At 37.5% G+C, this 72,089-nt stretch overlaps 2 protein-coding genes across 2 annotated transcripts; both read right to left on the bottom strand.

Moving 5' to 3' along the window:
• Positions 1-13,841: 13,841 nt before the first annotated feature.
• Positions 13,842-14,780, bottom strand: LOC101416475 (olfactory receptor 6C2-like). The gene has a single exon (XM_004466186.1). It carries the CDS (start codon positions 14,778-14,780, stop codon positions 13,842-13,844), a length of 939 nt encoding a protein of 312 aa, XP_004466243.1.
• A 12,897-nt stretch (positions 14,781-27,677) lies between these two features.
• On the bottom strand, positions 27,678-28,616 carry LOC101416035 (olfactory receptor 6C2-like). The gene has a single exon (XM_004466185.2). The coding sequence runs from the start codon at positions 28,614-28,616 to the stop codon at positions 27,678-27,680; it is 939 nt and encodes a 312-aa protein (XP_004466242.2).
• Between the last annotated feature and the right edge of the window lie 43,473 nt (positions 28,617-72,089).

Consider the following 72,089-nt stretch of genomic DNA (forward strand, 5'->3'; position numbering starts at 1 on the left):
TAGAGTATTCTTGGTTGGAAATATTTTTCTTTTAGTACCTTGACTATATCATACCACTGCCTTCTTGCCTCCATGGTTTCAGATGAGAAATGAGCACTTAATCTTATGGAGCCTCCCTGGTATGTGATGGTTTTCTTTTCTCTTGCAGCTTTTAGCATTTTCTCTTTGTCTTGAGCATTGAATAAATTGACAAGTATATGTCTTGGGGCGGGCCTGTTGGGATTTATGGTTTTTGGGGTGCATTGTGCTTCCTGGACATGTACATCCATCTCTCTCAGTATATTCGGGAAGTTTTCAGCCATTATTTCCTCCACCTCCCCTTCTGTCCCCTTTCCCTTCTCTTCTCCTTCCGGGATGCCCATAATATGTATGTTTGTGCATTTTGCATTGTCATTCAGGTCCCTAAGTCCTAGCTGGATTTTTTCTATTTTTTTATCGATCAGTTCTATTATCTGTTTGATTTCAGATGTACTGTCTTCCACGTTGCTAATTCTCTCCTCTGCCTCTTCTAATCTGCTGCTATTTGCTGAGAGTGTAGTTTTGATTTCTTGAACTGTGGTGTTCATCCCCATCATATCTGTTATCTTTTTGCATATGTATGCAATTTCTTCTCCAAGTGTTTTCTTCATGTTGTTAATCTCTTCCTTTTTTTTTTGAAAATTTTTTTATTGATTTTGTAAAAATATTACATTAAAAACATATGAGGTCCCATTCAACCTTACACCCCCACCCCACAACTCCCCCCCCAGCATCCCTCACTCCCATCATCATGACACATCCATTGCACCTGGTAAGTACATCTCTGGGCATATCTGCACCCCATGGTCAATGGTCCACATCATGGCCCATACTCTCCCACATTCCATCCAGTGGACCTTGGGAGGATTTACAATGTCTGGTGATTGCCCCTGAAGCACCATCCAGGGCAACTCTAAGTCCCAAAGGCGCCTCAACCTCTCATCTCTTCCTGCCATTCCCCATACCCATCAGCCACCATGTCCACTTTTCCCCCTCCAATGCCACATTTTCTCTGTGGACCTTGGATTGGTTGTGTCCATTGCACCTCTATGTCAAGAGCAGGCTCAGATTCCACATGGATACTGGATGCAATCCTCTTGCTTTCAGTTGTAGGCCCTCTAGACTCCATGGTGTGGTGGTTGTCCTTCTTCAACTCCATCTTAGCTGAATGAGGTGAGTCCAATAAATCAGATTGTAGAAGCTGAAGTCTGTTGGGGCTCAGGGCCTGGCTATCATATTGTCAGTCCAGAGATTCAAATCCCCTAAATATATCTTAAACCCCAACACCAACTACAATTCCAGTAAAGTAGCATGAAAGCCTTGTGCAAAGAGATCCCATCTGAGTCCAGCTCCATCATGCAGAAACACCAGCTCCAAAGAAGGGCCGTCTGATATGGCAGTAAACCCCATCTGCCATGACCATAGAACCCGTGGGTCTCTTTAGCCCTCAAAAGAACCAACACCTGGGGTTGTATCTACTTTATCTGTCCCTGAGACTCTGCTCAGCTGTGCTTAAGGGCAATCCTTCTGAAAGCCTCCAGACTCTTTTTTAGAGACTCATAGCCATATAAACTCATTTCTCCTTTCCATTTCCCCCTTACATTAGCTCAAACAGCATTTTAAAGTCATGTTATTATATGTAGACAGGGATATTCTGCTGATCCGCATTGAACCTTCAATTCAAGGTCATTTTCCGGTTGCATCATCAGTTGGTACTTGGTAGTGATCCCTCGGTGCCAGGGAGGCTCATCCCCGGGTGTCATGTCCCATGCTGGGAGGAAGGCATTGCATTTACATACTGAGTTTGGCTTCGAGACTGTCCACATTTGAGTAACATGAAGGCTGTCAGGAGGAAATTCCTAGGCACAGTGCTGCTCTAGGCCTTGCTCTTATTTCAGGCATATAGGCTCACAAGTATAGTCATTAGTATCATGCTCTCACTGTTGGACCCTCATTCCTTCCTGGTCCTTACCGTTGTACCTGGGGGACTGCCGCTGCTCCCCTAGGGGCCACGACAGAGCACCCCTGGCCAGGAACCCAGTATCCCCCCAGCTTTAGTTTTTAATTGTTGCCACTATGAGTATATCCAAACATTACCATGCACCCTGGACATATGCCCTGTATAGCTCCCTGTCAGCCCTATATCACCTGTCAATAGTGTCCTATACCAGTATTCCTCCGCCGCCACTGCCGAACCACTCTGTGATCCAAAATCTCCCAAAAATTGAAGCCCAATATAATGTCAGGATCCCTTACTAGCAAAATGGGATAAGGTGATGGGTTTAAAGGTCACATACAGAATATGTGTTGACTTGGAAAAATTCTATATCTTATCTTTTTCTTTTTTTTTTTTCCCCTAGTTATTGAACTTCTCTTCACAAGAGCCCTAGACCACAGCAATTCATATATACAATATACAGTACTCCCACACATCCACCATAGAACCTTTTCCCTTCCACAGTGATATTCTTATAACTTATTCATATCATATTTACTTAAAGTTGTTAATCTCTTCCTTTACTTCATTAAGTTGGTCTCTAATATATGTTTTGAGATCTTTAATTACTTGTCCAATGTTCTGCTTCCCTTCCTCGTTTTTAGTTTGTTCATTGGATTCAGCCATGTTTTCCTGATTATTGGTTTGGTTTTTAGTTTTTGTTGCTGTCTGGTCATCATTTTATCTTGATGGGTTTAATCAGTTCCTTAGCTTCTTTGTCTAGTCTTGGGGATTAATTAGTTGTTGTTCATGCATGTTATGTCTTCTCTTTGTCACTTTGTTCTTCTTACTCTATTTTCTTGTTGCTGGGTAAGTTCACTTTGAAGGAAAATATTAGGGCCAGGGAAAGCAAAATGAGTAAGAAAAGAAAATGTATAAAGTAGTGTTGGTAATAAATGTTAACAGAGCAACAATGTGAGATCTGGGAGAATGGGCATTAGACTCATGTAAGTTGTGTAGGGTTATAGCAATAAGTAGATGATGTATGATGACACAGTCAACTGAATATGGGGAGGAATATAGTATGAGTTAAAAAGCCAGTATTTTCATGAGAGAGGGAAAGAGAAAAGAAAAACAATAATATCAAGGGTGGATAAAAGACAGAAAACAGAACTAAGGTATTAGAAATTAAAAGTCAGACAATTTGGGGGCCAAAGAAAGGGAGGTGGAATGTAAGAGAAACAGTAGATGATGTATGATGGCAAGATGTTGGGGAAAGGGGATAGTGTAGGTGGCCAAAATCAATTCACACAGAAAAGTGTAAATGGAGGATGAGGAAACACAGCAAGTGTGAAGCACTCCCTGCGGCACCTATTATATAAATAAAATAAAATAAAATAAGAAGAAAAACAGAGAAAAGAAAAAAAAGAGAAGAGAAAAAGGGGGTGGGCAAAGAAAAGGGGAAGAAACAAGCAAGGAAAAGAAAAGGAGAAAAAAATGAAATAAATGTAAAAGGACCTTGGGGGATAAAATGGGAGAAAAGACCAGGAGACAATGCAATATTAGCAACCAAGACAAGAAAAAAAAAAAAAGAAAAAAGAAAAAAACCCCACAAATGCCAAGGGCTAGGTTAATCAAGGACCTCAGATGGACTTCAGGGCATGGTGGATTCAGGGATGGGAAGTCTGTGACACTGCAGACTCAAGGTGTATGAGTCTCTGGAGTGTGGGTCACCATGGTTTAGGGGACTCAGACCTGGGAACCATGCATCCGGTTAACAGGGGGACCTGGGAGCACTGCAGCACAACACAGCCTTCAGGGATCCCCATAGCTGGGCGCCAGGGGGAGGGGTGCCGCCTGCACCCTCTGACTCTGTGTTAGAAACCCAAAATTCCACTTCTCACAAGAGTCTCTTCTGTCACTGTCTCACCAAACCGACATCCAGATACCTCCTGCCCTGCAAGCCCCTGAAACAGCCTGCTGGGGGTGCAGCTGCACCACAAAGATTTCAGAGACTGCCATGGATGGGCTGCCAGCCCTAGGGGGAGGGGTTCCACCTAGAACTTCTGAACTCCAAGTCAGAAACTGAAAGTTCCACCTCTTGCAAGAATCTCTTCTGTCACTGTCTGACCAAATCGACATCCAGACACTTCCTGCCCTGCAAGCCCCCGAAACAGCCCGCTCAGGGTTTGGGAACACCCCACACAACAAAGATCCCAGGGATCGCCACGGCCCTGCCGCACACCCTAGGGTCAGGGCCTCCAACCAGAACCTCTGACCTCTGTGTCAGAAATCCAAAATTCCACCTCCCGCAAGAATCTCCTCTGTCACTGTCTCACCAAATGACTTCCAGACACCTCCTGCCCTACAAGTCCCCTGAAACAGCCCACTCAGGGTTTGGGAACTCCCCACCTGTCTTTTTATTCTTGAGTTGTATGATCTCCTTATACATCATGATCTAAAACCCTTATCAGTTATGTGTTAGCCAAATATTTTCTCCCATTGAGTTGGCTGCCTTTTCATCCTTTTGACAAAGTCCTTTGTGGTGCAAAAGTGTTTAATTTTGAGGAGGTCCCATTTATCTATTTTTTCTTTTCTTGCTTATGCTTTGGGTGTAAGGCTTAAACTACTGCCTTCCACAAGCTCTTGAAGATGTTTTCTTACATTTTCTAGGAGTTTTATGGTTGTTGGTTTAATATGTAAGTCCTTGATCCAAGAATATGAAGATATTTCTGAAAAGCAGAATAAGATGGGGTGTATGACCTACCAGAACTCAAGAACTTATTATGAAGTTATAATAATAGGACAACATATTGACACAGGGATAGACACAAGACCAAAAGAAAGGAATAGAGCTCCCAAACAGACTCAAGAGCATGTGATAACTATATGTATAACAGGTATTGCATTGCAGATAACTGGGGAAAGATTGGACTATGAATAATTTGTGAGATACAACAATCTGGTTAGTATAAAAATTAAGATTTTTTTAATTTTGTATATAGGCAAAGAAGAAAGTGACAATCATTATATTCTGATTTGACAAAGCAGTCTTATAAGGTAAAAAAGGCTAGGTCAATTACAACATTATCATGAGGTTAAAAAATTATCAAGAAAGGCAACCAATTGGAAATACCATAATCTTTTTCAGGTCTTGGTAACATTTTCTAAAGTCTTTGGAGTTTTAAAAGACTACTTTTATTGAAACTGTACTTCCAATGAGAGATATATAACAAGGAAAAGAAAGCTTTCATAATTAGTGTTGACATAATTGGATATCCATGGAAAAAATTACTTTGGATCCCTGCATCTTGAGCATGCAAACATTTATACTTGGTGGAGTAAGTCTTAAATGTGAAAGGCAAAACTTTTAAACATTTGGAAGAAAATAAAGGAGAATATATTGATAATTACAAGAAAAAGATTTCTAAAAGGACATATAAAAATGTTAGCTATAAAATATCAATATATTGACTACCTTAAATTTTGTCATTATCCAAAGAACATGAAAAAACAAACCATAAATTGGGACAAATTATTAACAAGAAGGATTGATATCTAGAATACATAACCAACTTCTAGAAAATAATTTTAAAAACTCAAAAAATAATCAAAAGACATGAATAGGCATTTCACAATAAAGTCACTGATTCTTGCCTTGTTAGCTACTTAGAAATTCCAATTTTGACAACAAGACAGCATTATACCAACTCTCTGGATTGGCAAAAATTAAGATGATTATTAATGTCAACTCTTGTCAGGGAGGTAATCAAAACTTATAATACAATATTTTTGGGTTTACATGTTGATGCAAGCATTTTGTTAATCAGTAAGTCCTTATCTCCAGAATTGAACACTCATGTTATCTCTTGTCTGGCAAATCCTTTCCTGATCATGTACCCAAGAGAACTCTTTCTTACTCATGTATACTGAAAACATGTACAAGAATGTTTATAGAGACATTGTTCAGAATAACAACAACAAAAAAATCTCAGGAAGCAGAGACCTTAAGTTTCCATAGACAGGATAATGGTAAATAAATTGGTGTGTTTACACAGTGGAAAAATTACAGCATCATATAACACTATGGATGTATCTTAGCCACAAAATACTGAGTAAAAATGGAAATATCCAAAGACCACATTCCGTAAGATACCATTTTTATAAAACTCAAGAAAAGAAGAAAGCAAAACAATATATTGTTTAGTTCAAATGCATTACAGATGAACACCATTTTTGAAGAAAGGAAAAAGTAAGCATATTAAAGATAGTGGTTATATTTGTGAGCGGACAAGGGGCAATAAAAGGGAAATAACAGATAGATATAATAAGTATTGAAAAATGGGTCTAGAATTGTTGCTATACTAATTATTACAACATTCTTTATATATTTGATACTACAAAATAAAAATAAAATAATGTATTAATTCAACAACTATTTTAAAATATAAGCCAGGAACTGTTCTTGGTTTGAGATAGAATAGTGAGTTAAAGAGACTAACTCTATGTCTGTGTGGCACATGTATTATTATTGAGAGAGGTAAAGAAATAGTGGTAACTATTATAAACTAAAAAGAAAAAGCAGGTTAATAAGATCAACAATGATGGGGAACACGTTACTTTTTAAAATAATAGCTAGAATTCTTTCTATTGAGGTGACATTTAAATAAGTAATAAATAAGTGATAAGTAAGTAAGTAATAAAAGGTTTATTCATGTTTATTTCTGGAGAAGTTCATTCTGGGCAGATAAATGCTCATGAAGCAAGAGTGTGCTTAATGTTAGTTTTCACTGCTACCACTTCCTGATCTCCTGATCACTCATAATTCATTGCAGATTAATTTTGGCCCACATCACTCCAATGAAACTTTTCTGGCAATGCTGCTCAAAGAGCTCCTTCTGGCTAACTTACTACCTGCATTATATAAACACAATTCCTTATCAGTATTTATGCTATTTAGAGAGATTAACAATAATATAGTGGAAATCTGTTTAGCACAGTGAATAAGAGTTGAGACTCTGGAATAAAATTTTCTGAATCATAATCTTGGCTTTGCCACTAACCAGCTAAGAAATTATTGGCATGGGAAGCGGATTTGGCTCAATGGATAGAGCATCTGCCTACCACATGGGAGGTCCAGGGTTTAAACCCAGGGCCTCCTGACCTGTGTGATGAGCTGGCCCATGCGCAGTGCTGATGCACGCAAGGAGTGCCATCCCACTCAGGGGTGTCCCCCACATTTGGGAGCCCTATGCACAGGAGTGTGCCCCATAGGGAGAGCTGCCTAGTGTGAAAAAAGTGCAGCCTGCCCAGGAGTGGTGCCGCACACATGGAGAGCTGATGCAGCAAGATGATGCAACAAAATGAGACACACATTCCCTGTGCCGCTGACAAGAATCCAAGCAGACACAGAAGAACACACAGTGAATGGACACAGAGAGCAGACAACTGAGGGGTGGGGGGGGTGGGAGGTACAGGGAAGGGGAGAGAAATAAAAAATAAATCTTAAAAAAAAAAGAAATTATTGGCATGATGCTAATTACACTTCAGTTTCTTCATTTGTTAATTACTTACATGATCTTACTTAATAATCCTTAATTTCCTCATTTGGAAATATTTCATTAAATTTAATTTGAGTACTTGATATGTGTTTGTGGCTATTCAAGAAGTGGGAGAAACTAGTGAGAAATACTGAAAGAGGTCCCTAATTGCATGAAGTTTCTATCCTACCTGGGGATAGAGATGACAAAAAGGCAACAAATAAAGGTTTGGATTAAGTGCTATAAAAAAATTAAGTCAGCTGGCAGATGGACATCCCAAAGATTTAAGTCTCTTGGACATACACATATCAACTTTAGTACTAATTGTACGTTCAAATAGAAGGGTCAGAAGAGCCATATGTATGCAAACCACAACTGTGTCCAACACTGTCACACCAGGGAGCATAAATTCCAAAGTAGGGTCCACTGGCAAGGCACCAAACTCCTGAGATATCTGCCCTGACTACAGTGTCTGGATGTCTCCAGAGCCCTGAGGAACCCTGCTATCTGAGGTAGTATTTACTTTGACAGTCAAAGAGATCCTGCTGAGACATGCGTACACATAGCCTCTGAAACAACCTCCTGACTCATTTTGAGTCAGCAGAGTTGCAACACGTACTCTCTAGTTCATTGGACTCACCCAGGACAACTAACAAGAAGATGATGATGGACAATGACCATCCCAAGGATCTGAGAAGGTCTACAATGGCAAGTAAGTGAATTCCATCCATCTGCCCTATGGGATGGAAGCCCTCTCTCAGTAAGAGGTGAAGTAGGCATCACCATCCCAGAATCCTCAGGATTGGGGTGTGAACTATGGACTAAAGCTGACTAACTGGTAATCTACTATATACTTACTGTGATTTCAGCAATGGAAGAACTTATATCATTGAGGTGGAGGCAGTGGTCACTGGAAGTTCTGAGGGCAGGGAGAGGGGAAAAATAAGTGTAATATGGGGGCATTTTCAGGACTTGAGAATTGTCCTGAATGACATTGTAATGACAGATACAGGCCGTTCTATAATTTGCCATGACCTGCAAAATTGTGTAGGAGAAGATATAAACTACAATGTAAACTGTAATCCATACTTAGTGGCAATGCTCCAAAATGTGTTCATCAATTGCAGTGAATATACCACACTAATGAAAGGTGTTGCTAATGTGGGAAAATGTGGAGGTGTAGGGAGTGGGGCATATGTGAATCCCCTATATTTTTTATGTATAACATTTATATAATTTAAGTATATTTTTAAAAAATAAAAATAAAAAAGTTAAGTCAGATAAAGGAAGATTTAGTGATAGATGATAAAAGATGGGGAATGGAGGAGGTAGCCTGTTTTAGATATGAAAACCTCTTTGAGGATGAGATATTTGATCAGAGGGCTGGAATAAAGGTATGAGCCATGTATGCCAGACAGAGGGAATAACAAATTAAAAATCCTTAGTTGGGAGTGTGAGTATATGAATGTTTTAGGAATAATTTGCTACAAGCAACAGAAAATGATTCTGGCTAACTTAAACCCCTCAAAATGTTGGAAGGATAGTGTGTAGTTCACATAAATTGAATAGAGTTTCAGACTTTCAACTCAACAAAGTTGAAAAACAAAGCAATTTCAAGGATCTCAGTACTATGGTCTCATGGACCATCCAAGGCTCTTCCCTTGTGTGATTTAGCCCCAAGTACCTTTCATCTGTGTTTCTCTCCACAAGGTTAAAATTCTCTGAGAAGACTGTTTGGCTTAGTTGGCTCTTTGCACCCACCTCTGTTATCAGAGGACTGATGTTTTTGAATGAAAGCCCAACTGGATTCATACTGTTAGCTGGATACAGAGATGTTCAAGGAAAGACTTGTTGCAAGCTGCTAGAGGGCTATCAGCAGTCTTTGGCAGTCAATTCTATCAGGGTTTGCCTCGGGTAAAGAGACCCATCTTGTTGAATTACATGCCATTTTTGGTGTTGACTAACTGAAGTGGGAGTACAAAGGCCCAGCCATTTGGTACACCTTAGGGAAATGATGATGGACCATATATGTTCCAGAGCTCTTTGTGAGGTCGGCCAAGGCTTAATTGGATTGCATCTAGTTTGATATTTTTCTTCTGAGTCACCATACCTTCCTTCATAAGTATTGATCACTGTTTTGAAACCTGATCTTCATCTCAACATTTGTGCTCAAGGAATTTAACCATATGGCAGGGTTTAAGGTGAGGTTTTGGAAATTCTTCAATAAGTGCCCAATAAGAACCCATCATAAGTGGTTGGTAAAGCACAGACAGCCCCTGGCACAAGGTGATAGGCTGTTTCAGTTATTTATTGGAACATAACAAAGTACCCAAAATTTAGTAGCTTAAAATAGGACTTGATGAAGACAGTTTGTCCTTCTCCACACGGTATCAGTGAGGCCGGTTCAGGTCTGAGGATGCAAATCATTTGAAGGCTGGCTACTCAAATTTCTGATGTGTGGGCTGGGAGGACTGAAATAGCTGTGGCTCCTCAGGCATCTTTTTCTTTCTATGGTCTCTCCTTCATGCGAGTTTGAGGAATTCTGAGCTTTTATATATTGGCTCATGATCCCAAAAGTGCAGAGAGAACCAGGCAGAAGCCACATCACCCTTTATGACCTAGCCTCATAAGTTATCACTTCATCTGTACTCGATTAGGAGAATCTGTTTTCAAGGGAAGGGAACAAAGATCCCATCTCTAGATGAAAGAGAATCAATGGCACTCTGTTATCAAGTGTTCAATTAGGGGACAGAAACCAAAAAGTACTTTCAATAGGGAAGTTTAATGTAAATAATTATTAGCAGGAGATTGGAACAACAGTGAACTGGTTAAGAGGTAAAAAGGATACTTAAGAAGAATCTTTCCCAAGATTGTGATTCACAACTTGTTTGAAAGGGTATGATTAAAACCCACTGGATGACAGAAAAGTTTGCTAGTTTGCTCTGAGCCACAACTGGTCCACTGGTGGAAAGCTGAGATTGATGGGCAGAGAAATGCCTGCTGAGATGTCAGTGAAATTCTCTGGAATGCTTTCCACAAGTTTGTGTTTACTTGCTGGAAAACCATTTGGGTACCTGCTGGATTTGCTGAAAAGATGCTGTGAAACTGCCTGAAGAGGTGTGGCTATTGACTCACCATGAAGCCATCCTCAAAAAACCACCTATAAGCAAAATGGGACATTTGAGGAACATCTTAGATATACTGGAACTGCTGTTGAATTTGCAGCCCAAAGTTATTAATATGTAGGTGCTTTTTATTGTTGAAACCACCCAGGAGGCAATATGTGCCAGGGGAAGATGGAGAAGTCTCACTTTCTCCTGGCCACAATGTAGCCATTTTTTAATTGGGTGATTTGTCTTTTTGTTAAGTTTAAGGATTTATTTATATATTCTGGATATTAAACTTTTATCAGATATGTGGTTTCCAAATATTTTATACCATTTTATAGGTTGTTGTTTTACTTTCATGATAAATTCCTTTTAGGCTCAAAATTTTAAAATCTTGACAAGGTCCAATTTTTTTTTTACTTATTTTCTTTTGTTGCTTGTGCTTTGGGTATAAAGGCTAAGAAAGCATTACCTAACACAAGATCCTGAAGATGCTTCCCTATGTTTTCTTCTAGGAGTTTGATAGTTCTAGCACTTATATTTGGGTCTTTGATCCATTTTGAGTTGATTTTTGTATATGGTGTGGGGTAAGGATTACCTTCATTATTTTCTTCTTCTTTTTTTTTTTTGCAAATGGAGATCGAGTTTTCCCAGCACCATTTATTGAAAAGACTTCTTTCCCAGTTGAATTGTATTTGCCAATGTGAGGATTGATTTCTGAGCTCTCAATTAGATTCCTTAATTTTATATGTCTATTCCTATCTCAGTACCATGCTGGTTTGATTATTGTAGTTTTGTAATAAGTTTTCTTATTGGGAAGTATTTTTGGGTCTTCCAACTTCATTATTCTTTTTCAAGATGGCTTAGCTATTCGGACCCCTTACCTTCCATACAAATTTGATAATTGCTTTTCCCATTTCTGCGAATATGGTTGTTGAAATTTTGCCTGGGATTGCATTGAATCTACAAATTGCATGAATAGTACTGACGTCTTAATGATATTTAGTCTTCCAATCCATTAACTTAGAATGTCTTTCCATTTATTTAGGTCTTTGATTTCTCTTAAAAATGTTTTGTAGTTTTCTCTGTACATTCTTTGTTAGTTTTATTCCTAGATATTTGGTTCTTTTACACGATGAAGGAAAACAATGAAATAAACACACCAGAATTCAGCAGAGAAACCCTTTACTCCTCCAGGTTTCTCCACAGACAGCTAAACACCTTGCCTTTGGAAAATGAGGAATATTTAGAAGGCCCATCTCCAATATCACAGAACAAGCAGAAAGGATTAATTTGGAGTTAAGAGTCAATAAATTGATGAGTAGCACAGTCCATTCCTTTGGCCATTCAGTTTTCATTAGCACCCTTTTACATCTAACATCATATAGCTATCCTTCTTACAAGAGAAATTACCATTTTATCTTCAAAATGAAGAGACACACAGTTCTAACAGTCACTGATGCACTTACTTTGCTGTGAAATAAGTGGTACATCTGGGATTGAGTAAGAATTGCTCTTACACAGTGACGCCAGGGAGGACTATATCTATAAAGATGATACACTTGTCAGTAAGCAGTCAAAGCCATTTGACCATATGGTAGGAATATGGAAGGAATAAGTGGACAAATATTTTTCTCTTTCCTTTTCTTTTAGCTGTTTTGTTCCACATATGTTTTTGCCATTTAAAGTACCATATGTGCTATGAACTTTAAATAAATACTTTCTAATCTTTACAGTGATCTTTAATTATGTGTTCTTTTTCTCATCTTATTAGTTTCATGTGTAAGATCTACTCTAATAATGCCCTAGCAAGAGAGACTCCACTAATACCATAGACTAAATGACTCCATTACCACTAAGACTGGTGTGTCTGTGTACCATGGAGGAGAGTCTGCGATACGATATGGAAAGATGTATCTTCTGTGGTAAGATAACTTCTGAGATAATATTTAAGAGATTCCTAAGGCTTATTTCTCAAAGCTTAATCCTGTGGAGAATAGGCAACAAAGATGAAAAAAAGATTTGATGAGTGTTACACAAAGAGAATGGCCTGTGCTGTCCCCCGGTGATTACAGCTCAGAGGGATTCAATACATAGTGGTTTATTTATCCTTTGCCTCTGGTACCAGGAAAATTGCAACTACTGATATATTATGGCCCAATTTCCTGGTCTCATAGGTCATCCTGGGGTAGCTTCCTATGTATCACTGACATTTCTTCACTGTTTTCTAGTGCTACCTTACTCTTCCACCATGCTCTACAGTCTAACACCTCCAGAAATCCTGAAGTGACTAGGAAATTAAAAGATTTGTCTGAGGTGAGGGTAGTAAAATCTGGATTTGCTGACTTCTGGTCCAGCACATGTTTTCTCAGATCAGATAAACAAGAGAAAATTATGGGGAAAGAGAGAGATGGTAGGGTAGAGATAGTATTGGGGTGGGGTGGGGGAAAGTTGAGAAGGCAAAACTGAGCACTTAAAATTTTGGATTAAGAAAATACAGAAAAAAAAAGTTTTGGATTTTTTATTCATTGATTAATTTTGTAGGCCTTTTTGACTGAGATTGGATGAACTTTTCTTGTAGCTATGAAGATCGTTACGATGAATAACTTAGAAAACAGAAGAGACTGCTAGTATAAACTGTCAGTTACATGTTGTCTGTTCCATTAATTCCTTTAAGTTCGTTAAGATGACATTCGAAAGTGGAAAACATGCAGAGACATGTAAAGATGCACACATAGATGATTGGAATATGCAATTCTGTTTAACAGAGTTTGACTTTGATAGAAAAAGGTGTAATTTTCTAAGCAAAGAGAGCTAGAGGAAAATTTTAATCTACATTATATCTACCTGAAAAAATGGGAGACATAGATAATAAGTTTTACCAAATAGTGAAATAACAGAATCATTCTTACAGATATAATCACCAATATTCCTGGGAAATTTGGAACTCAGTTAAGGCCATGTCATTGCAGCATCAATATGATAGAAAATTGATTGTGTCAACATTTATCAGTTCTGTAAGTAATAATACACGTGTTACTATAAATGTTTACTTGTGATTTATTCCCATGCATTTCTGGGAATAGATTGAATATAAAAAAGATTAATACCTATAAAAATTAGGCTCTGGGTATAACAGACTGTAGTTGTGACATGTAAAAAGTTGTGAGCAATAGAAAATTAGGGAAAGGTGAAACAGAGATAGAAAATTCTTTTTATCATTTTGCTCTCAGTAGTCCTTTAGTTCTTTGAGATGGATGCAACCCTTTTGATCATGTCCTTGAAAGCTTGTATCACTTGCTTGTTCCTCAGAGTATAAATGAAGGGATTCATAACTGGGGCAACTGAGGTGGTAAGTACTGACACTACCTTGTTAATAGCAACCCCTTCTTTTGCAGATGGTTTGATATAGATGAAGATGCAGCTTCCATAAGTGATAGAAACCACAATTATATGGGATGAGCAAGTGGAAAAAGCCTTTTTCCTTTGCTGGGCAGAAGGGAATCTGAGAATGGTCCTGATGATGTATGTGTAGGACATAACCACACACACTAAGGTAAAAAGGAGGGTCAGCACAGCCAAGACCAAGACAAACCGCTCTATAAATTCTGTGTCGGAGCAGGTGATCTTTAGAATGGGAGCAGCATCACAGCCAAAGTGATCTATGACATTGGAGTCACAGAACTCGAGTTCAAAGCCCATGCCAAATGGTGGGATGACGATGATTAGAGCAATAATGTAACAGCCAATAAGGAGTCTGATGCAGACTCTGTTGTTCATGATGGTCGTGTAATGCAGGGGCTTGCAGATGGCTACGTAACGGTCATAGGACATGGCTGTCAGGAGAAAAAACTCAGTCACGCCCAGGACAACAACAAAAAATAATTGAGTAGCACATGCATTGTAGGTAACAGTATTGTCCTTAGATGCCATTGTGTAGAGGAATCTGGGAATGCAGACTGTTGTAAATGAGACTTCCAAGATGGAGAAATTCCGGAGGAAAAAATACATGGGTGTTTTAAGATGGGAGTCCACCAAGGTGAGAGTGATGATGGTCAGGTTCCCAACAACACTCAACAAGTAGGTTAGAAATAAAAAGATAAAAAGTAGAATCTGTAGATTTGGGTCATCTGTCAGTCCCACCAGGATGAATGTTGTTATCGCAGTATAATTTTTCATCACTGATTCCTGACCATGACCTTGTCTGTGTGTAAAAGTAGAAGAGAAATAAGATCTGAGAAATGGATTGTCAGCATGAGCTAGCAGTGGGGTGGGATTAACATGTTAACTAAGTTGATATTTTACTTTATTTATCTGTTAATCCAAAATGCTATTGGACAGGTAGTTGATTGGTATTCAACCAGTAATGCTGGAGACTATCCAGAAGGCTCTTATTAAAGATTCCTATTACTGTATTAATGTAGTATTAATTCACTAGTAAAGGGATTCTTGGATGAACAACCTATGGAAATGAAACTGTTTTTACATTATATGTGTTAATGAACAGAAAAACCCTATCATGAAGATGCACCGTTTGTAATTTCATGACAATAATAATTTTGGTGTTTTTTTCATCCGGTTGAGGTAAACAGAGCTGACTAGTTAAGGTCGTGGAGATAAAATTTTTCTGCTCTCTGCCTGTTTCCTCACCCTTTACAATAATCAGCTGATTCTTATAAAGTACCTCATCCTTGTCTACTTTCTTCCCTTTCTTAACTGCCCACAAACACTTGCGCAAGTCCATTTGCATGACAGAACCAGAACGATCCTCTAAAACCATACATGAGATCCATTCCTCTATTTAAATTACTCAATGGAGTTTAAATGCCCTTGGAATAATTTCAAACTTTTTTCTCTGATTTATAAGGCCTTTCATGGTCTCATGCCTGTGTACCACTCCTAATTATTTTCTAGCTTGTCAAGTTGTATTGGGCTTCTTTGAAGATGTCAAGAACGTCTACACCTCAAGTGTTTTGTTAGGTTTCTCTTTTTCTGAAATGCTTGCTTCTAGCCTTTCCTGGCTAGATCTTTATTTTTTTTTAGTCTCCAGTTTAAATATAACACTCTTAAAGATGCCTTCTTGGGAGTCTTATTTGAATTTTGCTTTCCCTACCTCCAAAATTATAAGCACATTGCTTTGTTTCTTTTATCTTATGTATTATACTTTAAAAAATTTATTTAGTAAACTTTATTTCAATTTCAAAAAATTAAATAACAAATAAAAGACAGCTTAACAAATTATGGTAGTATTACTTTTAAAAAAATTTGCCCAGACATATTTAAATTATTTAATCCAAAAAAAAGAAATGCAGTTGTTTCTCCAGTATTCATAAAGATAAATAAAAGAGCACAGATTGGTTAAATGAATGATGTCGGTCTCCTTATTATTGAAGAAAATGAAGAAAAATATGTTTATTCATATCTCATAAGATTAAATCCTGTATTTTTTAAACTTTAGCATTGATATATTATATTTAGCTTACTTTTTTATCATCTACTTTTTTACCTCTATCTCTTACTTTATATCAATCTCTATGAGAAAAATGATCCTATCTATTTTGTAAATCACTGTAAATACAATGACTAGCTCTGTAGCTGCCACATAGTAGGTACATCATAAAATTTTATTGAATGAAAGGGATCAGGCATTTTGTGCTTGACAATTGTCTGATTACATTTAAATGTAATTAAGAGTTTATATCATTGGTCTACTTACATTTTAAACTTTTAAATCTCTAAGGACCTTATGTATTGAAACAATTTTAGTAATTGGAAAGAGAAGTGGTCATTTTTAGTCATAGTCCCCTGAAATTATATTAGGCTATTTGTCTGCACCGAAGAGCAAGAATTAATCTTTTTCTCCCCCTCACCCTCTTATTTTAATTGCAGAATTACAGATATGAACATGATTATGCAGAGTCTCATACCAAAGTATAAATAATGTTTTTATTTGCCCTTGAGTCTTACCCATGAGTATATTGAAAAATTTTTAAGTATTTACAGTCATATCACAGGTATATATTTTTTCCCATTTTCAGAGACACATATTTATATTTTATATTCTGCCATAGTCTTTTCTAAAATTTTTTTAAATTAGAGAAATGGTAGGTTTACAAAATAACATGGAGATATTAGAGCTCCCCATATGACAATAAAAGATTAAAAAATCCATAAAACTGTACAACACACAGAATCCTAATGCAAACTATAGATTACAGCTAATAGTATTATATTAATATTGTCTCATCCATTGAAACAAAAATTATTCATTTTAATGCTCCTAGGTTAAGAGTGGATTGGTGCAGGGAAGATTGTAGGTGGAAAGGAGTATCCTTGAAGTGAGGCTTCTACTGTTGTCCATCTTTTTCTCCTCCATTTTCTCCTAAGGAGTTTGGCTGAGGCTACTTGAGACCTAGTCCCTGGGTATGCTCTGAGTGGGCACATTTGGGTTATTCATAAGAAGAAGGGGCTGAGAGTGGGGTTTCTGGCAAAAGATAGATCAAGGCTTGAGATCTCAGTCAGCCATTTATTGGCCATGAATCCTTGGGAAGTAAAACAATAGACCATGTCCTGGTCTGTGAAATGCAAATAATCCCCATATGTTCTTCATGCGTTATTATGAAGATTAAACAAACGATTTCTTTTAAAGCACCTAGCATCACTTTTGACAAGGATAAGTTTTTTTTTATTTTGAGATAGCAGGGTCAGGGATCAGGGACTGAACCCAGGACCTCAGAGGGGGGAGGCTGGCACTCAACCACTGAGCCACTTCTGCTCGGTTGAGTTGGTTTTTTTTTTTTGTTTGTTTCCTTGTTGTTCGGTTTTATTTTTAGGAGGCATTAGCAAATGAACCAGGACTTCCTATGTGGGAAACAGGCACTCAACCACTTGAGCCACATCCACTTCCTAAATTTTATTTAATATTTCTATTTCTTCTTCCAGTAACAGAGTTTGCTACTGTCCTTCCTTGTGTGAAGATTGCATACCCCCAATCTTTCTCTTATCTTATCCCTAGATTTGATTCTCCTACTATATTCCATAAACATATTTAAATTTTTCTGTTACTATTGAAATTAAAGGAAAAATTATAAGGTTTTCTTAATTTATAAAAAATAGTGCTTTGTTGATAGATCTGTTCATCACTGATAGAATTCAACCACATGTAATATAACATGTGACATGTTCTTTGTTAATCTCCTTTATATTTATATTCTATACTGTTTGCACTTTCTAATATCATTCTCTGCCTAAATCTCTTAATTGAAATGTTCCATGAAGAGAAGTTTCCTTTGCATGGAAATCAGTTTAATTTACAAATTTCTTTAAGGATGATAATGATAATAGGTAACATTTATAAAGCATTTATTAAATGTTAGATATTATGTTAAATACTTAAATTATTTCATTTATTTCTCAAAGCAACTCTCTGAACCTGACTGTAATTCAATACTCATTTTACAGAGAGGAAGCCAAGGTTCAGAAACAATAAGAATGTCGCCCAGGGTCATTCACCTGGGGCGTGGTAAAGCCAGGAATATGAACCCAACCAGTCTGACTACAGGACCCTAACTCATAAACCACCGCAAGACACTGCCTTCTCAACTACTTATTTGACTTGATTGTTTTCTTCTCTTTATCTTTTGACAAAAAGTCCAACATCATCTTTGTGATGCTGCTTCTCAAGTAATCATTAAGGAACTGGAAGAATCACTGCTTGGGGCTTCTTTATTTCTGATTTTAGGGACCATTATAGAGATATAACTATTCCTCAACCATAATGATTAATTACATTTTTAGCAAATAAATGTTTCCCATTTGCAGTTACTCTCTCTAGGGCTTACAATTACTATTGTTACTGGGGTGGAACAGGATCTTCCCAGGAGACTCCAATTAGTTTGGAATAGGAATGGTTTTCTCTTGGCAGTTTCAACATAATTCCCCAAATAATCTTCAGGTGTGTTCCCCCCCGAGACTGGGGAAATGTGGCTTTTCCCGTCCTGTTCGCAACGTATGTTCAGATCACACTTCAGAGCCTTCTGACCCTGGATTTATGGACAGGGATCTGATTTGGGTGTGTAATAAATGACTAATCTTTTAGCTGTTTCCCTCCCAGGCATTGCAGAGCTCCTCAGGGAGTGATTGCACTAGACCAAATGTTGAAGTTGAGACGCATTCCTATTACCCTTCCTTGTTTCTGATCCAGGCTCCAAGTGCCCTCCAATGGTGCACCCACCAAGTTCTTCCCAACCTGGCCTAATCCCTGTGCACTCGTAATAGTCTAACATCTGCCTTAGCAGAAATCAATATCTTAGTGTCCACGTCTTATCTGGAACATAATGGGTAAACTTATGCATAAGAGCAACATGAAAATTCATGGATTTATTGTGTTATCTTACTAATAACAGAATGTTTTACCATTTTGAATATGCTTTGTGGCACTGCTCATTAAGCAGAGGGTGTTATCTCTAGTGGTAGCTATTCATGTGGTGTAGCAGAAGATAAACCCTTGGGAAACATTTTCTATTGGATTGAGGGAAGAGGAACTCTTTCCCAGGACCTTATATATGGGAGACTGTATTTTCTCCCTTAAACTTTACTTTCTATCATTAAAAATTATCCCGAAGGCACCTTTATAAAATAATTATAATTCAAATGTCACATGAGAGAATTACATGACATGTTGGATATAATCATTGACGCCTACTGTGAAACATTGTTCATACTTATTTATGACCTGCGTTTCTAAACACATAGGTCTAAACCTGCTGCCGTGTAGCTAGAAACTGCTTGCCATCTGAATGGTGAATAACTAGCATGATAGTAAATCATACTCACCTTTCTTATTGCTGCTGTTCATGGCTCCTGTGGCTAACTTAACCATACAGATCCTCAGGTCAGCTCAGAGTTGAGCAGAAGTTTGTTAGTGGGGGTGTGCGCTGCAGTATTTTTGAGGCACTCACACACTTGCACTGACTGTTAAGTCTGTGAGTGGGCAGAGGGCTCTTAGGTTCTCATTGCCCACAGTTTCCTAGGAGTCTTTCCCAAGTCTCCTTTCCCCTCCACAAGTCTGAAAGAATACTAAGTTAAGAATATTTTCTGACCTTAATTCTAGGAAAACACTCATATATTCTGTATAGTTGAAAGGGTTTTAGACTGTGGTGATGTGAGGGACTCTTTGGTTGGGCAGAGTCAATATCCTGACCTCTCTACGGGAACAGGTTCCCTGGGATTTCTATATTAACAAGAATGGTGTAGGTTATATCTCTTTGATCCGTAAGAGGTGTGCAGGGATCATCTGATTAAACTAACAAGAGGATCCCTTGGGATCTAGGTTCAAAAGTCACTAATTAGCCTGCAGAGTAATGAACTTTAATGACCGTAGTAAGGAAACATATTAAATGGCTATCAATTTGGACTGTGTCTTTGGAGACAGGAAGATGCAACAATAGAATCAGAAACAGATCAGCTGTAAAACAATGAGTGTCAGATGACAATTCATAAATCTGTTTTCTCTTTATTTATTACTGCTTGAGGGATTCTTCAGCTGGGTTTGGGATAGAAGTTGTCCAGGATGCCCTAAAGGATGATGAATTTTGTGGAGCCATATCATCTTTTATCACAGAAGAAAAAGCTTCTCCCCTCGATTCCGGGCTTGGCTTTACCTTATGCATGTTTTATCTATTCATTCATGTAACTCATTGTTATAAGTTCCAAGGAGATTGTGCACTTACTCCTGCAGTATTTGCAATAAGTATTACTGTCAGATTTATTTCTCCACTTGTTTATAACCTGGGCAGGAAAGAGTAAACCTTATTCTTTTGGACCCATTCACAGCTTGCTAAGAGTTATGAATTGAGTGTTGAATTTTATTTTTGTGTATTTAGTAAGTACATGATTTCCCCCTTGAATATGAACAAAATAGAAGCATATTTCATACAACATATTAGGAGTTCATTTATTGATGAATATATTGTGTGAGTGGTGTTGATATTGGTGTATATGATAAATGCTTGTACTCATTTATATGATTTGCTAACCTTTCAAATAGCTCAAAGTATAAAAGGATATAAAGCAAAAGCTCTGTTTTACCATTTATAATGATATGTACAGTCACCCATCTGTATCCTTCCACTGTTTTTCCAATATTTTAATGCATTTTATGCTTATGCAAATTTAGATGATTATTTTTCTTTTTTTTATACAGAAGAAATACATACATTGTTCTGCATTTTTTCACTTGAATATATGATATTCTGAAAATCTTTCCAGGTCAATACACAAAGAGATTTTAAATTATTTTTTTATGGATATAAGATATTCCACAGAATGGAACTATACTTATTTGTAGACCAGTCTTTTATTGAAGGACTTTTCAGTTGAACAACTTCTTTTGCTATTATAAGCAATAATGAAATGAATAAATTTTAATAGACATCAGTTCACACATTTGCAAGTATACTTATTGAATACATCTGCCCAAATGGACTTCCTTGATTGAAGGGTATACACATTTAAATTTTGATAGCTATGTCAAACTGTGTTCTATAGGCATATGCTGATTTATGCTTCTACAAGCATTGTCAGAGTGCCAGTTGCCTCCCCTGAAAGTAAAGTGCACTTTCAAAACTATTGGATGTTCTTGTTTTGATTGTTTGTTTTTTGCATTTATCTAATTTTTTTTTATTTTTAAAGAAGCTTTAGATTATATCAATATTACCTTAAAAATATAGGGGATTCCCATATGCTCCACTCCTTCCCCCTCCCACACTTTCCCACATTAATAACAACCTTCATTAGTGTGGTACATTTGTTAAAATTGATGAACACTTATTGAAGCATTGCTACTACTATGGACTATAGTTTACATCATAATTTACACTCTGTCCCACACAATTTTGCAGTTTATGACAAAATGTATAATGGCTTGTGTCCATCATTACAATGTTATGCAGGACAATTCCAATGTCCTGAAAATGCCCCCATATTACACCTATTCTTCCCTTTCCCTCCCCTCAGACCCTCTGGTGGCCACTGCCTTTATATTAATCAGAAAAAGTTCTTCCATTGCTAGAATAATAATAAGTCTATAGTAGAACAATAATAAGTCTACTTTAGTTCATTGTTCATTCCCCAGTTCTGAGGATTTTGGGATAGTGATGCTCACTCTTTTGATTTGATAGGCAAAAATGGGTAATTCAGTGATGTTTTAATTAATATCTCTTTTATTAATTGTGAATATATTTCCATGTATTTAGGAATCATTAACCACTGGATTTTATTTTTTTAAACCATGTTTTCATATTATTTTTGCATTATTTTGTATTGGGATAGTGATGTTTCCTTACAGATTTTTCTGAGCAGTTTTTGAGTAGGGAGCTTAGCTTTTCAATCTCTAATTTCACTTGAAGATAATTTCCCCAGTTTGTTATTGGTTTTTGCCTTTTGCTTATGTTATTTATGCCTTACAGAAGGTTTTAAAACATTAAAAAAATATATCCACAGCTATCAAACTTTTGCTTTTGTGTTTCCGGATTTAGAGTCAGAGTTGAAAGTTCTTTCTAAGTTCTCTGCAGTTAGGCCTGACATGGGCTTGTGTAGTGCGTAGTGGGCGAGGGTTGGGGAACATGTATAGCTATTGCCTGTTTGCCTTATTATCCCTTAGTGCTTCCAGGACATTGTGCAAGCCAGTGGTATTGTGAAACTCTGGGCTTGAGAGCATGAAGCTGTATTTCCCCAGAAAAACAGCTTTCTTAGAGTTAATCCATTCCTGTGGGTGTGAACCCATTTTAAGTAGGACCTTTTGATGAGAAAACTTCAGTTAAGTTGTGACCCATCTCAATCAAGATGGGTCTTAATCCTATTACTGGAGTCCTTTATAGGAGAATGAAATTCATAGAGAAAAAGACATTGAAGCAAGAAGCTGAAATCAATGAAATTAGAAGAGAAGGGAGAGATCAGGATATACTGCCATGTGCCTTGCCATGTGACAGAGAAGATAAGGATTGCCATAGCCAGTTTCAAGAAGAAAGCATTGTCATGAGGATACCTTGATTTGAACATGTTCCCATCCTCAAAATCATGAGTGAATAAATTCCTTTAATTTAACCTGACCCATTTCATGATATTTACTTTTGGCAGCGTAGGGAAAAAAACAAACAAACAGATTTTGGTACCAGGGATCAGGGTGCTGCTTTTGCCAATACCAAAGTTGTCAAAATGTCTTTGGGATTGGGTAATAGATAGATACTGGAAGAATTGAGCTGCTTGATAGGAAACTTCTAGATTACTTTGAAGAAACGGTGGAAATATGGTTGCTAAAGGTACTTCCGATGAGGCTTTAGAAGGAAATGATGAATGTGTCATTGAAAACTGGAGGAAAGGAAATTTTTGTTTTAAAGTGGCAGAGAATTTGGTGAAATTGAGTTCTGATGTTAGATGGAAGGCAGAACTTGAAAGCAATGAACTTGGATATTTAGCTGAGGAGATTTTTCAAGATAAATGTGAAAAGTGCAGTCTCGTTTCTCCTTGCAACTTACAGTGAAATGAGAGAGGAAAGGGAGGAGGTGAGAACTGAATTCCTGGACACAAAGAAACCAGAAATTGATGGTTTGGAAAATTCTGGGCTTCCAGAAAGTGTGTTCCCAGAGAATAGTGCTCCATGTGTGGATTTAAGTGAACATGGAACCAGCCAGTCATTTCAGGGGAAGTCAGGATTAGAAGTGCAGTTATCCAGGAAGAATTTACAGAAAGTTCTTTTGTCTGAAGGTTTGAGCCCCATTTAATATATGCAAAACTGACAAGTGTTTGTGAGATCTATATGAATGGTTCCGCTGATGGCCTGGATTAACAAGGACAGAATAGGGACAGACTGAAGGAAAAATCACTTCAGGGGCAGAACCATGGAAGCCAAGGCCTGGACTGAAGACATTTCCTTAGGCCAAGAGAATAGGCCCACCTACATATTTGGAAAGGGTAAGTCTGCTCCAGCGCTTGGAGAGAGCAGGCCTTCCACCCCTTGATCAGGAAGAATGCTACTAGCCCAGTGTTCTCAGAGGTTGAGCTTATTCCCTAGTTGAAGAGAGTGTGGCCGCTACCCCCACTAGCCTGACAGTGTTGAGCTTGTGGCCTGGGATTGCTGAGAGTTTGGTTTCTAGGCCTGTGCTCTGAGAGGGTGGAGCCTGTGCCCTGATGTTGGCAGAGAGCCTGGCTGCCAAGCTGATGCTTGGCAGAGGGTGGAGCCCCTACGCCAGTGTTCAGGGAGATGCTGTGCAAGCATTTGGAAGAATTGGGCTGCAACTTTGTCAGGCCTGGAGGACCTTCATGTTTAATTTCCTCTCCTTGCCCATGACAAGTACACTCCTAACTATTTCCCTGATCATTTCTTTATTTTTGGTTGTAGTTTTACCATCAATATATACAATATTAATTTTATCTAGTTTTGTCTTTACTGTATCTTTGTATGAGTAGAATTGTACTATACGAATTCTTTTGTGTCTTAACTTTCCTCCCTATTTTTATGAGATTCATTCACGTTGGTGGGTGTTGCTAAGTTTGTTCAATGACTCTATAGTATTTCATTGTATGAATATAACCATAATTTATTAAAAGATTCTTTTTTTTTAAAAGATTTATTTTATTTATTTCTCCCCTCCGCCCCCCGGCCTGGTTGTCTGTTCTCTGTGTCCATTTGCTGTGTGTTCATCTTTGTCCGCTTCTGTTGTTGTCAGCGTCACGGGAATCTGTGTTTCTTTTTGTTGCATCAGCTTGCTGTGTCAGCTCTCCGTGTGTGCGGCACCATTCCTGGGCAGGCTGCACTTTCTTTCGCGCTGGGCGGCTCTCCTTATAGGCCGCACTCCTTGCACGTGGGGCTCCCCTACGTGGGGGACACCCCTGCGTGGCAGGGCACTCCTTGCGCGCATCAGCGCTGCGCATGGGTCAGCTCCACATGGGTCAAGGAGGCCCCGGGTTTGGACCGCCAACCTCCCATGTGTTAGATGGGCACACTATCCACTGGGCCAAGTTCACTTCCTATTAAACCATTCTTAATGACTGATGGACATATGCTGTGTTTCCTGCTTTTCACTACTATGAACAGGAATGTTATAAGTATTTTTATTCATGTAACATGATCAGACTTGCAAGAGTTACCCTGTTGTATTTTTAGGAAAGAAAATCTGTGATGTAGGGAATGTATATTTAAAAAAATAATAGAATTTATATTTTTAAAAGTATTAGGTAATTCCCAACTTTTTCAAAGTGTACAAAAGGATTATGAAAGTCCCATAAGCAATGTATGAAAGATAACTTTTCTTGCCAACAAGATTTTATGAGAGAAAAATTATATGAACATCTTAATAGATAAGGTGAGGAGACTTTACAAAATTCAACACCCAACTCTTAGCAAACTATGAATAGCAGGGAATTTCCTGAACATGATAAAGCCAATAGCAAATGTTAGGTTTAATGGTGAAAGACTTAGTGCTTTTCTATTAAAGCAAAGATGTTTCCTCTTACCACTTCTACGCCATGTTGTACTTGAGATCCTACCCTGCTGTCTCATTTTGTGTCATTATTTTGGTCTTAGATATAAGCCCATGTTAGGCTCCATTGATAATTCTGGGTAGATATCATTAGACTTCCTTCCCAAGTTATTGAGGCTATGTTACCTCTTCCATCTTACTCTCAAAACTAACATCTCCTTAACGCTAATACCTAAGTTGAAAGAAAGGACTGATGAGGGAGTATATAAATTTATTCAGGAGTAGAATTAGCACAAGAAACTGGTTTTCCTGACTGATGGGCCCGCATTTGTTTTATAAGATACCAATTATAAAAAAGAAAGTTATGAAGTGAGAACTGACAAAATGGAAAAGCAGTATGCATCCTCAGAGGTTTGGGTTCTTTAAACATAATTAATTTTATAAGCCAGAGTTAATGTTTGATTTACATTTTACTGGAGCTAAAGGAATTGTTACAGTGAATATTTTGCGAAAAGTAAGAGAAAATCAGGAAAAGTTAACTATTTCCAATTTGTCTGTCCATTAACCTCTTAAATTTGATGCCATGAAGTTGATTTTCCAGTATTAACAATACACATACCTATTTCAGGAATGTGTCATTCTATGAAGACTGAATTTTGACTTTTATAAATAAGATTTATAGCATTCTTACAAACAGAATGAGAGGATATTTTCATTCTAAATTTGTATCTTCCTATTATAGAACCTGAATTTTACTGAATAGACTTTTCAATTCTGAAGTCTTCTCGTAATTCATCATCACTCAATATTCATAAATTGATACACATATCACATAATGTTCTAAACAGTTTGCTTGATTTTTTTTCAGAATTATTAGGATGAGTAAACACATATAATTTTGAATGAGTGCTGTCTTATTTTCTTGGCTCGAGATAAAAACTAGAGTATTGTAATGTATTGATATATTTAGAAAGGACTTGTTCCATATTCCTCCTGGAAAGAGATTGAGCTAAAGGAAATATTGATTAATAAGTCCAACAATGTGAATTCTGGGTATAAAAATGTGGTTTGGATATGTAAGAACAAAAATCTAAAATGGTGATAGCATTTTCCTCAGATTTTTTTTTTTTTGCAAATGCAAAGGACTTAACAAAATAATTTTGAAAAAGAACACAGTTAGAGGTCTTATAATACCTAATTAAAAAACTTACTATACAGCCACAGTAATTAATATAGTGTGTTATTGGCACAAATATCAATAAAACAGAATTGAGAATCCAGAAGTAAGCCCTTGCATTTATGGTTCATAGATTTTCAACAAATATATCAAGACAATAATTCAATGGGGTAAAGTCTTGTTTGTTTTTCAACAATTGCTGCTTGATAATTGGCTACTCATGATAAAAAATTTAACTTATGTCACATCATACAAAAATTTTAGTTCAAAATGGATCATAGATATAAATCATCTTTAGTAAGAGCTAAAACTACACAAACTTCTAGAAGAAAACTTAGGAGAAAATCTTGTGACCATATGCTAGACAAATATTGCTTAGATGTGACACAGCAAGCACAGTTGTTAAAGAAAACAATTGAAAAAAATGGACTTCATAAAAATCAAAAACTTCAGCACTTCAAAAGATATCCATTAAAAAATGAAAAGAAAAAAACCCAAGCTACAGACAGGGAGAAAATATTTACAAATCATATATTTGATAAAGAAAGGACTTGTATCCAGAAAATATAAAGAGCTCTTAACAACTCAATAAGAAGACTAGCAATCTAATTAAAAATGGGCAAAATCTGAATAGAAATCCTTAAGGAAGATATGCAAATAGATTATAAGCACATGAAAAGATATTCAGTATCATCAGTGAGCAAGGGAATATCAATTAAACCCAAAATAACATATCACTGTACACTCATGAGAATGGTGATAATAAAAAAGGCAGGAAAAATCAAGGGTTAGTGAGTGTCTGAAGGAAATGTACCCTTCCCATTGCTGGTGAGAATATAAAATGTTACAGCTTTGGAAAACAATCTGACAGTTACCATATGACTTAGCAATTACCACTTGCAGGTACAAATAAAATGACAGTATATATTTTCACAATGACATGGAAACAATCAAATGTCCATCAACTGGTGAATTAATAAACAAAACATAGTGTATCCATAAAATGGAATATTATTTGCAATAAAAAGGAATGAACTACTAAATGCCAAAACATGGATGAATCTCAAAAACATTATGTTAAATGAAAGAAGCCAGACATAAAATACTGCATATTATATGTTTTGATTTACTAAGTCAAATTTATAGAGATAGAAAGCAGATCAGTGGTTTCTGGGGCTACAGGTTGGAAGCAGGAATTAATTGCAAACTGTCATTCGGGAAACCTTTGGGGATGATGGAAATGGTCTTAAACTAGGATTGTGGTGATGATTGTACAACTGTATTAATTTGCTAGAATTTACTGAATCGTACACTTAGAGTTGGTGAATTTTATAGTAGGCAAATTATATCTCAATAAAAACGTTATAAGTATGTATAGGGCGTTCTTTTACATTTTGACCTTTAATGTCCAGTAGTCCTTTAATTCTTTGAGATGGATGCAACCCTTTTGATCATGTCCTTGAAAGCTTGTATCACTTGCTTGTTCCTCAGAGTATAAATGAAGGGATTCATAACTGGGGCAACTGAAGTTGTGAGCAATGACACCATCTTATTCATAGCAACCCCTTCTTTTGCAGATGGTTTGATATAGATGAAGATGCAGCTTCCGTATGTGATAGAAACCACAATCATATGGGAAGAACAAGTGGAAAAAGCCTTTTTCCTTTGCTGGGCAGAAGGGAATCTGAGAATGGTCCTGATGATATATGTGTAGGACATAATTACACATACCAAGGTGAAAATAAGTGTCAATATAGCTAGTACAAAGACAAACCGCTCTATAAACTCTGTGTCAGAGCAAGCGATCTTTAGGATGGGAGCAGCATCGCAGCCAAAGTGATCTATGACATTGGAGTCACAAAACTCGAACTCAAAGCCCATGGTATATGGTGGAAGGACGATGATCAGAGCTAACACGTAACAGCCAATAAGGAACCTGATGCAGACTCTGTTGTTCATGATGGTCGTGTAATGCAGGGGCTTGCAGATGGCTACGTAACGGTCATAGGACATGGCTGTCAGGAGAAAAAACTCAGTCACGCCCAGGACAACAACAAAAAATAACTGAGCGGCACAAGGATTATAGGTAACTGTATTGTCACCAGTGGCAAGGGTATACAGGTACCTGGGAATACAGACAGTGGTAAAAGAGACTTCTAAAAAGGAGAAATTCCGGAGAAAGAAGTACATAGGATTTTTAAGACGAGAATCTACAAAGGTAAGTGTGATGATGGTCAGATTCCCAATCACACTCAGCATATAGGTGATGAACAGAAAGACAAAAAGAAGAATCTGTAGATTTGGGTCATCTGTCAATCCCACCAGGATGAATGTCGTTAACACTGTATAATTTTTCATCACTGACCTCTTACTTCTGCATGTTCTGTGGGTAAAAATAAAATGGAAATTGCACATGGGTAGAGTTCAAATGGGTTAAAAGTGGAATTAAAGTAAAGTTAGGCAAGCCAATATTATTTTATTTGATAACGCGATTGCAGTGGTGGCTTCTGCTACTCCTAGATTTAAACAACAGTCTGGCCAGAAAGCTGGTAGTATTAAAGAAACTTACTATTATATTAATGTTAAATCTATGACATAGGGATTCCCAGATCAAACAAACAAACTAAAAACAAAAAGGAAAGCCTGGAGCTGAAGCTCTTCCAGATACCAGCTATATAAAACCACTATCACAAATCTCACAATGGTGGCAGAGGAGCAGTCTAGCATAGGGAATGGACTCTGGAACCCAATTGTCTGTACTCAAACTGTGATTCATTCAGCTTGTGAATTTAGGCAAGTTACTAGTCTAAACTGAGCCTTTATGCCTAAGTTTCTTCAAATGTAAACTGCAGAAAATAATTGAATTTACCTCATAGAGTTATTAAAAAGAATTATGGAGTTAATGCATTTAGACTACTTAGAAAATTGTCTGGCATAATAAGTATGATAAAAGGGTTAGCTATTAATATTATACTGTTATATGTGGGATTTTAGAGTTAATGCTAATAATCCTTCTGGTTATAAATATCATGTATTGAGAGGCGGACTTGGCCCAATGGATTGGGCGTCCGCCTACCACATGGGAGGTCTGTGGTTCAAACCCCGGGCCTTCTTGACCTGTGTGGAGCTGGCCCATGCACAGTGCAGATGCATGCAAGGAGTGCCATGCCACGCAGGGGTGTCCCCCGCATAGGGAAGCCCCACGTGCAAGGAGAGCCACCCAGTGCAAAAGAAAGTTCAGCCTGCCCAGGAATGGCACTGCACACACAGAGAGCTGACACAACAAGACACAACAAAAAGAAACAGATTCCTGGTGCCACTGACAAGGATAGAAACAGTCACAGAAGAACACAGTGAATGGACACAGAGAGCAGACAACTGGAGGGGTGGGCGGGAAGGGAAGAGAAATAATTAAAAAAATAAATCTTAAAAAATAAATACCATGTATCTTCTTTCAGTGAAATATAAATGGAGTTCATTATAATTAAAGATATGTAGCTTCAAAAGCTTTTCCTCCTTTAGTCTCTGCCTTCTGTCAACTCCACAAATATACTCATTTAAATGACTTACCTTTCTGCTGTCTGCACTTCAAAAATGGGAACAAAGAAACAAAAATATCTGAAGTCCATTCTCTACATAGCAACTAGAATGATCTTTTAAACAGATACATTGAATGACATCATTGCTCTGCCTTAATCCCTTCAGTGACTTCCTGTTGTACTTGGAGTGGCACCCATGCTTCTTACCTTGGCCTGCAAATTCCTACATGATCTGGCCCCTGCATTGTTCTCCAGCTTCAGCTTTTGCTACTCACTCAGTATGACCCAACCATCGTGGCCCATTTCAGTTCCTCCTACTTCATATATGCTCTCCTACTGGCTTCTTCTTGACAAGCTTTTAGTTGTCAGAGTAAATGGGACATCCTCAGAGAGGCCCCACCTGACCTCTCTGATTTTCTGCACTGAACTCTGCTTTTTTTTTTTTTAATGTTGCAGCCTTACTCTTTTTAATTATATATGTTCTTTTTAACTACTAGATTGCAAGATCCAGTGGGACACAGGCCATGTTTGTCCATGCTTTCAGTTGACTGCCTAATAATGTCTTTGGCACTCAGTAAGAGTTAAATAAATATTTGTTGAATAAATAAGTGGGAACAAATGGTTTATATGTGGTAAATAATAGGATGACTACCCTTTAACCAAGACATTTGGAGTGTTTGTATCATTCATCCATTTCCATTGAATCACTTATTTTCGATAAGGTTCCTAAACTTACTGAAACTACTTTTGGCAACAATAAGGTAAGCGCTTTTGCTAGCAAATTCCTTGAACTGACGACATGTCTGTTTGCCTGGGCTTTAATCAGACTTAAAGTGTTTTATATTATTGTTGATTATATACAGAAATATTTGTTAGATTAGAGGCTAGAAGACTGATTCCACTTTGGTCCATTTTATTCCCTGACTCCCAACCACCTAATTCTCTTCTAGGCGGTTTGTTGAGGCTGTCAGAAAAAGAATTATTAGGAAAAGCAGAGTGCAATTGCCTGGGTCATTTTGTAAATTGTGGTGGTGAAAGTCTGGAGCTTTGGAATCAGCCAGACCAGGGTTGAACCATGTCTCTGCAGTACTCTATTTCCTTTAGTTTCATTATTTTTAAAATGCAAATATTAATATTAGTTTCCTCACTGAATTGTGGTGAGGATTAAATAAAATATTTCACAAAGTGTTAAGCATAGTTTTAGGCACATTATAATATTAAATAAAGGCTAGATATTATCACTTTTTCTTTTTTCATTTTTGAGCAGGTGTTGTTCTTGCTACAGCGCTTAATCTCCTTTCCTCTTGGGTTAAAGAAAGTTTGGTTCTTTTCCCTTGCTTTCCTCCCTGCCACCATAGCTCTGCCCTCCTTAATATCTCTCTAAATCTTCTATAATTTTACCCTCATTTTGATATTAAATTCAGACTTATAAGTTCTTCCAGAATCTTAAAATTGTCTCATTGTCAGGCATATTTATTATTAATAGAGCTCTTACTAATTTTAATACATTGTGCTCTACTTTCCAAATCCTTTTACTATTTGCTCTTTATAGTGTAGTGTTCTGACAGAATTTCTTAATTTGTCTGTCTTCCCTCTAAGTCACATCTCAATGATACACAGCCTTCAAATTCTCTTCTGGGCATGTCTTGGTACCCTGACGATTTATACCATTGTGCCAATTCAGAATATGTCCATTAAATCTGCCCTACTAACTTAGGCATATCTTCCACACTCTATTTACACTGACTCTTTCTCTATTGAAAAAATACTTCACCTTTGGTCAGTACAAATCCCATTTATTTAAAATTACTATCTATAGATAAGAACAGATATATACAAACTTAAATGTAGCTGATATTTTAGATATTTTTTCCCTCCCTTAATTTTGAGGTTGAGAAGAGATGGTTGGAAATTCATGAAGTTTATTAGTGGCAGGAAAAAAATTCAAGTCCTCTGAATCCTAGTTATGTATTTTCTCTTCTTTACCAATGTGGTGAAAAGGACTTTTAGGAGCCCATTTTCTGATCTTTAGGCTTTCTATTGCAAATGTTTTCTTTAGCTTCCCATGATAACTAGCCTATCTATTTCTATTACTGAGTCTCTATAATTCTGGGAAACTTAATAACTGAGTGAATTATTTAATAAAGGACTAATCACTTAATAAGTGAATGCCTTAGTCTTTAGAAACCTACTCTCAGAAAGCTATCTTAAAGCTGGCAATAATTTGAATATTGCGCCTAGGGATTTTTTGTTTTTAATTGAAAAATACAGTTCTCTGATAAAAGCTCATTAGATAAGAACTGCTGTGGGTTAAGGAAATAAATTTTTTCCCCGTTCAAGTTATTTGCAAATCACACTAGGATAACGGCAAACATTTCTAGAGTGTTTACAGCATTCCAGATACTGTTAGACGCGTTATGTGGTTTATCTCAACTAATTTTCACAACAACTGGCTGAAGTATACAGTATTATAATTCACATTTTATAGATGAGGAGCCTGGGACCCATAAGTTTGTCCCATGTTCATCTATGTAGGTTTTGGTAAAGCAGGGATATGAAGGCAAGCTGACACAGCAAGATGACGCAACAAAGAGAAACACAGATTCCCGGTGCCGCTAATAAGGATATAAATGGTCATAGAAGAACACACAATGAATGAACACAGAGAGCAGACAACTGGGGGTGGGGGGAAGGGGACAGAAATAAATAAATAAATAAATAAATCTTTTAAAAAAAAAGGCAAGCAATTTGACTTCAGAAATTTAGATCTTTAATATTTCAAACTACTTTCTTCCTACCTGTCTACTCCACCTATGTATGAGCTTCTAATGAAATTAGGTAAGGGACAATTGACTTCTTCTTGTTCTAGTTTCTCCTATCTTTTGACTAAATTACTAATTGCTTATATGATGCTACCTCTGCTGGACTAACCAAAGCATCTAATAGTTACCTATTTATACCTGAATTAGGGCAATAACAGGCAGATAATTGTTTTTCAGCTATCTATAATTAATCACATTGTAGCTATTCAAATGTTTCCCGTCTGTACTCACTATCATTAGGGATCGTGATTTCTCCCATCACTTAAATCCTCTCAGAAGACTCCAATTAGTGTTTTATAGGAATGGTTTTCACTCGCTTGTTGGAAAATATTTCCCACAAATAGCCTTGAGGAGCGTTTCCCCTGTGTCTGGAGAAATGTGGCTCTTTCTTTTCCACTGAGTGCTGGACTGGTCCAGTTTCACTGTATAACCCCTTCCTTGGGTTTTCAGATAACCATGATTGCCTCTGGCTCTTGGTTACATATTAGCTGGTAGCATCCTATGTATTGCAGAGTCACTCAGGGATTGAACATAGAAGACCAAATGGTAACGATGAGAGGTCAAGGGTCTGAACCCCAACTATGTTTCTATTCTTTCTACCTAATTTCTGTCTCTTACTTTTGATCCAGCTATTAAGTGCCTTCATATGATGCCCTGTCTAGTACTCAACCTGTACTAGTCTCTGGGGTTTGAAAAATTCCTTATTGTTTGCCTGTTTCTTATTCACATCTCAGTCTCATGTGGAAAAGAAATTAATAAACTCTTTAACATGGAATATAAATGTCCCAACTTATTGTGTTGGTTGATCAATAGCGTAATGTGTTTGCACATTTGAGGTCGCTGTGTTGTAAAATATAAAGCCCATTAAAGAAGATTGTATCCTTAGCTTGGAGGCTCAGATTGAGTCAGTGATAACATTGGGTTGGGGAGAGAAGGATTTTCTTGGAGCTTCTCAGGAGACTGTATTCTCTTTAAATCATCTGCTTGTGTTCTTAACCTATCTCTCTTCCATGAACACCATTCAAAGGTCTTGTCAAATCATGCCATATGTCATAGAACAAGGTGATATCTGAGAATTACCTGTTGATTCCTCCTCTGGAATATTAAGTATATTTAGGACTCAGATTTGGTTATTTTAATTTTCAGATGATGCATGTCTGGCATTACAGAATTATACTCACCTCTCTGATGGTCCTTCATGGCTTCTGAGTACACTTCAAGCATAAAGGTCCTTGGTGTGCCTCAAAATTGGGCAGGAATGATTAACTAGAAGCAAATAAATGTCGACCTAACTACACACTTTTTTGTGCACCCTCACACTAGCACTCACAAAAATCCTCTGCGTGAGAAAGTTCTCTGTGTTATTCAATGCCTTCTAATTCCCAGTTACTTTTCCTCTCAAGAAATGTAAAATAAGCAAATTTAAATATATTGTTCCACTCTATTAAAAATATTCATTTGTCCCCATTAAATGGGAAGATGGAAGTTCTAGGAACTTTCTCCAGCTTGGGAAATAGATATTCTGATCTTTCTGAACAGAGAGGCAGGCCTCCCTCTAAATTTTACATTTACAAGGACAGCAATAGTTATATTCATTCAGTCTGCAATGGGTGTGCAGGGATCAACTGGCTAACAAACAAAAGATTCCTTTGGGAGCCCAGGTTCAAAAGTCGCTAATTAATCTACAGTGTAATGAACTTGAATGAACTCTTTCAAATAAAATCAAACAAACATCCCTGGGGAGAGTGCCTTTGGAGATAGGAAGATGCAACAATAGGACACATGCAAAACAATGAATCAGATGGCAAGTCAGGAGTCCTGATTCTCTCCCCATTGTCTAGGGGTTGTTTCAGTTGAACTCACAGGGAAAACTTCCCAGAATTCTCAGAGGGAAGACAGTTTTGGGTGAGGCCCTTCTCACCTCTGTCTTGAATGTGTTTAAATATAGACATGTTTAATATATAGCAGGTATATATAATAGAAGTTTAACATCTTAATTTAGTAATTCATGCAAACAAAAATAATGTAGAATCCACTTACATCTCAGTTCATTGCAAGGGATATTAAATTATTTTAGGGAAGAATAGCCTGAATGACCAGATACAAACCTTCCAATTATTTATTCCATTGTTTTCTAAATAATTACTTTAAAATTGCTTTTATGTTTTCTGGTCTCTGATATTAGTAGAAACTCAAACATAATATGTAAAACTTGACCAATCAAAAATAAACTATAATTCATGGCAACAGAAAGTATGAGGTGATCAAGACTATCCTGATGTTCTGTTAATAATGGCTCTGATAAAGAAGATATGACCCTGGAAGAGTTGTTCATCCAAAGTCTCTTCTCTTGCTGTACTTTCTGGGGAGAAGTTGTTCTAGTGATGAATGGAAAAGCCAGTCAAAATCTATTCCTTTTATTTTTTTTTAATTTTTAAATTTTTAAAAAGATTTTATTTTTTATTTATTTCTCTCCCCTTCCTCTCCCTCTCCCCCACCCCTCCCCCCAGTTGTCTGCTCTCTGTGTCCATTTGCTGTGTGTTCTTCTGTGTCCACTTATATTCTTATCAGCTGTACCAGGAATCCATGTCTCTTTTTGTTGCGTCATCTTGCTGCATCTGTTCTTCGTGTGTGTGGTGCCACTCCTGGGCAAGCTGAACTTTTTTCACACTGGGCGGCTCTCCTTACGGGGTGCACTCCTTGTACGTGGGGCTCCCCTACACGGGGGACACCCCTGCATGGCACGGCATTCTTTGTGAGCATCAGCATTGTGCTGGGCCAGCTCACCACATGAATCAGGAGGCCCTGGGTTTGAACCTTGGACTTCCCATATGATAGGTGGATGTTCTATCTGTTGAGTCAAATCTGCTTCCCAAAAGCTATTCCTTTTAGATAAGCTGGATATATATTAATTTGTTGCTTCCCATTGTATTCTTGAGTTTATGAGGTCAACAAAATTTTCCAAGTTACAAACAACCAGAGAAATATTTGCTGTTTCTAGGTTATACTGGGACCCAAATGTGATATGTCTGTTTATAAGCTTGTGACAGTATGGACCAGTTGGCAAGATCCGTTAAATGTCTATATTCTGAGGGAATAACCAGTGCTTTTCTTCTTTGGTATGTCCAATCAGTGAGAACATCATAAAAAATTCATTTTAACCTACCTGATGACGCCAAGTGAAGTTCCTCTCGTTTCCAATATATTTAGTCTTTAAAATCAGTGTGTCTTCAAAGATCTATTTTTAAAAGTTTTTTTCTTGTAGTTGGTTTTTATCTTCCAAGAGGCTCAAGGTCATGTAGGTAGGATATCTCAATCACTGTTTCCACTTTACCATGGGAATTCTAAGTGAAAGGACTTTCAGGGAAGTGGACATGGCTCAACCGATGGAGCATCCATTTACCATATAGAGGGTCCAGGGTTCAATTCCCAGGGCCTCCTGACCCATGTGATGAGCTGGCCCATGGGCAGTGCTGCTGCATGCAAGGAGTGCTGTGCCATGCAGGGGCGCCCCTGCGTAGGGGTGCCCCATGTGCAAGGAGTGTGCCCCACAAGGAGAGCTGCCCCATGTGAAAAAAAAAGTGCAGCTTACCAGGAGTGGTACCGCACACACGGCGAGCTGACACAGAAAGATGTTGCAACAAAAAGGAGATGCAGTTTCCCACTGCTGCCAGGATAATGCAAACGGACACTGAAGAACACACAGTGAATGGACACAGAGGGCAGACAACGGGGTGGGGGTGGGGGGAATGGAGAGAGAAATAAAATAAATCCTATCAAAAGAAAAAAAAAAAGAAAGGACTTTCAAAGTCCTAGAACTTGATAGAAGCTAAAATAGAACACTTCTCCTGTTCTCAAGTCCAGGGTATTCCTCTTGATTATATATTAAATATAAGTTGTTAATAAAAGTCTCTCCTCTTGCTATACTTTCTTGGGAGAAGTGGTCTAAGTTCTCTCTTAGGCTGAAGCTGTCAGAGTGGACATCAATCCAAAACCCTCAAGATTGAGCAATGAACAATCATAAAGGGGGAGACCAAAGTAGATTTATTGTTCTTTTAGTTATTCTCCATTTTAATGGAAAAATTTGTAACATTGATATAAAGGTAGTGGTAGTCAGGAAGGCAGAGGGAAGGATGAATGGATGGAACACAGAGCATATTTAGGGTATGATGCTGCAATGACAGACACATGACATTATGCATTTGTCAAGACCCGTAGAACTGTGCAGAACAAAGTGTAAACCATAATGAAACTATAGATTTTGGTTAGTAGCAAGGCTTCAACATTTGTTCATCAGCTGTAAGGAATGTAGCACACTAAAATGTCAATTATAGGGGAAACCATATGTGGGTGTGTGGGTGGTTGTTTGGGAATTTTTCTGTAGATGTAAATCTAAAAATTTTCTAAAAGTTAAAACTTAATATTACCAAAAAAACCAAACAGCCCTCAAAGGAGTCACAATGAATTCACTTGACTGTAGGTCTCTATTTAAGGGAACTCAACAAAATCCAGCAACCATAAATATTTTAAAAAATCACAAAATAATTTACCGAATTAAAAAAAACCTGGCATGCAAAGAGGTAGGAAATATGATTCACAACTAGAAGAAAAAAATCAATAAATAGAAATAAACCTGGAAATGAAGGAGATGGGAGAATTAGCTGAGAAGGACATCAATTCAGTATCATAAATATGCCTGAAATATTCAAGAAAATAAAACATGAATATGATGAAAAGAAAATATATTAAAATACTCAAATAGTATTTTTATAACTAAAAAATTAAGTATCTACGGTGAAAAACATCAGATAGCTTTGATAAAACTTGAAATTGAATACATCAAAATAGGAATCATATAAAATGAAGCAGAGAAAGGAAAAAGACTGTACTAAATGAACAAAATATCAGTAACTTGTAGTTCAAAATCAAACAGTCTAATAGACATATCATTGGAGTCCCAGAAGTGTTGAAAATAACTGGAGTGGTGGGGCAGAAAATTTGTTGAAAGAAATAATAGCTGAAAAATTTCCAAATTAGTTTAAAATTATAAACCTAGAAAAAATTAAAGATGTCCAGTGAACCTGGACTATTAGGAATAAGTTTGTTATAAACAAATTAAAAACTGTGTCTGGACAGAATTTTTTAGGAGTAATGCTTCCATAACTTATTGAGCTGACTTTTTTTGTTTTTATTTTTTTGAATTGAAGTAAATTTATTTAAAAATAATATTGATAAAGATAATAATAGTGTACAATTCAAAGGAATTTTAATTGATTATTTTATTTTCCTACATTTTCTTAGAACAGTGCCTGGCACTTAGAATAGTACCTGGCACATGGCAAATAATATTAATGTTGTTTTTACTTGACCCAGAGATCTTGCTCTTTTGTATTGAAAACACTTAGGATCTGTGCCACTTTTGTGGTTCTTCCATTTATGTTGCCTTGTGAAATTTCTTGTACTGTTAGCTTTTCATGATTGTTGTGGTAGATCAAATTATGTACCCCAATTTAGATATGTTTCTTAATCTTAATTCACATTTATGTAGGTATGAACTCACTGTAAATAGTTTCTCTTGAAGATGTTATTTTTACTAAGGTATGGCCCCACTGAATGAGGCTGAGTCTTTTTTTCTTCCTACATTTAGATTAAAAAAAAATAAATACTTTTAAAAATACTTCAGATTGCATAAATGTTACATTAAAAATATAGGGGATTCCCATATGCCTCACTCTATATCCGTCCTCCACTTTCCCACATTAAAAACATCCTTCACTATTGTGGTACATTTCTTGCAATTGATGAACACATAGTAGAGCATTGCCACTAAGCATGGATTATAGTTTACATTGCAGTTTACACTCTGTGCCTCAATTTTGTAAGTTATGACAAATATGTAATGCCCTGTATCCATCATTGCATGTCATCCAGGACAATTTCAATGTCCCAAAAAGCCCCCATATTACATCTATTTTTCCCTCTCCCTCTCCTCAGAACCTCTGGTAGTCACTGCCTCCACATCAATGATAAAAGTTCCTCCATTGCTAAAATAACAATAAGTCTATAGTAGAGTAACTGTACATCTACTCTAGTCCATCTTTCAATCCCCAGTCCTGACGATTCTAGGATGGTGTTGCCCACTCTGCCTCTAATTGAGAGGGGGCTTAGATACCATGGGGCTGATAGATGGGACTATTTTCCCTGAAGTTGCAGACTCTCTCTGTTCCTTGGGGTGGGCTATATCCATCATCATCTCCTTGGTGGTTGCTCTGGGTGAGTCTAATGAACTGGAGAGTAGGCGCACTCTTGAGATTCAGGGCCAAACTGGCACATGGACAGATCAAAGATTTAAGTTTCTTTGACATACACCTATCAAGTCTAGTACTAACTGTAGGTTCAAATAGAAGGGGCAGAAGAGTCATGTCCCATGCTGGAGGTAGGTAATGCATTTGTATGCTGAATTTGGCTGCATTTGAGCAACAAGGAGGCTTTCAGGAGGTTACTTTTACGCAACATGTAATACTAGACACAGTTTCAATTTCAAAAGAAAAGGTTCATTAAGTAAGTCATCAATATCAAGGGTCCATCAAAATGGTCCATCTTCCTTTACTAGTCACTACCCCTGTACTTGGGGGATTCTTCCTGTCCAATTAGAGAATGTGGCAGAACCCCCCAAGATGGGAATTTAATATTCTTTTGGTTATTGTGTCAATCTCCACTCACTGTGACAGTGTCCCATGAACACATGAATACATTCATATGCCTTAGAGGTATGCCCCAGGTGTGCCTCCTCCTGCATCTTCCATCACTGACACCCCACACAAATGATCTTGCCCTGCTGCAGTTGTGACCCTTCTGTGATCCAAAACTTCTTAAAAAATGAAACCAACAAAATACCCAAATAAAGTTAATAAGAAGATGAAATAATGATGATAGTTTTAAAAATAATGAATAAAATTTAAAAAAATTGAAAAATTTTGAAAAAATAAAAAGTGTTTTTTGACATCTTGTCTTTCATCACTGTAAAATCTGTTATCTTATATGTACAGTGACATTTTCTTCCATATATTTCCCAGTGTCTAATTTTTTTCATTTTATCTTCAAATAAGCTTTAGGTTATAGGAAGTCAAGTATAGAATATAGGGGATTTCCATATATCCCACCCTCCACTCCCCCACTCCTCCCATATTAACAAACTCTTTCATCATTGTGGTGCATTGGATTCCTTTTATATCTCTTTCTTGCCTAAGTGCTCAAGCAAGTACTTCTAATACAATGCTAAATAAGAGTGATGACAGTGGGTATCCTTGTCTTGTTCCAAATCTTAGAGGGTAATCTTTTAGCAATTCACTATTGAATATGATGTTAGCTGTGGGTTTTTAAAAAATTACTCTTCATGTGGGGAAAGTTTCCTTCTATTCCTATCTTTTGAAGTGTTTTATTTATTTATTTATCAGGAAAGGGTGTTGTATTTTGTCAAATGCTTTTTCTGCATGTAGAGAGAGGATCATGTGATTTTATTCTTTTGATTTGTTAATGTGGTTTATTATGTTGTTTGATTTTCTTATGTTGAACCATGCTTGCCTACTATGGATGAAACCCACTTGGTCATTGTGTGTAATTCATTTGATGTGCTGTTGAATACAATTAGCAAGTGCTTTTTTGAGGTTTAATATCTAGGTTCATTAGAGAAATTGATCTTTAGTTTTTCTTTGTTGTGGCATCTTTGTCTAGCTTTAATATTAGTGTGATGTTGGCATCATAGAATGAGTTAGGCAATGTTCCCTTCACGTCATTTTTTGGGAAGAGTTTAAGCAGGCTTGGTGTTAGTTCTTTCCAGACTGTTTGGTAGAATTCACCTATGAAGTCATCTGGTCCTGGGCTCTTCTTAGTTGGGAGGTTTTTGATGACAAATTCAATATTGTTACTTGTGATTGATCTGTTGAGTTCATCAATTTCTTCTTTCATTAATGTAGGCAGCTTGTGTGTTTCTGGGAATTTGTCCATTTCCTTCAAGTTATCCATCTTGTTGGCATACAATTTTTCAAAGTATCCTCTTCTGATACTCTTTATTTTTGTGGGGTCAGTCATGATATCTCTTTCCTCATTTTTTATTTTATATATTTGCATCTTCTCTCTTTTTTTCTTGGTTAGTCTAGCTAAGGGTTTCCCAATTTTATTAACCTTCTCCAAGAACCAGCTTTTGGTTTTGTTTATTTTTTCCATTGCTTTCTTATTTTCAGTTTCATTTAGCTCTGCTCTAATCTTTGTTATTTCCTTCTTTCTACTTGCTTTGAAATTAGTTTGTTGTTCTTTTTCTAATTTCTCCAAGTGTGCAGTTAGGTCTTAGTTTTTAGCACTTTCTTCTTCTTTTTTTTTTTTTTTTTTGATAGGTGAATTTTTTAAAAAATTTATTTATTTTTTTTATTGACTTTGTAATAATATTACATTAAAAATATATATGTGAGGTCCCATTCAACCCCACCCCCCCACCCCACCTCTCCCCCCCCCCAGCAACACTCATTCCCATCATCATGACACATCCATTGGATTTGGTAAGTACATCTTTGTCTTCTTTTTTAATGTAGGTATTTATGGTTATGAATTTCCTTTTCAGCACTGCTTTTGCTGCATCCCATAGGTTTCGATACTTTGTGTTGGCATTTTCATTCATTTCAAGGTTGTCACTCATTTCTTTCGCAATTTCCTTCTTGACCCACTACTGATCTAAGAGTGTATTCTTTAATTTCCATATCTTTGTGCTTAATCTGTTTCTTTGTCTCTTGCTGATTTCCAGCTTCATTCCATTGTTTTCAGAGAAATTACTTTGTATTATTTCAAACTTTCCGAATTTATTGAGTGTTGTTTTGTGGCCTGAATGTGGTCTATCCTGGAAAATGATCCATGTGCACTATAGAAGAATACTATATTTGGGTGTAATGTTCTGTATATGTCTACTAGGTCCAGATTCTTTAATGTATTATTCAAGGTGTCTGTTTCTTTATTGATACTCACTCGAGATGTTCTCTCTAATGGTGGTAATGGTGTATTAAAGTCCTCCACTATAATTGTAGAGGCATCTGTTTTTCCATTTAGTTTTTCTAGTGTTTGTCTCATGTATTTTGAGGTGCCCTGATTAGGGTCATAAATGTTTATGATTGTTTTTCCTCTTGATGGATTACCCTTCTTATTAATATATAGTGTCTTAGAATAGTTTTGTCTCTTAGAATAGTTTTGCATTTAAAGTCTATTTTGTCTGATATAGTATAGCTACTCTCAGACCCAGAGCACCTTCCTGTTCTATATATATCCAAAGCTTCTCCTTCAGATAGGTCCTTATCTTTTATCCAGTCCTACCTGTGAGAGAGACACTCTGCTACCTACCTTGACACCATTTTCCCAAAAGTCTTGAGGCCAAGTCTTAATCTGTATTACTGCAGTCCTTTATAAGCAGAAGAAATTCAGACATAGAGAAAGTCACAAGGAGGAGCCAGAAGACAGAAATCAACAGAACCCAGAAAAGGAAGATAGAACACTGCCTTGTGACTGGAGGCAGTGGTTACAAGGCAAGGAACCACAAGGATGGCTGGCAGCCAGCACCAGAATGTTACAGATTTTAGGCAGAAAGCATCACCTTGATGATGTCTCAATTTTGGGCTCTTCTCCTTCCCTCAAAACTATGAGCCAATAAAGTTCTTTTTTTAGGCCAACTCATTCTATGGTATTTGTCATGCAGCTCAGCCAAAACTAAGACAGTTGTATATCTTATATGTTGGATTGCTGCCCCAGGGTGGATTTGCTTCTTTGCATTTTCTTCACTTCATTTCAAAATACATATTTATTTATTTATTTATTTATTTATTTTTTTTAAATTTAATTTTTTTATTTTTTATTGACTTTGTAATAATATTACATTAAAAATATATATGTGAGGTCCCATTCAACCCCACCCCCCCACCCCCCCTCTCCCCCCCCCCCCCCAACAACACTCGTTCCCATCATCATGACACATCCATTGGATTTGGTAAGTACATCTTTGGGCACCTCTGCACCTCATATACATTGGTTCACATCATGGCCCATACTCTCCTCTATTCCATCAAGTGGGCCCTGTGAGGATTTACAATGTCCGGTGATTACCTCTGAAGCACCATCCAGGGCAGCTCCATGTCCCGAAGACGCCTCCACCTCTCATCTCTTCCTGCCTTTCCCCATACCCTTTGTCCATTATGTCCACTTTTCCCAATCCAATGCCACCTCTTCTATGTGGACATTGGATTGGTTGTGTCCATTGCACCTCTATGTCAAGAGGAGGCTCAGATTCCACCTGGATGCTGGATGCAATCCTCCCATTTTCAGTTGTAATCACTCTAGGCTCCATGGTGTGGTGGTTGTCCTTCTTCAACTCCATCTTAGCTGAGTGTGGTAAGTCCAATAAATCAGATTGTAGGTGCTGGAGTCTGTTGAGGCTCAGGATCTGGCTATCACATTGTCAGTCCAGAGATTCAAATCCCCTAAATATATCTTAAACCCCAACATTAACTGCACCTCCAGCACATTAGCATGAAAGTCTTATGAAGGGAGATCCCATCTGAGTCCAGATTCATCACACATAAACACCATTTCCAAAGAGGGGCCATCTGCCCTGGTAGTTAACCCCATCGGCCATGACCATAACTCCCATGGGTCTCTTTAGCCCTCAAAGGAACCAATATCTGGGGGTTGTATCTACTTTATCTGTCTCTCTGACTCTGCTCAGTTGTGCATGAGGGCAAACCTTCTGCCAGCCTCCAGACTCTTTTTTAGAAACTCGTAGCCATATAAACTCATTTCTCCTTTCCATTTCCCCCTTACTTTAGGTCAAACAGCATTTTAAAGTCATGGTATTTTATGTAGACATGGATATTCTGCTGATCCGCATTGAACCTTCCGTATAAGGTCATTTTCCAGTTGCATCATCAGTTGGTAGTTGATAGTGGTCCCTCGTTGCCAGGGAGGCTCATCCCCGGGTGTCATGTCCCGCGCTGGTTGGAAGGCTCAAAATACATATTTAAAACTATGAACAAAGCATTACTTGAAGGCCAGAGGATTTCTAGACCTCTTTCTATTCCTAGGAGGAATGATTACTTCAGCAAGAGACATATAATCTTTGCAGGTTTTTAATATCCAAAGTAGCAAAAAATTATCTTTCTTAAAGCAATCACTCTGGGATCAATTGTGCTGACAAATAATACATTCCCTGGGGATCCTCAATCTGAAGAGACTAATGAAAAGCCTTTGTTGTCATCTTCAGGAACAAAAGTTGAATAATGTTTGAGTGAAGTTATCCCAGAGGGACTTGTGAGGAAGTGGCAATGGGAGCAGTAAACACAGTATCCCCTGCAGGCGAAGGAGAAGAGCAAGAGAGTTCAAACAATGGGTTGGAATGACATCCTTGTAGTGAATGGATGATCAATGTGAAGAGATCTCCAAATATTCTTTCAAATCCATTATTTAAGCAGCCATTGATTTTCCTCAGCAAGGGGATAATGTTTGTCCTTAAACTTGAAGATTATATTTGTTTTTCAGTAGTCTTTATTTTTATATGTTTTAGATTTGCAGAAAAATTGAGACGATTGTAAGCAGAGTTAGTATATGACCCACACCCAAGTTCACTTATTAACATATTACATTAGGATGATGCATATGTCACAATTAATGAACCAATATTGATATATTATTAATGAAGTCCATAGTTTATTCAGATTTCCTTAGTTTTTACCTAATATACTCTTTTGTTCCAGGGTCCCAACTAGAATACCACATTGCATTTATTTATTTATTTTTAAAGAGTTATTTACTTATTTATTTTTTATTCCCCACCCCAGTTGTTTGCTCTCTGTGTCCATTTGCTGTGTGTTCTTCTGTGACAGGTTCTATCCTTATCAGCGGCACTGGGAATCTGTGTTTCTTTTTTTTTGTTGTTGCATCATCTTGTAGTGTCAGGTCTCTGTGTGTGCAATGCCATTCTTGGGCAAGCTGCACTTTTTTTCACGCTGGGCGGCTCTCCTTACAGGGCGCACTTTTTGCGCATGGGGCTCCCCTACATGGGGGACACCCCTGCGTGGGACGGCACTCATTCCGCGCATCAGCACTGCGCATGGGCCAGCTCCACACAGGTCAAGGAGCCCCGGGGTTTGAACCACGGACCTCCCATGTGGTAGGTGGATGCCCTATCCATTGGGCCAAGTCCTCTTCCCCCACACTGCATTTAATTCTCACATTTCCTTAGGTTCATTTGGGTTATGAGAGTTCCTCAGATTTTCCTCATTTTTGATAACTTTGACAGTTTTGAGGAGTACTTTTTTAGGGTGCCTCATTATTGAAATTTGTCTTATGTTTTACTCATGGTAAGATAGAGTATGGGCTATTGAGGGGAAGGACAGTGATGTAAAGTACTATTTTCATCACATTCTTTTCACGAATATATGCTACTAACATGAATTATGACTATTGATGTTGACCTTGGTCACCTGGCTCAGGTAGTTTTTTCAGGCTCTTCACTGTAAAGTTTCCCTAGTCCCCATTTCCATATGTACATTTGGAAGGAAGAAATTTACATTGCTCACCCTACATCTAAGTTATATGTTCTTCCTTTAGGGTGGAATGTGTACATAAATATTTTGGAATTTTTCTGTGCAGGAGAATTAAATTATTTATCAATTTAATCATTCATTTATAAAAAATATGGGCTCATGGGTATTTATTTTATATTTTATGTTATAATCAATACTGCTTTGTTTTTTTGCCAAATTATTACAGCTTTGGCCATTGGGAGATCTTTCAGTTGACTTCTGTGCTTGTTTTGATGTGGGCTATGGGTGGAAGGCTCTTTGTCTCTTCAGAGATAACTAAGTTGTTTGACTTGTGGGTGTGAAACGGTAAGAGGCTGCAGTCCTGCTCTTAGGGACCAGCAGGCTCCAGTCCCAGGAAATGTTTAACAAAGCAAGGGCTATAAACTTTAAGTATTTAGGGGAAATGCAAAAACCAAGGCTTATCTAAAATGTCTGGAGTCCTTGCTAAAAGCTTACCTAAGATGTGAAAGAGATATATGCTAATTGAAGCCTATAGAAAACTGAAACAAAGGGACCATTTGGCCTTTCCTCTCTGTATAAAAGACGTTTAAAAATCTTGTTCGGGGCTCGGGATTCAAACAGAAAGCTCCCGAGTCCGGCCGGCCGTCAATAAACCATTTTTCCTTCTCAAAATCATTCCTGAGTCCTGGCCTCTCTATACTCAAATAATTGAACTTCTCTTAAATTCCACAACATTAATGGCGACCACGAAGGGACAATAAATGAAGGCCAGAGACGGTAGCATTTTGCTGCCCCTTCCAAATCCCCGAGGAAGCCGGGAGGACTCGGGTGAACCCCAAATCTAGGCGCCCCTGGATTAAATTTAATCCAGAAAAGATGTGGGCTCCACCAGAATCTTCCCGACAAAAATCGAGGGCAATGGAAGGTCTGAAGAGAAAGATTCTGGGAACGAAAAAGAACTCCGAACATGGAAGAAGGTAAGACTCCCCGGGTGAGCACAGTCTGGAAGGCCCTAGCTTTAATTGCTAGGAAGGGGAGGCTGATCACCTCCCGAGAGAACCCTAGTAGCCCCAGAAGGCTGGGGGGAAGCCGTTCTCTCTAGGCTTGGGAAAAAGAGGAAAACCGGGGAAAAGCCCTGGTGTTTTGGGTTTGTCTAACTGCATGTTAGAATCTGGTACTGGTCTTATATCCACTAAAGGAGTGGAGTCTCGATTTTAATAGGAAGGGTATTTATAGGTTCGAGTCCTAATATCCTGGAAATTGGTCTAGATTAAGGAAAACAAAACTTGGTTACAGGAAAATGGATCGGCTTTTCTGGTAGAGCTTGGTCTGGGTGTAAAGTTTAAACAGTAGAAAAGTCTAGCTGGAATCTTTTGTTATGGTGCTAATTTGTGAATGAATTTGCTTTATACCAAATGTTAAGTGTTCTGAGGTTTGTGATGGCTGTGGGGGCAGCCGTGGTGAAAATAAATATATAAACTTGTGAGTCAGATTGGTGACCTTTGTGCTTCTGTCTGTGTCAGCTCAATGTTAGTGTTGGAGTTGTGTCCTTACATGAAGTAGAATTACAGCTGAGCTGGAGCCCTCCCTTGCCATTGGCAAGGGGGTGAAATGATTCTGGGGCAAAAGCTGAGGAGTCTAGATGTTTGTGCATGCTCTGCTGTCTTGTCTCTGGTCTGGCCCTTTGCCGGGGCTTGGAGGCCATCTGTGTCCACGCCAAGCACCCAAGTCTGTTGGGAATGTCCCAGTCAGGGCAGCTGGGTTCCTGGGAGAGTTGCCAAATTTGAGTAGGTTCTGTCTGCCCATTTTGGCTGAAAGCTGGAAAGGGGGGAGCGGCTTGCCCCTTTCCAGTGAGTCCACCCTTCTATTCATAAGCCGCATTCCTGTTTGTTGTGCACCCGACTGCCTGGAAGGGGGGGAAGTGAAGGAGGTGAAAAGCAGAATCAGAATAAATGCAGTAAAGTTCCCTCCTTAAAGTGTCAAAGCCAAAATACGTTTGCATTCTGCTCAGGTTCTTAGAAGGTATTGTAGTAACCTTAAGTAAAAGAATGTTCTGTGAAAGTAAAATTTGTGTTAAGGGTATAAATATAAAAGTTTTACAAAGCATTGTTTAAAGTATTTAAGTGGCTAATTGCAGAAAGTCATTATTTAACAAAACTGAATTGATAATAATAATAATAAAAGGCAATTTTATAACAAACTTATTCGGCAGCCAATCTCCCCTGCCAACTTGCTTCCAAAAAAACTGTTTCTGGTATTACATGCTACTAAGTATTTAAAGTGAAAAAAAGTTCATTATTTTAACAAACTTGGTTAGTATTAATGGCAATTATATGTTGTAAGAAGTTTGCCTGGTAACTTAGTATGTGAGATATATAGAGTGGGTTTTTATTGTTAAAGAAACAAAAGATAATTTTGTCCTAAGATAAAATGATTGATTATTAGAAAGAGTAGAGTGTAAGACAGAACCTGAATGAATACTGAAAGTGTAGAAGGTTTGTGGAAGGGAAATTTTTATGATTAAAATTAAATAAGATCAATATACAAAAAAAATCTTTTATCAATAGCTTCTTGTGCTTTAACCTCATCATATCCTCAATGTTTGAAGAAGAGTTCTTTTAAAAGAACATTTTATGTTCTAGAAATCAAATCCTGAAAAGTAGCCTTTTATTTCAAACTAACTGCAAGAAATTTATTCTTTCACTTTAAAAGAAAAATTAAAGTAATAGTTAAGTTCATTTAATATGTTATAAGTTAAATAAAAAGTATTTAAAAGTGTTATAAAATTAATAAGTTTTAAAAAATTAATAAAAACTGTAACTAAGAGTTAAAATCATTTATAAATGCATTTATATTGTAAAACAGTGGAAAGACAATAACTGAGATTATAGCTGGGTGAATTTAGCCTAAAACTATTATTTAAGTGTAAATTCTACACTAACCTTTCCTTTGTTTATGGTTACTTCAAGCCTAACCTCACCCTTTGCCTTTGCCTATAGTTATTTCATAATTGAAAAGAGCTGGGACAGCACTGTCTCCTCTCCTGGTATTAGTAACCCTTTCTCTCATGAATTCAAGTGTAAACTAAATAAATTGCTGCCTGATAAAATAAAGTTAAATGACCACTGGAGTTTTATTATCTCCAAAACCAAAAGGGGGGTAGAGGGGGAGAAGTCTCCTGCCTTGACGGTCAGTGTTCCTAAGAGTGGCAATTCATGAGAGAAAGCAGTCTGTCTCCCTGAGGCTTCAATAGCCTCAGTAAATATATATAAAACTAATCTTGTTGCTTATCCAAAATTCTGCTAATTTCAAAGTAAAATATAAAGTTCTAAAACAAAATGGTGCTAAGGCATTGAAAACATTTTAGTTATTACAATCCATTAAGTAAGAAAGAAAATTCTTGTAATAAACTGCATGGTCATAGTGCAAATTAAAAAGAGTTTCAAAAGTCTTTGAAAAGTTTAAAGTAACTAAAGTCATGTTGTTGTGTCAAACTATTCATGTCTGCCTATTTGCTCAAATTGTTAAAAATTAAATATGCAGTTGTATTTATAAATATTCTTAAAGCCCAAATTGAACTAAGCAGGATGAAAAAGTCATAGAAATCTGATTATAGAAACAATTGGGAAAGGGCCTCCTCTTTGCAAGAGCTTTTAAAGCAAGACTAGGTGTGGCAGATTAAACCTATCTACTAGGCTAGGAAATTAAGAATCAGTTTGCCTGGTAATTTCCCAGTTTAAACCTTTGTCAGCCATAAATTGGAAAAAAACAAAACAAAACAAAGATTAAGTTAATTTTCACAGAAGAAAAATGTTGATGTAACCCGGCGGCCTGCTGCCTCAGTCTCCCACTCCCGGGTTGGACAGCAGTGGAAGAGACCAGTTTAGGCCAGTCCTATGAGCAGTGGAAAGATGCCCAAGAAAGAGCTAACTAAGTCGGTGCCATTTCAGCACTAAATTCTATTCCTTATTTGACAAAGGGGGGAGCAAGTAAAAACTAAAATAGTTAAAATGTAATAAAAGAAGCAGTTAAATCAAACTTTTGCGTGAAAAAGTTAAATCTCAAATAAGCTGTAACTTCTGAAGTATCCAATCTATAGAAAAACAAGAAGAGCTTGCATGCTAGGCTTAAGGGTATAAATTGTGTCATTTTTCTTTGTTCAAAGCACCAGCCATATCTAGCTCTGCGCCCCTTCTTGCAAGATTGAGAATAAAGTATTTTCTTCTCCACAATCTGGTGAGCCTTATTTTCTTCCAGAAGATTTCTTTCCAACAAAATAAGGTAATTAGTGGCTCTATTAACAAATTTCAGTAAGTAAAAAAAAGTCCATAAAAACTATAGAGAGATCTTTCCTGAGTTATGATTTTAAAAAATTAAGTAATTGTGTAATGTGTTTTGAAACCTGGTAGTCAGTATGCATGTGTTTTAAAACCTGGTAGTCAGTTATGCTTTTAAATTAATAATTTTCATAACTTAAAGAAAAGAAGTTTTTAGCTTCCTGTAAAAGAAAAAGAGAACATTCCTTGCATAAACTATAATGGTTTCAATTTTATTTAACTTGAGTGTAATCTCCCATAGTTAATTTATAAACTAAATTAACATATGTACAAAATCTTTACAGTAATAAAAATTGTAAGTGAAAATTGTAAGTTCACATTAGTGAAATTAGGCTAAAGAGAAAAGATTGTAGATATGCTCTCTTAAATAAAAAGTAAATTTCTTTCATTGGTAATTGTAATTTAGTAAGTTTATTTAAACATGAAGTGTCTAGTCAATGCGGTTATAGTCAATTATAAAGAGTTTGTAAAACATCTTCCAAACTGAAAATGTTTAAATAGTTCTAGTTGTAAAAGTCATTGTTAACTAAAAAAACTTAGATTAGTATTGGTAGCAGAAATAACTTCATGATAATAAACCTGTCTGAAGGCCACTGCAAAATACACATTTAAGTAAATAGTAATAAAAAGTTGTCTTGATTCTATTGGAAATATTCTGTTTTCATTCTAACAATGAAAAATAATATTTTTCCTCTATTACTAAAGTAAAGTACCTACTGTTATCTTCATAGTAAAATTGTGTAAGTAAATAGTCATTTGATATATATATTGCGTTAAGTTGTTTAAAATATATATAAAACAAAGAATAAACTTTAACATTGTCAAACTCTTGTGCATTTAAACCAGGCCTTGTATACATTACAGGTGGCCTCTCCATGTGAGTTATTGGCTAGGCTGGTCACTGACCCCTCAATTAAAAATATGTGCTATATCAGTCTCTGGTTCTGCTCCTGAAGTCGATGGAAACTATATTGCAGTTTCAAGCTCCTGCAAGCAATAATGACTCGGTACAGCCAAGTGTACAATGGCTATCGCCTCCAGACTGGCACTGTTCCATAGTGCCAGAGAGCACTATGCACCAGGCTAGTAGAATACTAAAAAATCTCTAGAATACTGAAAAGATGCTGCAACTTGCTCACTGCGTTGAAGAACATGCTAAGTAGAGCCATGATACCAGGAGACTGTAAGTAAAACTTAAACACAATTAGCATTATGGCCTGCTCTCATAGAGAGATAACATGTAAAGTATTACAAACCTGAAACTCAAAACTAATAATGGCAACTCTAAATCCTTATGCATTAAGTAATACATTAGTTAATATTAAGTGCTGTACTTTTATCCTGTACTAAATATATGCCTAATAATTGTAATGTTATCTTTTCTATTTTAGATCAAGTGCAAAAGTATATTAGACATGTTAAATTCCTGGTAAAATCATTTTCTAAACAGTTAATAACATGTCTATAGAATAAAGTGGCAGTCTCAGCCAGTCTCAGTTAGCAAAAGTGAAGCTTGCTTGCTAATAGTGAGTCACCTATTAAACAAGTCAAAATTGCTAAAAATTGTACAATGAAAACCAAAGTGTAAAAATCTTTATTCTGTAGTTCTGATCACTCCCACAAGTGAAAACTAAGAATATTTCCAAATTAGTGTTCTAATCCTGAGTGAAGCCAGTTGCCCAAGGAGTGCCAGTTCACCAGGAGCATCTGACAAAGCGAATGAGTGTCAATCATTAAACAGCTTAGAATGTGTCTTCAGACAAAGCTAAGTGTCTGTTGCAATTTCTCTCTAAAGATAGATAACTTAAAAAAGAACATATATGCTGTTCCCACCAGCTTTTAAAGAATGCCATCTTTATAAGCACCTAACCTTGTCTACCTCTGTAATCCAATGTGTCCTCTTTTAAAAACAGGTATTCCAAAATTTTAATTAAGTTTGTTTCTTTCAGAGTAAACATCTTATTAACCATATGAAAACTTCATCCAACTTCGTACAGAATGCCAGATCCATCTTCCTCCAGTTACAATAAATTAAAGAGTTTTACACCTTATTAGGCAATGACTACAGCCCATGGCCAGCAAGAAGCAGTTACAGAAAAGAGATCGTCTCCCTTCAGCACCCCTTTTAAATTAAAGGTGTAAACTCTTTAAGAGTAAAATAAAAGTAATAGATAGATCTAAAACCTGACTAGAAATCCACGTGAGTGCCAGTGGCAGCAAAATAACTGCGGGAGGCCCCTGCCCAAGATTCTGCTGTCCAAAATGAAAAGTTCTAAACTTCTAAAAACAGTCCTTGATGCTGTACTAAAGACTAATAAATAATCAGTCAAGACAACAAACAGTCATCCACCTCATAGCTACAACAATAATTATGCCAAAGCTTAGCAAGTAAACTTTGACAAAGGGGGAGAATGATGTGGGCTATGGGTGGAAGGCTCTTTGTCTCTTCAGAGATAACTAAGTTGTTTGACTTGTGGGTGTGAAACGGTAAGAGGCTGCAGTCCTGCTCTTAGGGACCAGCAGGCTCCAGTCCCAGGAAATGTTTAACAAAGCAAGGGCTATAAACTTTAAGTATTTAGGGGAAATGCAAAAACCAAGGCTTATCTAAAATGTCTGGAGTCCTTGCTAAAAGCTTACCTAAGATGTGAAAGAGATATATGCTAATTGAAGCCTATAGAAAACTGAAACAAAAGGACCATTTAGCCTTTCCTCTCTGTATAAAAGACGTTTAAAAATCTTGTTCCGGGCTCGGGATTCAAACAGAAAGCTCCCGAGTCCGGCCGGCCGTCAATAAACCATTTTTCCTTCTCAAAATCATTCCTGAGTCCTGGCCTCTCTATACTCAAATAATTGAACTTCTCTTAAATTCCACAACAGTTTGACATACCCCCATCAATGTAACTGTAATTATTTTTATTTTCCAAGGAGACCCATACTTGAATAAGGGTTGTAGAACTCAAGGGAAGGGGTGAAATTGGGTGGTCATGCTTGCATTTTCAGCATCCCCTTTTTTCCTTTTGAGAGTGAAATATAAGCTCCATGCGATCAGAAACCTTGTACTCTCTATTCATTTATACAGTCTCAGTGCATAAAACTTCCTGGTCTACAGTAGTCATCCAATAAATAATGTTTCAATGAATAAATGAGTGATGACATGTCTTGCGTGGAAACAGGAGAAAAATTTTCCTTGTCTTACTGAACTACATTATCTAGTATTTTATCTTCCCCTTTGTTCTCAAATCCTGTGCCTTAGGGCTTTTCATACCCACATTCTCTCTCTCTAATAATTTGAACAATAATGGCAAATGTGTTCTGAGCTCTAAGTGATACCTATCTGGAGTATATCTAATTGAGAAGGGAGCATGTGGTTTCACATCTCTTGCTGAAGAAAATATTATGAGAAAATAATTCATAAATATTGAAACACCCACAATCTCATATTATTGACTTTTTTGAGATTTCTTATAGAAAAGTACAAATCATACAGTCAAATCTATTTCTTCAATAGAGAAATGATGGCAAAGTGATGAATTAGGCATCTCTTAATGAAGAATAAAATTTTTAAAACTTTGTATGTCTAAGGCATTGTCCTTAGAGAATTGTAGACACAACAAACAATGGAGTGCAATCAGGGAATAATGACAAAATAAATGGAAAGAAGAGTAATTCCTTTTGGGAATAGAAGAAATGGAAAATCAATTTGGCCAGAAAGGATTAGCGAAGCCAAGTAGAAGTTAGATTTGATCTAGGCTCTAAAAATGGCTGAAATTTGAATGGAGTATAGGGCAGAATGAAGGACATTTCCAGTAAGCAACTATTACATGAAGATGATGAGATATTGCATTAAGGTTAAAGTCTAGAAGATGTAGAAAATACTTGGTTTGGTAAAGCTGAAAACAAATTTGGGCCAGTTCTGAATGCCAGGCAGGTTAATTTAAAAATTGGGAGCTAGATGGTTCTGGAGGACTTCAAGCAAGCAGTGAAATGATTAAAATAGCACTTTTAGAAAAATGTATTTTTCAGTGTTGTTTAGGGTGAATAATTCATGGAAGAGTTTTGGAATAAGGAGACCATTGAGCAATTGTCAGGGTAATTCTAGTTGAGAGATAATGATGTTTTAAGTTAGAACTATGACAGTAATTATGGAAATATGAGGTCTAAGAAAGAAATTGTTGATGGAATAATCAGATAATACTCAGTGACTGATTATAGGGAATCTAAAAGGAAGACCCTGAGAGTCAGATGGCACAGATATAAATGTTTATGCATATGTAATCCTTCCAATCTGCACCTACAATTAAGTGCCATAAATTTCAGAAAATTTTTTGGTTCAAATTGGGCAAATGAATAGCCATGATCAGTTGCAGTATTTTTTGAGTCATTTTAAGGAGCACAATTGGGTCCAAGGGTGACCTCAGGTATTTGCTTCACTACCTTTTGCTTAGGCTGGAGAACAATGCTTCAAAGACCTGATACAATGCCGCGTTTCTGTGTTTTCTCTTAGAGAATGGATGACCAAAAGGTGTTTGCCTCATTATTTTCAGCAGAATTTAGATGATTACCTTTCATGAGAAGTACTGTATTTCCAACACTGGTCTTATGCAGCTGCACTTAGTCATTGCTTGGTAAGTGGGACTGAATTTGTTTTTCCCCATCATTATCCAAGGCAAACAATGAGATTCATAGACACAGACTCTACTTGCTAAGGATTCACAAATGAGGTGAAGTGAGTAACTCAACTACTAAGTAAACACAAACATTATATAAATCCATGCTTATTCCACTAGAAACACTTAGTGGAATTTTGTAGTTTTGTTGGTGTTTCGATATTTTTAATGAGTGAATAGCAAAGGCCTTAGAGAATAGAGTTCTTTTTTCCCTGGGTATTTTTGAAATAGAAATAGAAATGGCCATCCTATGACCATTCACTTGTATGAACATTTGGAAATATGATAAAAATAAAAAGTATAATTAAGGAACCAGAAGATTTTTAATGAACAAAATCATAACTGTGAAAGCAAAAAAATGTATTTTTGCAATTTTAAAACATGGAAACAATTTTATTTAATTTCATTTTTTAAGGATAGAAATAACAACAATTTATTTCCTAGGAGAAACAAAATGGATCAACAAAAGAACAGACTGGTTTTATAATGTACTTTTTGGGTTGTTGATTAAGGAAAATATAGAATAAAATAATATTAAGAATAAAAATGACATATTTAGTTATACATCGAACACTTTTAAAAAGGAAAATTAATTAAAAATTTTATGACAATGAATTGGGAAACAGACAAAATGGACAATTTTAAAGAAAAATTTAACTTACCAAAACTAAATTAAGAAATGGAAAACATGAATAGACTTATAAGCATTAGATTAATTGCATGAGTAGCCGAGTCTACCTATAAAACAATATACAACACTCATACAGGGACATTCTACCAAACATTCAAGGAATGCATAGACAATTCTTCTCTTATACTTGGAGGTTTTTTTTTTTTTTTTTACTTTTTCAAAGAGATACTTAGATTACATAAAAAATGTAGGGGATTCTTATATGCCCTTCTTCCAACCCCTCTCACATTTTCCCACATTAACAACATCCTTCATTAGTTGGTATACTTGTTACTATTGATGAACACATTTGGAGCACTGCCACTAAGTGCAGATTATAGTTTACACTCTCCCACACAATTTTGTAAGTTATGACAAGATATATGATGGCTTGTATCTATCATTGTAATGTCATTCAGGACAATTCCAAAGTCCTGATATTGTGCCCATGTTATATACCTATTTTTTCTTCTTCCTCCCCTCAGAACCTCAAATGGTCACTGTCTCCAAATCAATGATAAACGTTCTTCCACTGTTAGAATCATAGTAAGTCTAAACTAGAATACCAGTAAGTTTACTCTAGTCCATCATTCATTCCCCAATCCTGAGGATTCTGATGATGTTCACTCCACCTCCATTTGAAAGGGGTCTTAGCACCCATGGGGCAGATGGATGGACTGTCTTGACTGCATTTGCAGACTTTGTCTGTTCCTTGGGATGGGTGTTGTTCATTATCACCTTCTTGTTTAGTTGTCCTGGGTGGGTCCAGTGAACTGGAGAGTAGTTGTTGCAACTCTGTTGAGATTCAACACCCCACTGGCATATGGACAGCCTAAAGGTTAAAAGTCTTGGACATACACCTATCAAGTCTAGCACTAACTATAGGTTCAAATAGAAGGGACAGACACTATGTGTAGGGAACCATAACTGAGTCCAGCTCTGTCACATGGAGAGCATAAATTCCCAAGGAGGGCCCATGGGCAGGCCACCAAACTCCTGAACTGTCTGGCCTGCCAACAGTGTCTGAATGTCTCCACTATTTGAGGCAATATTTAGTTTAGCAGTCAAAGAGATCCTGCTGAGATGTGCATAAGCGTAACCGCTGAAATGATGTCCCAGCTCTCTGAAATCTCCTAGCCATATAAACTCATTTGTTTTTATCCTTTCTTCCTTTTGGTCAAGGTCTTTTCCAGTTGTATTGTTAGTTGGTGCTTGGTAGTAAATCTTCAGTGCCAGGGAGGCTCTTCTTCAGGAGTCATGTTTCATGGTGGGGGATGGTAGTGCATTTATATGCTGAATTTGGCATAGACAGAGGCCATATTTGAGTAACAAGGAGGCTCTCAGGAGATACCTCTTAGGCACCCAATAATACTAGACTAAGTTTCAATTACAAACGTAAGTGATCATGGATATAATCTTTAATATCATAATGGTCCATCCTCCTTCACTTGTCACTGTCCTTGTACTCGGGGATTTCTTGAAGTTCCATTAGGGAATGTGGCAGAGCTCACTCAGATGGGAATTTGATATTCTTAGCGTTATTGTGTGAATCTCCTCCCACCATGACAATGCCCCATGAACACTTTAACTCTTTCATATCGCTTATAGGTATGTCCCAGATGTACCTCCTCCCATGCATCCCCTGTCACTGACACCATGCACTAATGATCCTCCCCAGCCACACTTGTGACCCTTTCGTGACACAAAACTTCTTAAAAAATGAAACCAACAAAATAACCAGTAAAGTCAATAAGAAGATAAAATAAAGATGATAGTTTAAAAAATAACAAATAAAATTTGAAAAACTGAAAAATTTTGAAATAAAAAATATTTTTTTTACATTGTGTCTTTCATCACCATAAGATCTGTTGTCTTGTATGTAGTGACATTTTCTTCCATATATTCCTCAGTATCTTATTTTTTTTCATTTTATCTTCAAATAAGCCTTAGGTTACAGGAAAGTCATGTACAGAATACAGGGGATTCCCAATACCCAATATCCAGCCCCCCTTTCCTCCTCTCCCTTATTAATAACATTTTACATGTGGATGTACAAATATTGAAACATTGTTACTAACCAAAGTCAGTGATTTACATTATTCTTTACATTTTGGACCATATACTTTTATAAACTTTGATGAAACTTAACGTGGTCTCTATCCATCATTGCAATAACATGTAGAACAATTCCATCACCCCTAAAATGCTCCACATTCCATTTATTCTATTCCTCCCTCCCTCTCCCTTTGAGGCCCATAGTGACCACCAAGATTAACTCATTGGTGGATAAGATTCATAGTTACTTGTAGCAACACTGAAGGCTTAACATACTGGCCTGTCCTCCCGTTAGGCACTGTCTGTGCTCTTGAGTGTTGTCCACTCCGCTCTTTGAAAACATAGTGAGATTCCCCAGGTTGGGAGTCTAACACCTTTCCACTCATTATGTGGGTCTCCACCCACTGATACAACACAGTATGAAAAAATGAATACTACATACTCCCTAGAAACCTGTCCCAGGTGTGCCCTGTCCCACGTGCCCCCACTTCCAACACCCTAAACCAGTAACATCCCCTTGCCATATTTGCAAAAAGAACATTCCCAACATTGTAGTTTTCCTCCTGACCCACTGTCTGTCATAGAGTGTGTTGTTTACCTTCAATTTCTTTGTTCCTAATCTTGTTCTCTGCCCCTTACTGATTTCCAGTTTCATTTTAATGTGGTCATAGAAATTACTTTACATAATTTCAATCTTTCTGAATTCATTGAGTGTTGTTCTGTGGTCTTGCACGTGGTCTGTCCTGGAGAATGATCCATGTGCACTTGAGAAGAATGTATATCCCACTGTATTTAGGTGTAGTATTGCGTATATGTCTATTAGGTCCAGATCCTCTAATGTATTAATCAAGGTCTTTGTTTCTTTATTGATTCTCTGTTGAGTGTTCTGTCTATAATGATAATGGCATATTAAAGTCAAGCACAAGTTCAGTAAAAGTGACAGAGAGGCATGTGTAGAGAGGCCACATCTGAGTCCAACACCATCATACTCAGAAGCACAAACTCCAAAATAGGGCTCACTTGCAAGGCACTGAACTCCAGAGCCATCTGCCATGACTTTAGAATCTGGGTGCGTATGTAGCCCTCAGGAGCACCCATACCTGGGGTTGTATCTACTTTGGCTGTCTCTGAGATCCTGCTGAGATGTGTATGTGAATCTTGTCTTTCAAGCAGTGAAGCTTGGTTGTCACTGTGGGCCCCAAGGGGAGGGGAAGAGAGGAATAGAATAGATGGAAGAAGGGGTAACGGGGGGACAATGGAAGTGTTCTGCATGATCCTACAATGATGGATACAGGCCATGTTAATATCACCAAAAAGTTATATAAGTGTATAGTCTAAAATGTAAACCATAATGGAACCATGGTTAGCTATGTTTCAATATATGTACATTAGTTGCAGCAAGTGTAATATCCACATGTAAAAAGACTTTGAAATCCCTTTTAATTAAAAAAAATATTTATTAAAGCCTTTTGTACCTCAAAGGAGTTTATCAAGAAAGTGAAAAGACAGCCTAACAAATGGGAGAAAATATTTGGTAACCATATATCTGATAGGAGCCTAATATCTGGCATGTATAAAGAAATCCTATATCTCAAAAATAAAAAGACAACCAACCCATTTAAAAAGTGGGCAAGAGATTTGAACAGATGCTTCTCCAAAGAAGAAATACAAATGGCTAAAAAGCACATGAGAAGATGCTCAACATCACTAGCTATTAGGGAAATGTAAATCAAAACTACAAAGAGATACTATCTTACACCCATTAGACTGGCGGCTATTAAAAAAAAAGGACTACAGTGTTGGAGAGGATGTGGAGGAATGGGAACACTCATCCACTGCTGGTGGGAATGTAGAATGTCCACCCATTGTGGAGGATAGTTTGGCAGTTCCTCAATAAACTAACTATAGATTTGCCATATGACCCAGCAATTCCACTTCTGCGTATATACCCAGAAGAACTGAAAACAAGGACACAAACCGATATATGCACAACAAACTGATATATGCACACCAATGTTCATAGCGGCATTATTCACTATTACCAAAGTTTGGAATCAGCCCAAATGCCCATTAACAGATGAATGGATAAACAAAATGTGGTATATACATACAATAGACTACTTCTTGGCTGTAAGAAGGAATACAGTACTAACACATGGGTGTAACATGAATGAATCTTGAGGACCTTATGCTGCGTGAAGCAAGCCAGGCATTGAAGAACAAATACTTCACTGTCTCTCTGATATGAATTAAGCAAATCAAGCTGTCTCAGAGAGTCAGAGATTGGAAAATAGGCTTCTGGGAAATAGTGGGGGAGAGGAAGGGTGTGAGCCAATGCCTACCTGGGTGAAATCTGTGATAAAGTGGAGATAAGTAGTTGTGCAGTGAAAGGATAAGACGGGGCAGAGGGATACTATTGGGTTGGGTTTTGCAAGCTTGAGGGGCCTGGGGTTGGGAGGATGGGTCAGATGTTCCAAGGAATTGGGGGGAGGGTTGGAGGAGCAGATGAACGTGGGATATTGTTGGGTATTTGGTTGAAACTATAATGTTGAGAAAACTCTTTAAAAAATATAACAAGGAAGGGTTACTGGTTTAAGGTGTTTGATGGGGGGCATCAGGCACAGGGTGCACATGGGGCAGGCTTCTAGGGAGTGTGTGAGTGCTCATCATGTTATAGTGTGTTATATCATTGGGTGAGACCCATACAATGAGCAGGAAAGTGTGCACTCCCATCCTGGGGAGGCCTGATGTTCTCAAACAGTGGGAGGGCTGTCTCTCGAGAGCATGGGTTACTTCTTTATTTAATTAATTAATTAAAATAATAAATGTCTTTTTTTTAAGGTACATAAATCACAGAAAAGGTGCATTAAAAAATATGAGGTTCCCACATACCCTACTTCCCACCCCCTCCCCCTCCCACATCAACAACCTCTTTCATCATTGTGGCACATTCATTGCATTTGGTAAATACATTTTTGAGCACTGCTGCACCACATGGATTATCGTTTACATTGTAGTTTACACTCTCCCCCAGTACATTCAGTGGGTTATGGTAGGATATATAATGTCCAGCATCTGTCCCTGCAATATCATTTAGGACAACTCCAAGTCCTGAAAATGCTCCCATATCACATCTCTTCTTCCCTCTGCCTGCCCTCAGCAACTACCTTGGCCACTTACTCTGGATCAATGCTACAGTTTCTTCCATTACTAATCACAGTAGTTCTGTTTGAGTCTATGCTTTCAATTCTTTTCCTTTATGATGAGTGATTTTCATGTCCAGTTTAAGAAATCTTGTTTATTCCAGGGTCATGGAGGTATTCTCCCACATTTTCAGCTAGATTTTGTTATTTTCTTTTCACATTTAATTCTATAAATTTATCTGGTATTGTATTTTATGTATGGTGCAAAGATGGTATTAAGTTTCATATATTCCTCATTGTTATGCAATTTACCCAGAACCTTTTATCGAAAAGATCCTTTCTGCTGAGTCACCTTTATTATATATCATGTATCTATGATTGCTTATGTCTGTTTTAGGCACTGCATGTTCTCTTCCTCTTATCTATTTGTCTATCTATTTTGCAGTAATATGACACTCTTTTCATTACCATATCTTCATATCTTGTAGAATAAATCTTTGTAGACTATTTATACTCAAGAGTTTTCTTCTTTTTGCTGCTTTGCATTTCCATGTATATTTTAGAATCTGCTTGTCCATTTTGACAAAACATCTTGGGATTTTATGTTGGATTACTTGGGATTGCATTAATCTAAAGATGAAGTTGGAGAGAACTGACATCTTTTCAATATTCAGTAATTAAACCCAAGTATATGGAATAGCCTTCTTTTTGCTTTAATTAGATCACTTAAAATTTCTCTGATTTTTAAAGGTTATTTTCTCTTTGGAAGTCCTGTCCATTTTTTCTTAGATCTGTTCTTAAGTGTTTGTAAATTTTAAAATCTTTGTTTTTTATCTAGACTGATAATTTTTGTCTTAATTAGGTAATCTATCCTGTTTTCATTCAGAGGAATTACTAATATACTTAAGTTTAAATCTATCCTATTTCTGTTTAATTTCTATTTGTTTTCTTTTAATTCTTTGAGCACATTAATTATAATTATTTAAAAGTTATGGTATTAGTCGGTCAAAGGGGTGCTGATGCAAATTACCAGAAATTCATTGTTTTTTTAAATTGTATTTTTTTGAAGATACATAGATCACGAAAAATTTTACATTAAAATAATGAGAGGTTCCCATATAGACTCCTCCCACATCATAACCTCTTTCATCACTGTGGCACATTCATTACATTTGGTGAATACATTTTAGAGCACTGTTGCACCACATGGATTATAGTTTACATTGTAGTTTACACTTTCCCCCAGTACATTTAGTGGGTTATGGCAGGATATATAATGTCCAGGCTGGTTTTTATAAAGGGTATTTATTTGGGGTAGGAGCTTACAGATACCAGGCCATAAAGCATAAGTTACTTCCCTCACCAAAGTCTATTTTCATGTGTTGGAGCAAGATGCCTGCCGACATTTGCGAGAGTTCAGGCTTCCTGGGTACCTCCCTTCCTGGGGCTTGCTGCTCTTTCCTTTGTGCATTCACTTCCTGGGGCTCCAGGTTAAGGCTTCAGCATCTAATTCCAACATCAAAACTCCAAAATCAAAAACCCTCAACTCTGTCCTTTGCCATGCCTTTTATCTGTGAGTCCCCACCCACCAAGGGGCGGGTACTCAACTCCCTACTGACTTTGTTGTGGAAGCAGAGAGATTCAATGATGGTGTTTTGAAGGCCAGGACTCAGGAATATTCTGAGAAGGAAACATTTACTATGACTGGCGGGGTCTGGGGACTCCTGTCCAAAAAGCCGAGCCCTGAATAGGATTTCTGGATTCCTTTTATACAGAAGATGTAGGAGCCGGGAGTCAAATGGTGGTTTTATGCAAAAAGGACTTTTCTTTGTTAGTTTCTTAGAGTTTTAAGTGTTTGTTTGCGCACCAGATAGTTTTTGAATTAACATATACCCCACATTCCAGGTAAGCTTGAATTAACATATTGGCCACATTCCAGGTAAAGTTGAGTTAACATATTGCCCACGTTCCATATGGATGTAACTTTGAATACACATTCAGTCTACCTCCTTTCTGAATATTTGAAGCCTATTGGGCCTATATTACTTAATTGGCTTTCTAGAAACTAGGCACACTTGGATACAGCATTAGATAATTTAGAATTCATGCACAGGCTATATTATATCTCACCTTTGAGAGCTTGCTTAAATTTATTAAGCTTTGACATCACTAATTCTGGAGTTATGAGGTGGGCCACTATCTGTGTTTTTACTGCATTATTTATTAAAGTGTGTACTCTAGTTATTATTAAGGGAAAGAGGCAGGGAAGTATGATGAAAGCATTGGAGGAGTTTTAGCTGTTTGCTATTTTGATTGATTACCCCACCTATCAATCCTCCAGTGAGGGCCCAATGATAAAGTCCTTGGGGAATATCTGGGGCTTTTCCTTGCTCTCAGAAGAAGTCTTTGTTCTAGATAGCAGAATCCTGGGGGTGGGGGGTCTTCCAGCAGTCATCTTGGGGGTTACTGATGTCCACATGGACTCTCTGCCAGGTTTCAGATCCATCTATTAATTCCCTGAGTTACTAGCCTGTTTTATTCCCCCCTCACAGAGTTTACACCTTAATCTTAAAGGTGTGCTGAAGGGAGATGATCTTTCTTCTGTAGCTACTTCCTGCTGGCTGTGGGCTGTAGGCCCTACCTGTCAAGGTGTAAAAACCCTGTTTTTCTATTTTGATTGGAGGAAAACAGATCTAGCATCCTGTATGAAGCTGGATGAAGTTTTCATATGGCTAACAAAATCTTGATTCTGGAAGAAATAAACTCAATCAGAATTTTGAGAATATATGGTCTCACTAAGAGGACACTGGACCACAGAAGTAGAAAAGGTCAGGTGTGCAAAGGCTGCATTTTCCTGAAGTTGGTGGGAAACAGTTATTTTATGCTGTTGCTTAATTTCAGAGAGAAATTGCAATAGACAATGGGGTTAGGTATAAATTGTCAATATCAGTTTTTATGGTAGAGGAGAGGAATGAGAAGAGGCATTTCTTTTTTCAGTTAAGCTAAAGGAGATGAAAGGAGGCAAGGTTTTTAAAGGGAAGTCTCTGGTTTGCCTTTTTTTTTTTTTTTTTTAGCAATAGGCATTTGGGCTAAAGTTAAAAGAAACAGTTGATTTTGACATAGACACTACTTAGCTTTGCCTTTTGAAGAGATATCTCAAGCTGTCCAATGACTGGCACTCTGGTGAACTGGCACTCTCGGGTAGCTGACTTTATTCAGGTTTAGTACACCAAGTGGGACATTCCTTTAGCTTTAATAGCTGTGGGAGTGATCAGAACTACAGAGTAAAGTTTTTCTATTTTGGCCTTAATTGAGCAACTCCTGATAAATTTTTGACTGTTTTTGCCAGGCTTTGTCATTTTTTTTTTCAAAGATTTATTTATTTATTTATTTCTCTCTCCTTCCTTCCCCCGCCCAGTTGTCTGCTCTCTGTGTCCATTCGCTTTGTGTTCTTCTGTGACTGCTTCTATCCTTATCAGCGGCACCAGGAATCTGTGTTTCTTTTTGTTTTATCATCTTGTTGTGTCAGCTCTGTGTGTGCGGTGCCATTCCTGGACAGGCTGCACTTTCTTTCGTGCTGGGCGGCTCTCCTTACAGGGTGCACGCCTTGTGCATGGGGCTTCCCTATGCAGGGGACACCCCTGAGTGTCAGGGCACTCCTTGCACGCATCAGCACTGCTCATGGGCCAGTTCCATATGGGTCAAGGAGGCCCGGGGTTTGAACCACGGACCTCCTATGTGGTAGGTGGACGCCCTATCCATTGGGCGAAGTCTGCTTCTCACCAGGCTTTGTCTTTTGAAAACCCATTTGGCTAAGCTGGTTAGGGCATCCCTCCCCAGAGGAGTGCCTTGATGAAGTTCACGAAGGACTTTTCACTACACTGCTCCTGGCAGGAAGACTTGAGCATTTCCAACAAGCTACCCCCCAGTTTCCAGGGTGAACTCCAAGTTAGCTGCCCTGGTTTGTTTACCCTGGGTACACTGTGGAACTTTAAGTACTAGTACAGGTGCTGGAATAAGGGGTAGGAGGGAAACCTGGGTTTGTGCTGCTGCTTTAGCAGCTGAGTTATCTTGAGCATTTCTTTTTGCTACAGCAGTGTTTGTTTTCTGATGCATTGGATAATGCATAACTGCTATTTGCTGAGGTAACAGTAAAGCTTCTAAGTAAATTTAGGATTTTTGCTTGTGTTTAACAGTTGACTTACTGTTAGTAAGCAAGCCTTGTTCTTGTTACATAGCAGAGTGAGTGTGAAGGACAAGGAAAGAATACTTAGAGTCTGTGTAAATATTAGCCTGTTTCCTAGCTGTTGGCTTTAAACATGGGGAGGGGCAATTAGTTTTCTTTCAAGGCTGAAGTTCCAGGGGGAAGAGCTCTGACTTCTATGGTTTCAAATTGAGAAACCACTGCATAGCCTGCCATTTTAATTTCTTCCTTAATAAAACTACTTTTATCTGTGAACCATTTAATGTTTGCATTCACAAGAGGCTCATCCTTTAGATATGGTCTGCTTGAGTGGTTTTTGGTAAAGTGCCTCTCGCAGGAGTAGAGAAGGGGTTCTTCAGGATCTGACTTTGGGCTCTTTACCGGTCGGTAGTAGGGCGGCTGGGTTGAGAGAACAACTACCTGTAAACCACTAGTGACCCTGGGCTCAAGCACATCCTTTACCTGGTGTGGGTGGGTTTTTCAATTAAAAGGGCTGTTGGCTCCAATGCTTTCAGGTAAGGTGGCTATTTTTTTTATCTTATAGACATGTTCATTAACCACTCAGAAAATGAAGTTGATCAGGACTTTTAACATGTTCAACATTCTTTTGCATATGAATTACAAGAAGTATTACTATAATCATCAGACATATATTTAGAATAGGATATGGGTACAGTGCTTAATACTAATTAATGTACTACTCAATGCATAAGTTTCTCCTTGAGCTGCAATTAATAGCTTTAAATTTCAGGTTTGCAATACCATAAAGGTTATTTCTCCATGGGAGCAAGCTATAATGTCAGTTGTGTTTAAGTTCTACTCACAGTACTTTGGTATCCATTGCTTCACTTCATATATTCTTTTTTTTTAAAAATTTATTTCTCTCCCCTTCCTCCCCCCCCCAGTTGTCTGTTCTCTCTCTGTGTCCATTTGCTGCGTGTTTGTCTTTGTCCACTTCTGTTGTTGTCAGCGGCACGGGAATGGGAATCTGTGTCTCTTTTTGTTGCATCATCTTGTGTCAGCTGTCCATGTGTGTGGTGCTATTTCTGGGCAGGCTGAACTTTCTTTCGCGCTGGGCGGCTCTCCTTATGGGGCACACTCCTTGTGCGTGGGTCTCCCCTATGCGGAGACACCCTGCGTGATAGGGCACTCCTTGTGCGCATCAGCACTGCATGTGGGCCAGCTCCACACGGGTCAAGGAGGCCTGGGGTTTGAACCGTGGACCTCCCATGTGGTAGGCGGATGCCCTAACCACTGGGCCAAGTCTGCGTCCCTTCATATGTTCTTCACAGAAGCTGCAGCACCATTGACCCTTGAGAGAAACTAGGAAAGTAGATTTTACCAGCCTGGTGCATAGCTCTCTTTGGCACTATGAAACTGTGCCAGTTTGGAGATGATATCTGTTGTACATTTGGCTGTACTGAGCCACCGCTGCTGCAGGAGTTTGAAACTACAAAGCAGTTCTCATACACTTCAGGAGCATGACCAGAGATGTAGTAGATGCCTTTATTATTTTAGGGGTCAGTGACCAACCTAGCCATAACACATATGGATAAATACCCTGCATGTATTAGATGCCTGGATTGAATGTACAAGAGACTTTGACAATGCTGAAGTTTATCTATTTATTTTTATATATCTTTTAAACATTTTTAATGCAATGTATTATATATTAAATGTACTTTTAGTACTTTGCTTTTTACTTCTCCACTTTTGCCATGAAGATGCTATTTTATTTTAGCAGTAGAGGAACTGAAGACTCCCAATGGAATCGAGGTAACTTTGCATTACCACCACTTGAATATGCACATTGAGGTGACTTCCAGACAGGTTTTATCATTATGAAGTTACTTTTTGCCATTAATACTAATTTAGATTTTTAATTAATAATGGGCTATTAGAACTAGCCATTCAAATGCTTTAATTTGGAAGATGCTCTTATAAAATTTTTATACTTAAACACAATTACATAGACTGGTTAATTTACCTTAGATTACAATTAGCAACTGATGGATTTTACTTTATGCATTTAGGAGAGGGCAGATTTACATTCTTTCAACTCAATTTCATTAAAAATAGACCTACAGTCTTTATCATTTTAAAGATCCAATTCATATAATATTAACCTATTAACCTGGTATCCTATAAACCAAAGAGATAACACCCAAGCCAAATAAGTTGAAACTGTTATTGTTTAAAACAAAGATTTTTTTTTTCTCTTTTCTTTGCAGGTGCTTAAAATCTCTTGTCTTTGATAAAATTCTAAAATTGTGAATAATCTTAAAAGCATACTGACTTCTAGGCTCTGGAATATAATATAATTATTTAATTTGCTTTAATTATAACTTAGCAAGGATTTTTTTAATAGCTTTTAAGGACTTTTCTTTACTTTCTGAAATTTGGTAATAGGATTAGTAATTACCCTTATTTAAGGCTGTTAAAAGGTTTAAAATGGGGAGCTACAGGAAAATCTGACTTAATTCCCCAGCCTAGAAGACAGAGTTTTAATCTGCCAAACCTGGCCCCTCCCTTAGAACTCTTGCAAAGAGAAGGCCCTGGGGGCTTGGCAGGTCAAAGAGCTCAGAAAAAAATTTTTCCGTCTCCTAATAGTTTTTATATTCAGGTTTCTATATGACCTTTCCATACTGGTTAGCCTAATTTGGGTTTTAGGAATATTTATTACATTTGTAACTGCATATTTAATTTTTAACAATTTGAATAGAGTTTTTTAAAAAGAATTATTTGTTAATTTGATATTATCCTGATATATGAAGACATAAGCTGAGCAAATAGGCAGTCAGGAATAGTTTGACATGGAAACACAAATTAGTAACTTAAAACTTTTCTTTTTTTACAAAACAAGTTTAACTGTAAAACAACACTTGAAAGATTTTCCTGAAGGCTTTCCTTTGCTGGCTTCTCCAGACTAGGGGTTTGCCGTTTCCCCCTCTTTGTGGCTTTCTTAATTAATGGCTTATAACCAAAATGTTTCCAATGCTATGATACAATTTTTCTTTGCTTTAGAACCATAAGCAGAGGCAAGGGGTGGGCCCAGACTTGCAGTAACCATTAGCAAAGGCAAACTCAGTTTATAATTATCATCATAATAGTTGAAGTCTAGGGGTAGGTGAAGCTAGTTATAAAATAATCATAATTAAAGGTAAGTTTAAGTTGTAATTAACCATTACTATAGTAAGTACTAGATAGACTTGTAGTAGCTATAAACAAATGTAAATTAGTTTAATACTACCATTACAATACCTGAAATCTAGGCTACATCTACTCCACTGTAATAATTTCAGTTATTAATTTTTTTACAGTTATTATACATGATTTCAACTCTTAGTTTCTAGAAAGTTTTTACTTAAAATCAATTTGGACACCTTTATTTAATAACTATGCAATTAAAACAATTTTATTAGTAACAACTCTGTGCAGTTTTTCTGCCTTTCCAGCAATTAAATAAATTTCACCCATGAGTTATGCACTAAATCCACTAGCAAGACAGTATTGGCATTTTAAGATTCATTTTTTAGGTTACTTTTCACCATTATCCAACTTATAACAGATGAACCCCAAATCTGATTTCCTAGGCATAAGCAAACTGACAAAGTTTAATACAGATTTCAAAGTTGAACAAACATTTATGCAGAGATTAAAACAGAAGAATTTTATGTATTTAGCATTTCTGGGAATTCTTTGACCTTAATTGATGGCACATGAGGTTTTTTTTTTTTTTTTTTTTGAATACTATTCACACCTCTTATGGGCATGACTGCATTTAAACTGAGAAGTTTGAGGTTTATTTCCTTATTTTTAAAAGGAGACACGAAATGAGGTTCCTAGACTTCAGATCTATTTGTTCCCCTTTTTTTTCCCTTTTTTTACACTGGTTTAACTGGATTTCAGGGTTTCACACAGGAGCTGCTCTGTGGCCATGTGGACCAGCAGCAGGCAGAACTTCCCTATTACTGAGAGAGACTCCCATGGGGAGCCTACTGGCATGCCAAAAGCCATGCTTATCATTCTAGAAAGAATGAAGAGACACCCTTTTTTAGTCGACTAAAAAAGTTCCAGAGTTCCAGCCTAACCAAAGTTCACCATTTCACACAATTCAATACCACCATCTGGAGGCATGAAAACATACACTGGCATTGAATAAACTGACAAACACTAAAGAGCCATGGCACACAGACAGAAACACAAAGCCCATCAATTTGACTCTTAATTTCCTTTTCTCTGGTATGGCCTTTTTTGAGCTACAGCTTGTTAATTATTGCAATTTTAGTGAGGGGGAATTTCTAACAGGATTTTTTGCCTACCTTTGCTGTTTACAGAACAAGCTCATTTGCAATCCAGCACCAAAACAAAGACCTATTTCTGGGCAAACTTTCCACTGCTCATCTCATATCCAAACAAAGCTTCATTACAAAAACCAATCAATTTTTCTGTAACCAAGATCTTCCAAATCCAGACCAATTTTTCAGGATGAATCCCAGTGGAAAGCACTGGGATACTGATGCCTAATTTCCTATGGTGGCAGAAAGAGAGAGAAAGAGAGAGAGAGAGAGAGAGAGCAGCCAAAATAAAGTCACAAGAGGCAGCAGGCTTTTTTTTTTTTTAAGTGAGGTAGCGAGTGGGACTTAAGCCCATCAATGCTTCTCCCCCCTGTAACCAAACCTTCACTATCATAGTGAAGGCAAAACCAGATGCCAACCTGCAGTTAGCTAAAACCAGACACCAGGCTTTTTCTTTTCTTTTCTTTTCAGACCTGGAGAAGACGTGTTCCCCCCAAACTTTTGAGAGTACTAGGGTCTCCTTTGGGAGCTGATCAGGCCCCCCTTCTAAGTTTACAGTTAGGATTTCCTTACACATTGCCTCCAGGGGTCTTACCTTTCTGGCATGTGGAGTTTTTCATTTTTTCATTCTCAGGATTTTCTTTTAGACCCATAAGTGCATCCAGTTTTTTTTTTTCCCTGGGAGGGCTCTGGTGGAACCCACAACCTCTTTCTTGACTAGAAGGGGTCCAGGGGTGCCCAGGGCTGGGGTTTGCCTGAGCCCTCCCAGTTTCCTTGGAGGCATCCGAAAGGGGCAGCAAAATGCTGCTGTCTCTGGCCTTCAGTGCAATCCCAGATGAGCCCCCAGGAAATGTGGAAGCAGAGAGATTCAGTGATCATGTATTGGAGGCCAGGACTGAGGAATATTCTGAGAAGGAAAAATTTATTATGACAGGCCAGGCCCAGGGACTCCTGTCCAAAAAGCTGAGCCCTGAATAGGATTTCAGGGTTCCTTTTATTCAGAGGATGTAGGAGTGGGGAGTCAAATGGTGGTTTTATGCAAAAAGGACTTTTATTTCTTATTTTCTTAGAGTTTTAAGTGTTTGTTTGGGTACCAGATAGTTTTTGAATTAACATATACCTCACATTCCAGGTAAGCTTGAATTAATATATCACCTACCCTCCAGATAAGCTTAAATTATCGTATCACCCACATTCTGTCTGGATGTAACTTTGAATACACATTCAGTCTACATCCTTTCTGAATATTTGAAGCTTATAGGGTCTATATTACTTAATTGGATTTCTAGAAACTGAGCAAACTTAGATACAGATTTAGATAATTTTTAATTCATGCACAGGCTATATTAACATAAAAGGTTTACTCGATCAAACCTCTGAATCCAATATAATTTCATATTCCCAGAGGAAAAGACAAATTTACAAACATAATCCAATATCTTTTTGGATTTCATTAATAATTTCAAACTGCTGCACTCCACACTCTGAATTCCAAAAATACAATTCAAAAAAACCTTAAATCAGTTACAATGTAAGTACCAAATCATATCACAATCAATTTAAAGAAATACAGTTTTTCATGGGACAAAGTCCTGTCTACTATAGACCTCTGAAACTTGCAAAACAATTCATCTACTTCCATACACAAATGGACAGACAAGGATAAACATTTTCATTACAATAAGGAGAAATTGGGAGGGAAACATGAGTCATGGTTTCTCCATAGTTCAGTAGACCTGTAGGGCATCCTCTATTCGATTTCAAAGTTTGGGAGTCATTCTTAAGAAGATGGTTTCTTCTCCTTGGGGCCATATGGGGACCCATCCTTTCCACTGGTTTGCCAAAAGAGCCATTTTCTTGGTTCCACCCTCATTAAGCATCTGGGTGTCCACCAAGCTCCAGACCTCTCTCTCCGAGTGTGTTGGGGTGATTGCCACACCTCACCCAATCTTTGGGTTAGAGTCTTAATCCCCCTAGTACAGTAATGTGAAGATAACATTCCCCCTAACCTTTGGCATACATGCTCAACCCTCTCAGAGCAATGAGTTGACCACCTGGCCTTCCTTAACTTTGACATACAGGCTCAACCCTCTCAGAGCAACGGGTTGACCACCTGGCCTTCTCTAACCTTTGGGGGACAGGTCCACCCCTCTCAGATGTGTGGGGTGCTGACCTTAACCACCCTAATCCTTGAGAATGTGCTCCACCCTCTCTGACTCTGGGACAGCAAAACTCTTCCAGAACATCAGACAGGAGCATCCACTCTCTTCAACTGCTGGGGCAAATTCACCCTCTCTATCCACATGGGTGGGGTTCCTTTCTTGGCCCAAGATGATGTCCTAATTCCAGATCTCAGCTTCTGTGGTTTTCCTCTTGAAATCATTCCCCTTAAATCTCTCCTTTCCATGTCCTCTTTATTCCAGGCTGACAGTGGTTTTGTTCATGCAGTTCTCTCAAAAACCTTTTTTGGTTTAGCATGCAAAAAGCAGTGGCCCAAGCCATCAGACTGTAAGACTTTCCACAAATTTTCCTAGATAACTGCATCTTCAAGCTTGATTTACCAGTTCCAAGTTTAGTTAAGTCCTCCAATAAGGCACTTTCATGTGGGAACTTGATTTCCAGAAGCTTGGCATTTCCAGAATCAGTTCCTGTTTTCTTTGTACCTGACAGTTCAGTCCTCAGCATATTTCTCTTGTCTAGCATTTTGCTATAAGCTGTAAGCAGAAGCCAAGCCACATTCTTTGAGCTAAATGCCCAGGCTCACCATTTTCAAATTCTGCCTTCCACAAAACACCAGAAGTTAATCTTTCTAAGTTCTCTGCAACTTTAAAACATGGATCGCCTTTCCTCCAGATTCTAATAGTTTCATCATTTACTTCTAAGGCATCATAAAAAGTCTCTTTAGCATGCATATTGTTATCAACAGTCTCTTCAAAGCAATCTAGGCTTTTCCATCAAGCATCTCACAATTCTTTCAAAAATACCCCTTATCCATTTTAAAAATCATTTCAGCATTTAGGTAATTGCAAAAGCACTTCCCCACTCCTTGGTACCAAATTCTGTGTTAGTCAGCCAAGGGGGTGCTGATGCAAAATACCAGAAATTGGTTGGCTTTTATAAAGGGCATTTATTTGGGGTAGGAGATTACAGATGCCAGGGCATAAAGTATAAGGTACTTCCCTCACCAAAGTCTATTTTTATGTGTTGGAGCAAGATGGCTGCTGATGTCTGGGAAGGTTCAGGCTTCCTAGGTTCCTCCCTTCCTGGGGCTTGATGCTCTTTCCTCTGTGTGCTCACTTCCTGGGGGTTCAGCTTAAGTCTTCAGCACCAAACTCCAACATCAAAAATCCAGCATCAAAACCCCTCAACTCTGTCCTTTGCCATGCCTTTTGTCTGCAAGTCCCCACCCACCAAGGGGTGGATGTCCTACAATGCCCTACTGATAGAAGAGGTGTACTTGATTAAATAATTAACAAGTAAACCTCTGAATCCAATATAATCTCATATGCCCAGAGGAACAG

The sequence above is a fragment of the Dasypus novemcinctus genome, chromosome 12 (genome assembly GCF_030445035.2).
Source record: "Dasypus novemcinctus isolate mDasNov1 chromosome 12, mDasNov1.1.hap2, whole genome shotgun sequence".
NCBI classification, from domain to species: Eukaryota; Metazoa; Chordata; class Mammalia; order Cingulata; family Dasypodidae; genus Dasypus; species Dasypus novemcinctus.

Coding starts and splice junctions, on each gene's coding strand:
- LOC101416475 (XM_004466186.1), bottom strand. CDS start 14,780: ATGAAAAATTATACTGCGATAACAACATTCATCCTGGTGGGACTGACA.
- LOC101416035 (XM_004466185.2), bottom strand. CDS start 28,616: ATGAAAAATTATACAGTGTTAACGACATTCATCCTGGTGGGATTGACA.